General features: G+C 39.7%; 1 protein-coding gene across 1 annotated transcript; it reads right to left on the bottom strand.

Moving 5' to 3' along the window:
- Positions 1-5,362: 5,362 nt before the first annotated feature.
- On the bottom strand, positions 5,363-45,693 carry LOC103777330 (AMME syndrome candidate gene 1 protein-like; the record flags this gene model as incomplete). Its single annotated transcript, XM_008944883.1, has 6 exons — positions 5,363-5,477; positions 10,344-10,440; positions 11,881-11,971; positions 19,414-19,528; positions 44,082-44,192; positions 45,560-45,693. Coding segments are annotated over 6 exons (663 nt in total), but the record flags the coding sequence as incomplete, so codon positions are not given.
- Positions 45,694-55,432: the final 9,739 nt, after the last annotated feature.

Genomic DNA, 55,432 nt, shown 5'->3' with positions numbered 1-55,432 from the left:
TCAGCTGGATCGTGGCTTTGTTGCTTCACAGGAACATGCTCCTTCCCTTCCCATGTAAAACTTCTCTTTGGTGTCAACACAGCCACCCACCCCAACCCAGCAGTTTGCCCAGGCTTCCTCACCCACTGAGCAACACCCCAGGAAGCTGTACCACAGAAATACTGCAAACTGGTGCTGGCAGTTAAAGCTGTGAAGGAACTAAAGGCTCTGGTGTCTCGGTCTCACTGGCTCTGCTTAAGTAAAACAATTAAAAAATGTCCCCACTGTGTTAAAACTAAAAGCTTTTGGGGAGGGGGAGAAGACTCTTTTCCCTGCCTGGCCCTCCATACCTTGCAGGAACCCCCTAAGACAGTACAGAATCTACACTGTAATTTTTTCCATTAAATTTGGTCAACCTATTCTGCACATTAGCTAGAGATGACATGCAAGATCAAGAAATCCCTCGTGGCAAAGCATACTACTACTTAAAACTCACACCTACTACTGTAATAAGAGTAATAAGAAGGAAGTGTATGGAAATTATTTTAGGTGATACTTCTTCAGGATATTCTTTGATCCATATTTTGCCACTACAAGTAGTGTAGGCAGTGTAGTGCCTACACCAGTATAACTGGTTCTGCAACAAAGTTTTGCTTCTAAAAGGTTGAAACCATTTCCCTGTCTCAGAGTAAGGAGCCCAAGCCTGGACAAAATTCACTGTTTAAAGTTAGACATAAGAAGTATAAAACTGCCCTCATAACTGATAACTACTAATAAATATCCTGAAATAACTGCTGATTTAACTTGGGAGTGTTCAGTGACTCAGTTTGGAATTACCCTGACAGCTGTATGCACCCGTCCACAATCTGTTCCTACGGCAGGCAAAAGGGACAGACAGAGTTAATAGCAGGAAAACATTTCTAATATCATTAGCTTTTAACATGAACACTGAGGGAAAATGCTTAAACAAACAAAAAAAAAAATGACCAAGCCACAGAATTAAGCAGAGAAACACTAAGAAGTAGTGATTCTTTTTCCTTATTTTATTGGGTAAATGATTTAAAAGGTAATAACAATAGTGTTAAAACTACTACAATATCTTTCCACAGCCATATCTCACAGACCCACAGATAACCTTCTATTTTTTTTTATCTTTTTCCTCATTTTTCTCTTTTTAAGCCGTACTTATATTAAAATGCCCATTTCAACAGTTTCTTCACACTAATAGCAATTAAATGTGGAAGGAAGGAGGATCTAGTTATAAAGGAAGGGGGAGGGGGTCAGGTAATCTGTGATATTACTGTAATCAATTGAGTTACTAAGGAAGGAAGGAAAAGACAGAGGCCTTACAAGCTACACCAGGTAGCTCTAAGCCCATTCTGTGTCACCATTGCATTAAAGATAACTCAAGATGCTGGTGCACAATTTAAAGTTTTTTTTTTTTTTTGTAACATATAAAACACTAAAATAACTTAGAAACTAGATCCAAATATCTTGAAAAGAATCAACTTTGATATACAAAAACAGTCATAAGTTGTTACAAAAGTTTCAAACAAAAGTTTGTTTTCTCAGTGCGTTTATGTACCAGCACAATTACTGGGTCCAGAGCAAAGAAAGAGGTTTTTATTTTTTCTTTAACAGTAATAAAAAAACAAGGAAAACATATCTTTGTATATAAAGAATCATTGCTGGTCTTAAGAATAAATGTAACCAGAAACCCTTAAATCTGAGAGGCACACTTTGGGTTTCTCTTTTTTTTTTTCCCCACTTTTTTTTTTTTTTTTTTTAAACATAAAAGGAAAGTCACCAGTTTATTTAAATGGGGGAGACATTCAGACTCCCCCAATAAACTTAATTCAATTAACATCACTAGCAAAAATCAGTTAGAAACTGTACAAAAATAAAAAAGTTAACACATTTAATCCTGCAGGGATTTTGTAGGACTGGAAGGCAGGCTTTAGGAGCAGCATTTGGGCATGGCTGGAGGCTTCTTTGGTTCGATCTAACACACATAAGAGATGTAACCTACTCCAGACAACAGTTTTAAAACCCGCACATTTGGAGACAAGCAAAGAGGTCTGTATACAAACGCCAGGGTGTGCAAATGGCTTCGGCTGCCTTGGTGGAATAGTGTATCTGAGGTCAGAGCTCCAGTGTGCCCTCCCCCTGCTGTGATCAGCATTGGGGTTGAGATGGTGAGATGTCAGTGCTACAGCAGTCTGGCAGAAGGAAGGCCACTTGAAGCATGACTGAGTAATCGGTTCATGTCAAGTCTACAGCTTTGTCTAACTCAGCTTACAGAACAGGGTTTTTAGGAACATTAAGCAAAATAATTAAAAACCCCCCAACAATCTCTTTCATGAATAAGGCAAACTGAGTAGTGCTCATTAAAAAAATTAGCATTCCAACTTAAGAAAGTGACATAAGCTACCAGGTTGTACCTTATCTTCTTATAAAGTACCCCAAATTAAAAAAAAAAAATAACATAAAATTGAACGTCTGTATCTAAAACCAGCAATATATCTAAAAGGGTACTAAACATCACTACGAGGGAACATTTGTGAAAGCATTGTTGATCAGCTTTAAGCAAACAGACCTATTCTGTCCCAGTGCATGTCACAGTGAACTGCACGTTTTGTACAAATTAAATCCACAATTACACAGAAACAATCCATTACATTTTCAGCACTTGCATGCTGAGGAGGTAGGTGCCCTATAAACACTGTAGATAGACTGATTATTCCAATCTTTTAAAATAAATAGCATACAATCTGATTGACCACAGACTCTGTAACAGTTTTTTAATTAGTGATACAAAACTCTGGTCCAGAAGGGTCTGGCATTAACTCATTTCAAAAGCACACCTTTACAGTTTGTATAACACCCTTTTAACTATATTTTTAAGCAACAGCTACTAAGAGATAGACAAAAATGCATTGTGCATTATGCTGTATACAAAAAGGAGACAAAACTATCCTTTTCTCCCCCAAGCCATGGTGGGAAGTATTGCTGACCTTGTCCTTAAAAACCTGCAGGATTGTTTATTCATCAGTATATCATCATTATTACACTGGTAAGAAATTCTGTATAACATCTGCATATATCGAAGATTTTTAAAAAATCTGATATGATTTTAGATCCGCATGACCAGTCACGTGACCTGCTTGAGGTTGATTAGCACCTTTCAATACATATATATTTTTATATATAATAGATCTTTTTAAAAAACTTCTACTGATGAGCTCATACAGAAGCATGAGCATGCTGTAACGAGATGACAGATAAAGATGGGGCTGGATGACTTTTTTTTTGCAGCAGAATGATTCAGTTTGTGCTCAGTTTCCCTATAAGGGCAAGAAAAAAACCCAACACAACTCTTATCAGGTAGCCATTTGTTCACAATTTCCACTTGAAGACTAATCCATTTCAAAGTGTTCCCCAAGTAGAAACAAGACAACAGTATCATCCAAAATAGCCTCTGTATAAACATCTATTAATTTTTGCAGCTTCTGGCTGGCATCTCTTGGCTCCTGAAATTTCAGGCCTTTCTGCTTATAAATTAAGGCATCACAACTGAAAATGTTAATATTTGGACATCAAATGCTGTGGATGAAGGAAAACCAAAGACCTTCTACAAGAACCTCCAAAGAAATTAAGTGGCAAAGCTAACCTCACCTAAGGGATGAGCGTAGTTCTTCAATATCTGGTTTTGAAACCCTACTGAAACATTTTTACAATTAGCCTGATTTTGGTTTTAATAACTGAATTTTAATTGTGTCTCTTTGAATTGTATATATCTATATATTACAAACATTCATTATTCAAAATAGCTGGAATTTCTGCTTGCTGTGGTTGACTCGTTCACATTAGGAAGTTCTTTCCTGTAACAGACAGTGTGTACTGTCCCCTAGACCACGCCCTGAACTGCAGCAGGTATCAGTGGGAGTTCTGCAGGCACACGAGCAAGGAGCTGGCTCCTGCCATACACTGGGCTTGCAAATACACCACGCATACCTTTTACTAAATCCTGGTTTTACAGCAGGAAAAAGTTCCAATCGGTTTTCTTTCCTCTGCTGTGTGGAGGGGTATCAGAATTATTACGCAGTACTTACAGCTCTCAAGTACTATCCCTGTAGTAAGTTAAAACATGTAAAATTATGGCATACATGTCCTGTGCTCTTTCACAAGTCTTTTTTTTTAAAAAAAAACAAAACAAAACCAATAGTTAACTTTCTCTAACTATTCACAACTTGATTAATCTCAGCAAGTTCAAAAGCAGAAGAAAGAACAAAACAGGGATTTTTCTTTTCCAAAATAGTTTTGCTATTACAAAAAAAAAAAAAAAGAAAAACAAACAAAAACTCACTTTAAAAAAAATCTTCCCAAAACCTGATGCCAGAGCAGTCTCAATACAGTTTGCTAGAGTGTCTGGCATATTTGCTCTATTCTTTTCTATGAATTTTATATATAAGTATATAGTTACGTCAAAGTCAAAGGCACTAAAATCTAAATCCACTTTCTTCCTAATATGACTTCTGCTACTCACCAACGTATTCTTGAAAACAAATTTAACTCCTAATTTGAGATGACCAGAAAGGCATTGTCTCGTTACAAATGCATTGTTCCAACAGGGCTGGACTGCCCTCGATCCCCAGCACAGCACGGGAGACAAAGGTCTCTGGGGGCCTACTGGGCTGTGTCGTGCCCTGTCAGTCAGACCACTGGATCCTGAAAATGCTGCCAGGTTAACTTCCCCTCTCCTTGTACATGTAACTGCTGCTTTTCATCTAAAAAAGCACTTTATATGCCAGCCTTGATGTTTTGGGTGCATGTGCTGGATCTGAAGATCATGTATATAGCTACATGAAATCTTTACTATGGGGGTGAGATACTGTACACACAACATCATGAAGAACGTGATGGGAATGCAATTCAATGTCTAGTAGAATACCTGAATCCGATATGTTTCGTTCCCTGTCACATCTATTGATGCAAAAGCCAAGAATGCCTTTTTGCTAAGCAAAGCATCCCGAACTGTAATCCTTAAACTCTTCCTTCCATCCACAGTCACAGAAAGCCTTGATTGATATCATTCAATGTTAATGAAGTAGAAATTTAAAATTTCATAAAAAACCCCAAGGGCTATATATGCTGCAAAAAAATCTGCAGTGACTCCACAATAAAAAACGTATGGGATCTTTGTAGTAATGCAGTTTCCCTCCCGTTGCCACGATGAGCTTAACCAACCAAGAAGCCTCATCATGGCAACGGAAACTATCATCATAAAATGGTACAGTAATAGAGATAGCTAGACCAAGAAGGGGCAGGGTCTCCTGGGAAGAGGTCTGCAGAGAGGTCCAGTGACTGGTCATGCGGCTCAGTGTCAGGAATAATGGTTGTATGGTGGAAGGGGGTGCCCAATACCATTTTGGAAGTGATGATGCTGACGATGGGCAAGGTACTCTGTGTAGCTCATCGTCATCTTCTCACTACGGTACCTAGAAAAGGGAAAGAAGCAAATGCAACAACTGTTACTAGGAAGCTGTAAGTAGCACTAAAAATCCTGCACCAGTGGTTTGGTAAATGCTAACAGCTCTACTTCTGGTGTTAGGAGTAAGACTGACTTCAGTTGCACAAGGGCAGGGAGGGAACCGCCACAGCTGTCAGTGTCATTCGTGAATCACATGACAAATCACAACATAACTGCTTATGAAACAAATGTTTAACATTGTTGCTTACTATTTTGCTCGAAGTAAAGGGAATAGAAACTCATGATTTATTGAGAACATGCTGTATCTTCAGCCAACTCTACATAAAACCTAGGAGAACTGTAAACAAGCACTGCACATTTTAGGGCTGTTTTTAAAGAATCATTATCAATTGTCTGCCAAGCTCTGCTTTTAAAATAATCCCAGATACATTACATTCTTTTTAGACTAGAATCACAGACTATCTCAAGTTGGAAGGGACTCATAATGATCACTGAGTCCAACTTGCTGCTCCTCACAGACTGTCTAAAACTAAACCATATGACTAAGAATGTTGTCCAGATGCTCCTTGAACTCTGACATGCTTGGTGCCATGACCACTTCCCCCAGGAGCCTGTTCCAGTGACCAACCACCTTCTCAGTGAAGAACCTTTTCCTCATGTCCAGTCTGAACTTCCCTGGATTCTTCATTCCACCAGAGATCAGTACCAGCCCCTCTGCTGCCCCCCTTGAGGACGGTGTAGCCTGCGATGAGATCACTCCTCAGTGATGAGGTCACCCCTCAGCCTTCTCTTCTCCCAGCTGAACCAAGTGACTTCAGCTGAAGTCTTGCCCCCAAGGCCTCTCACCACATTGTCTGCCCTCCTCTGGAGACACCTATATTGAGGAGCCCTGAACTGCATACAGCACTCGAGGTGGGGCTGCCCGAGTGTGGTGTAGAGTGGGACAGTCACCTTCCTTGACCAGCTAGCTACACTGTGCTTGACTGCACCCCAGGACGTGTTGGCCCTTTTGTCTGCCAGGGCACACTGCTGACTCAGGCAACTTGCTATCAAAGCCAACCTCAAGATCTCTTTCTGCAGGGATGCTCTCCCTCCTCTCATTCCTCAATTTGTACATATAACCAGGATTACACTATCCTAGGTAGAATCCTGCACTTGTTCTTTTTAAAAGGAAACTCAAGGTACATTTGACTCCAGTGTCCAGGTAATTTATCAAAACACTGAAGAGCACTGGCCTTAAAATTGAGTCCTAGGAGATCCCACTGGTGACTTGCTGCCAGCCTGATGTCGCCCCACTTCCTAAAACTCTATGAGCCTGACCTGTCAGTCAATTGTTCACCCAACGTGATGGACTTGTCTAGATGTGAGCTGGACATTTTGTCCAGAAGGATACTGTCAGTATCAAAGGTTTTGCTAAAATCTCAAACCACCACACCTACTGCCTTCCCTTAGTCAAATTAAGTTGGTTAAGGAGGACTTTCCCCTCATGAACTCACACTGGCTACCATCAATGACTGTGCTTTTTTCAATAGGTTCTAGAATAACTTTCTCCATAGTTTTGGCAGGCACTGAAGTGAGACTGACAGGCCTGTGAACTACCAGGGTCTTCCTTCTGACTCTTCTTGAAAAATAGGACATTTGCCAGCTTCTACTCAACTGAAACCTCTCCAGACTCCCAAAACTGGAAAAATAATGGAGAGGTCCCACAGTAACATCAGCCAGTTAGTTATATGTAACTAGAAGCAGAACCCAGGCCTTAACAAGTATTTTGGATATCCTTCCATCAGTGTTGTTTAACAACAGAACCTATCGCCACATTTACACTGATCTATAAAAGTGTAAAGTCTACTCAAAACCAACAATATTCCATGTTTCCACAAATTTCACTGAGAAAGACCCTGAGTAGGAGATCTTGACAGATGAGGTTGGGTGAATCCAGCTGCAGTAATTTAAAATATTGCCACCTCTCCTTTGTATCACATTTTTCATCTGGAATTGCTCTGGTTGTCTTGTCTTTTGGGTCTGAAAAAAACACAACAAATGGCTCAACCACTTCCACTCACAACCCAACACAAAAGTTTAAACTACTGTGGAGCTCCCAACTGCAATGACTGAGGTGGCAAACACGTTTGTCTCTGTTGCCTCTCTGCCAGAGGAACAGAGCAGGACATCTCACTCTCACAGCTTGTTCCTTCAGTGGATGTGCTTCAGAGCACCAAAGGTGCCCACGCTTACTTCATACAGTGTTTGTTAGTGACTAGTTCAACAAGTGGCTGCTGGTCCTTACTGAGAGATGAGCTGCAGCTCTTCCTGAACTGCCGTGAATGAAATCCTCTGCCACTACGAAACTCAGCCACAAGGCTTGGCAGTCAGTGAAGCTGGTCGGCAGTGGGCTAGAGCAGGCTACAAGCTGGTCTGCAGTGGGCTAGAGCAGGCTACAAGCTGGTCTGCAGTGGGCTAGAGCAGGCTACAAGCTGGTCTGCAGTGGGTTACAGCAGGCTACAAGCTGGTCTGCAGTGGGTTAGAGCAGGCTACAAGCTGCCATGCTGGAATCACCTCTGCTCCTTAAAGCAGATGGAAGAGAACATGCAGTTCCCACCCCTAGAACTGGTAACACTTCTTTCAGCTCCACCGTTTTTTAGTTGCCTTCAAAACATGGCCAGAACTACTCGGTATTAACTTGAAGTGAAGATAGCAATGGACAGGTTTTGATTAGCTTAAAGCTTTATTCACACACAGGACATTTACTTTAATTCAGAGACTTGAAAAAGAAGTTGAAAGCATTTATTCCACTCCTCCAAGAGGTGTTTTACTTGTCTGACAAGGTCATTAAAAAAAGCTGTCTGATGCTGGGAAATGGTTACTATTTTAACACTGCTGCTTATAATGTGTCAGCAGAAGCTGAGTTTTTAAGCAAGTAAAACAGACAGCTTAAAAAAAAATAATTTTCTTCTGAATACTAATAACAATGCTTTGTTTATTCCACTTATCAGGCCAATGGTTTTGCTAGCAGCTTGAGTGTTGTGAATTTAAATACATTAAACACAAGGGTTTGGTGTGGGTTTTTTTTTTTGAGGGGGGGCTTTTGTGGGCTTTGTGGTGGGCTTGTTTTGTGCTCAGATGCTATTGCTCCAAACAAAATCGGGTAGCTGGATATATGTGTGTCATTTAGAATTTTTGTTTCTTAGGAATATCTATTCTTATTTAAACTGAGGTGTACAGAACTTGTCATTTAACAACTAGAGTGGGGGGCAAGATTAACAGTGCTATCTCCTTATCTTCTTTTTGAACAGAAGACAAGGTGTACAGCCAAAATTAAAAGATTTGGGTTCTGCATTTAGAAATTTAGCTGGATTCTGTGAATCCTTCCACCCCTAATTTAACTTTCTGCATAGCATGCTTTCCTTAGTCACAGCAACTCACCAGTAGTGAGGTTCCTCTAAGAATCCAGAATTCTGAACAGTCACTGAGACACAAACTATTCTTCATCCACAAGATCACTGAACAAGTAATTCCTCCAATATTAATTTTTTTTTCCCTAAGAAATGCTTTGCCTTCTTTCTGGTCTAAACATAAACTACTGCTAAGTAATAGCAAGATTTGTAGATAAAGATGACAAACATGGAAACTGGTAAGAACCAAAATCCCAGGTCCTTGTCCTATACAAGTGCATAAACAATCAAAGAATTCAAGTGTTTCCAGTGGCTGAGAGGACTGGGTGTTCGTTATGGACAAGCAAGTCAAGTCTGGCTTATACCTACCTGTACTCAGGAGGAAAGAATTTCCAAAGAAATCAGGACACAGAAACAAGAGTAATATATATAACATTTTTAGAACTAATCTTGTGACCCTGTGGGTCCCTGAAAGTTGATAAAAGATAGGAAGTATAACAGTTTAGGACTAAGGATTCTAACTTTGTTATTTTATTAATAGCATATCGAGCGTGGCCTCCCTGAAGAGGATGAGCAGACAATACTTCCTTATGATGTAAGATAAAAAATTCCTTATTTCTCCAAGCATGGAATAGATTACTGGAGTTTAGCAGTACTTTGATATTGCAAGCTTACAAAAATACATAGTTTTACAGGCGTTCTTGTAGATATTTACTCCTCCACCCTTCATCATAAAATGACAGTATTATGGGCAGGATACCTGCTGCTAATTCGCAAGTATCTTGGTTCCCACCTACTAAGAAGCCCTCAAGAGCACATTAAATTAGCAAAAGCAAAATAACACTAGTGTGCAAGAGTGACAGTATACGAAATAAAAATATTGCACTTGTGTGTTCACTCCCAAAACACCCTGACACAGTTTAAGTAGTAACTGATTGCCAGGTTAGCTACCTAGTTTGCCTCCCTGACACTTGTTAAGGTGAGGGAACTTAGAGTGCACAGGAGAGAAAAAAGCCCCAACACTTTCTTTGAGAACTGAACAGATCACTAGCTCTGAGGGCCTCCAGGACTTCACAGCAGCAGACCCACAGTGCACCATCTGCTCAAATACAAGTTGACAAAGGGAAGAAATCCTTGGTAACAACAGCCCTGAAGATCCATTACAGCTAAAGAACAAACTGTAAAAAGCAAAAGCTAATATGCTGCTAATATTTTTCAGAGTTATGAAACAAAATATTCAGGTCCCCTGATATATATGTAGCCTGATATTTAACAACAGCCTTTCCTTGCTTGCTTAGTGCCACTAACCCCTATGCAAGGCACAGATACTCTCCACAGTCCACACTGCTGTTGTGAAAAGAAATCATTAACAACACACAGAGGAAAGCTTACTGTTAACACCCAAAATAAGCACTTACCAGAGTGAACACATGACAGTATGACAAAACTAGAGCTTATCTGTAGTGACCCATGATGCATACCTGGTTAGCTTTATTGTTTTCCTGAATTCATTAGTAATTGGAGCTTTGTAGCCTCCTTTCCTCAGTAAGGAATCTATGGTTTGAATGTGGTCCCATCCTGTTAAATTTTACAGTAGTAGAAGTTAGTGAGAAGTATAACAGCAAGAATAGAGATTGCAAAAATACAGTATACTAGACAGTGTAATTGATAATGTTCTGGTGACATTCTCTATAGGTCATTCTCCCCTACTTAAGAGCAGCTGAAGGAAATACAATGTATAGGATTTCTTTACACACAACATTTGCTCTACAAGCAACAAATATTTTTATGTCATAGCTGAAATCTTTTAAAAGTGGACCACACCACTCTATCCAGGTGTGCTAAATTTGGGCTACATACAAAAGTAAACTTTTCTGAAACATTCAGGTATGATCATGTATCACAACCACTTCATACATCATGAATGGCTAAGAAAGTATGAAAAATTAAATTTCTGTATAAAATAAAATTTAAAAAACGTAGAAGTTGAATATTTTCAAGACACGTTATTTCCAAAAGATGCAATTAGATTAGTCATATTGTTACAGTAAAGAAAAAAAACTAGTTTTGAGTACATAAAAAAATACAAATGGGTATTTTTGGGTACTTGTAGAAGATCCAACTGCAATGCATAGTCTACTATGTCTATTTAGAAATTAAAACACCCCCCCTTCCCTCCCCAATTCCTTAATTTAACAAAAGCTTGTGTAAGTGATCACCAAAAGTCTTGACCAAAAAATACTTAACTAGCAAACCTTAGATTACAAAGCAAAAAAATTGTGTTAGGCCCTAGACTTTCAAGTGACTATTTGGAAACAGAATTATCTATTAAAGATGATCCTCAATAAAGGCTTTATCCTATTCCTCAGCAAACCAACTCAAATATACAAAAAAAAACCCAAAAAACAGCTGCAGTGCAAAAAATGTGAAAGAATGAGACAGCCTGTCAAGCTTGGAAAAAAATAACCAACATAGTGAATAGTCAATCAGCTGCTCAGCCCACAAGATTTCTATTCAGCAAAATCTACTATAGGTTTTTTTTAATTCACAAACTTAAGTCTGTGCCTCTATTAAAAGGGACTTAAACAACACTATGTTGGAAGTACCTAATTGAAAAAGCTTGATCATGGCCAATTTAGGAATAAATCAGCTGTTAAGACCAGACATCCCATCAGTTAACAGAGTTTTTGCATGTCACTAATACCACAGTGTAACAAGGATATGGAAATTAACAGCTCTGAACAGCACAACAGGTTGACAGCACTGTACCACCCCTCCACATACTTCCTTCTACACCTACGCTGCATTTATGGCTTGTTTAAACAACAGCTACAGTTCCCTGACTCCCCTGCAAGGGGCCTGACACAGGCACGTAATTGGCATTTTATAGAAGAGTCTTCTTACAATTAAATATTGCTCCATCATCTGACATCAGTGCAAGGTCAAATATTGCATTTTAGATTTCTATGTATGTTTAAATTCTTCACCAGATCATATGAAATAAAGTGCAAGAATGACCTTGCTCCTTTGCAACCTCCGGGAGGTAGGTGGCCGTGCGTTTTGATCCTTTTTCATTGATGAACTCTATTCTAATGCCATGGACACCCACCTGCAAGAAATGGGCAGCTTTATTAGTACATTAAAGGTAAAAAAGATACACGAGATTTCTAACACGATGAAACCCCAAACATGAACCTTTCAGTGGTTAATACCCTTCTGCAAAGAGTTCCAAGAGGTGGTGCTGATGTGGATGTAATCTTTTTGCAAGGTGTTCACCTTACAGCCTTGTAAGGTCAGCAGCAGCACAAATGTGCTCCTCAGCTCCCACCACGGGGCTTCGTCCCTGCTCTGAAGGAAATCCAGCTGAGGTGCATAAGTCATTCTGTCTCTGGGTTTACTTCTCCCTCTGACACTGTCAGCAGTGTTGTTGGTACAAAATCACCTGGTTACCAGATATAATCTGCAAGCAACCAAAAAGCTGGCAAATCTAATGTTGTGTCAATTAAAAGCATTAATTTTGTTCCAAGTAACAACTGAACAATTAAAAATTTGTTGTGCTATGAACTGAATCAAAATTTCTGTTAATGTCTGACGAGGAAAAGGAGCTACTCCAAAGCATTCAGCTTCCAACTCCTATTTCCATGCTAAGAACTCTAATATGACAAAATGACAGTTTGGAAACCAAAACTATTAACACCAAGGCCTTGGAGATATATAAAGTTGAACTGCCAAAACAGAAATAAGAGGCTGGGCACCTTTCCAGGGCATTGTTTAAACACCCCTGTTTTCAAGGTACAGTAATTCTGTTGAGAGTACCTGCACTTGGATCAGGCATGCCATAAAAGATATTCCATTGCCAGTAAGTTTTCAGTTGCTTTTGAGTTCTGTGCATAAACACAAAGCATTAGTAGATGGACAGTTTTATTTTCATGCCCACATAACTACGATCTTATTTCAATTTAAATCTAAAATTCCCAACATTGTATGTGGAAATGAACAGTTTGTTTCAAAAGGTATCATGTTATTTGGTATGGCACTTCTTTTTGGACACACAATTAATTGAAAAATGCTGTAACAGCTCCTCCAGTGACAAACTATTTTACTGCAACTACATGACAACCAAAATTCAAAAAAGGAATATTTATAAAGGTCTACCACTTGTTCAATTAACATATTTGCTTATATTAAGACTTGATTTTTTTAATCCTTATAATCTTTACTTATCACTTAACCATGGGGAAATGGGAAGAAGAGTCTCTCTTGTGGCTGGCTACAGCCTCAACAGATTTTCACCATGAGCCTGATGTTTCTTCAACAGGAAAAATTACTTCGAGAGTGATGAATTCAATTCACCACAAATTTTAACATAATATTCCATTACTGAACACTCCTAAACCTAACTTTCATAACATGGATATACAATCACTAGAGAGATGAAATCTCTGTACTTAAATGATGCAATTATGAACCAGAGGACCTGAAAGTAAAACGAAAGTGTTAGAAGCAGAACTGAGCCTACCAAGTTTACTGCAAAAGCAGAGTAAGTTTTTGCAGCTGGTGATTTTGTAACTGTCAATATTCCATCGTCGAAGACTGAGATCAAATATTTTCAGGTTTTGCACACCTTCAAATCCTGCAGAATATTAGATTCTAAATTCTACACAACTGCTTTGCATGACAGTGATCATACAGTATTCATGAGAGCCCAGCCAGAAGCACTAGTGATGTGTTAGGTATGTTGCAACACTCAGGCAGTAGGTAACTGCATGGCACTGGATTGTTCCCATTAACCATTTTGATGGACTTTTAGATGTAGAGCAAAATGAATCAGGTGACACAACTGCACCCACGATTCCTCTGGTTGGGAAGATTAAGGCATTCTGTAAGCACAAATTCCAACTGTGTAGCTAAGCAGAACTCCAGTTCTGCTGGAGGTCCAGTACAGCTTGTCATTGTTTAGCTCCAGTTAATCAAAACCAGGCCTGAGTTTAATAAATGGAAGCCACATACAAGCAAAATAAGAACGATCCACGCTAAGATGGCCATGGGCAAGGTTAGGACTTTATTTGGAGTTCTTCAAGAGACCAATGTAGCTGTATTGATGAAAATTTCTGTGAAATTTCCCCAAACATCCCTCTATAAGCTGGGAGGTAAGGGTACATGTGGGAAGGCATTAACTGGACTGTAACTGGCTTGCCTACAAGCCTCAGCACAATTTTATCCAAAGCCTAAGGCATCCTCCTCAAATGAGAAATACTGATGCACTAAAGACAAGGTTTTGTATCATAACAACATCTGTGCAGTCCAGAAAAACAAAGCAATCTTCTTCTGCCTGTGGACTTTAAGTTCTGTCTTGACTCCTACCATTTATTAGGAACTAGCTACATACAGGTGTCCTTCCGAGCTGCAAAAAGACCACACGATTGCCAGATCAGCCTCCCAAATGAAAAGGAATCTATTTAGATTGTAGCTATTGGGAGAGGGAAGCAAGATCAGGAGAGACACTTAAGGAAGGCAACAAACCAATCTCCTCCAATAGAAATATTTCTGTAGGGTTTTAGAGCATGAAATACTGTATACTATGTATCCACTACTTGTGGATATGAGCTTTTTGGCCCAGAGCCTACCTAAAACTAGGTCCAGTGACAGTATTAAAAAACACAGACCCTTCACTAAATCTAAGGATTTTAATTCTGAAGTGATTTCAGCAGAGCTTCAGATGTTGTGTAGTTATACACATTCATATCCATTTATACGCATTCTTTTTCTGAAGAATCATTTATTCCATACACCTCAAGATGGGGAAAAGCAGACACACAACACTTGTTTTGCTCAGCACTTCTGGCACTTGCTAGATTATTGCCCATAATACCTCTCATGCTCTCTCCTTCTCAGTTGGGCTAAGAAAAAACTGTCCCCAAACCCACCATGAAACCAAAGTTAAAGCAACTCTGATGTTCAACTGTTCTGACTCAAGTTCCAAGCACAGTTTACAAATCTGTTGTTCTCGTGCTGCCTCTCCAACCATACTGAGAGGAACAAGTAACAGTATTCTTGTTAGACTGCCAGTGTGGAATTTGGATAAGCATCCAACAAAACATCAAGCCAGGCTGAAATGTAAGCTTCAGTCCACTGTGGAGTAAATGATCATCAAATAATCATCCTGATCAGTTTTATCTACTGCACTGAAAGCTGGAAGGAATTTGCATACAATTATCGGCAAACTATTAGTTTAAAATGAAGTGTAAACATTTGCTCAGAAATTCGTGAGAGCAGATAAAGAATCTGTTACAAAGGCAGCACACGGAGTGCCCCAGCAGCTCCCTGGGGTTAGGAACGAGTGTTTCAGGAGACACTGGCCTCTCCTCCCTGCACCACACAGCACAGTGACCTTCCCCTGTGAACAGACCTGTCTGGAGCAGGACACTCCAGGTGAGGCACCTAGTGCTGCTCATTACAAGCTGACCCCACCTACAACCTGAATTAGCCTTGCATTTGAGCAAACATGCTGGCTTCTTTCTGATCATCTTTAGCAGGGCTTAAATACTACATTCTGATTTAACAGTGGAGGCAAAAGAGTATTCAGGAGATACACTCTCTGCTTCATAATGAGCATTCTTTTTTAATGAATCATTTATTTACACACATAGAATTGCTGAGTATCATCCAAAGAAAATAAAACATGGAGACCACGACTCTTTCTTCTCTAAGGAACATAAACTGCAAGAATTGCTGGTGCCACTGCACTTGCAGGGAGGAAAGACTTTCCACAGCTCTTGAATGCACTAACTTTGTCAACAATGAAAAGTCAGCTTTCAGTCAACATTACTGGCTACAAATATTTAAGGTAATATTTAAACCAGTGCACACAAGCTAAAGGCCTTTGTCTCAACACAGCAAGCATGTACAATTCTGCAGCTTTTACTTCACTGAAGAACAGCAACTTCAAGGCAGAGTTCTCTTTCAGGGTATTTTAAGGAAGAGTCGCTGGCCAATTCTAGTCATTTATCCCCCTGTTGGAATTACAATACTGTTTTCCAAATAGTTTCTTAGATTCACAATGTTAATTACAATTACATACAATCATAATATTTTATGAAGTTTTAGTAAAAAAATGGGGAGACGGTCTGAATTAGCAAGACAAGCTTTAGCTTTTAGCAATCTCCTCCCCCAGTTCTTAATTAATGAGAAAATAAATTTACAAGGTGTTCATTTGCTATAACATGCAATAGAGATGGAATGAGTATAGGCACATTTCTGTATTTCTTGGGGAAAAAAGGCACCCAGGGGATACATTAAATCATTTGCTGTTGTAAGATACCTTGCAGCTGTACCCTCTCAAGGGGGCAGAGCCTGTAGCACCAAAGCTGGAACTGCAAGACCTCCAACATGATCACACCTTGTATGTGCCATTTCTGGGATCTGAACCCACTCACAGGACATTCTGAATGTAGGCTTACAATCTTCACAAACCAAACACAGGTTCTTATTAAAGGACTCAAAGCCATGACACTTCACAGCAATCTATTCAACCTCTTCTGCATTCCTCTTTTTGGGGTGCTCACTACACACACAGCTCCCAGTGCTACAGCAGATGCAAGTGTATCTGCATTAAGAATCAACAGCAAAATTGGAGGCACCCTGAGGCAGGAATTCAAATTTGTGCAGAAGGAAAAGACTTGGTAGAAGGATAGATCAAAAAGATGAGCTCAAGGGAATGGAAATACAGATAAAGCTGAGTTTATGTGGGGAAGGAATGACTGCTATCAATATCAGATGTGTTTAAAAATAATTGGTCTTTTATGGCTTATCTCTCAAGCAGACCTTTGATATCTGATGTTTAATAAAAAACCAGTACTATCAAAAAAGGAAACATCTCTTAGAGTCTCTCATGTTGCCCATTTCTTTGAGATGGGAAGGCTGTGAAGCTCCACCCCAGCAGCAGCTGGCCCACAGCAATATTTCATGGGTTCTGCCCAGCAGCACACAGTTCATAGGCTCCCGGTGTTCCCTTCCAAGCCCTACACCCGTCCAGCTACTGAAGTGCACTGCAGTTCAGATCCAGGCACATGGAAGTAAGAATGCTAAATTATATTTTAGGAAGTACCCTCAGGAACCATGACACTGAAGTGCTCCTTCGAAGGTTTGTACTTTCTCCTTGTTACTTCTATGAACGGTGAAAATGGCAGCAATTTGAAACATCCTAGGAGAGCTAACAGCAGTCAATCCACTCGTATCTCCTGTTCACTTGGTCCAAGTTTCTCCTGCAAAAGGTTCCGACGTTGTTTTTTACAACTGAAATACTAATTTCTTTAGTTTGGGAAGATAATTCATTAATGAGAGAAAAGAAATATGTATCACTGTGCTTCAGGATACAGTAGACACTCCGGAGCCTTGTCTTCAAATGAGCATGTCTGTGAGTCACCAGAGCACTGTGAGTTGTCTAAAGGAAACCCAAACAAAAGGGGAATCATGGGACCTACTCTGTAACTGAACTTACTTTGTGACCATTTCTTAAAATTACCAGGAATTTGCTGGAGGTTTTAAAAATCTATCACTAAAAAAACCTTAAATGAAATAGGAAAGAGCAACTAAGGAAATGGATAACACAAGGTATTATCTTTAACCCCTCTTAAGTATCAGCCTTCCAATAAGAAGAATTGTGAGAGTCCATAAAATCAGTCAGAACTTAGCTCAAGGATTCTGCAACAAGATACAGAAAGGACATAGGAAGTACAAGCCTCCTTTGTTTCATACAGCTATTAAAGCTATGAATCAGAAGTCTCCCGTGGAACAAAGTTAAAACCAGTCTTTCCCAGGAAGAGTGGAGCTTTGAACTTGGCCTTTGGTTTCTCTTGAAGGATGAATATTTTGGTCATCTTAGAAGTTCATAACTGAGAGAATAAAAAAGGCATCTAATAACATTTACAGACTGTCACAAAGAAAGACCTAAATGTTATTTCATCATGCACTGCACACTTCTAAAGAGACATTTCTCAGTGTATTCATAGTCTGATTTTTAACTGTAAAAATTTTAATTATAATAAATGAAATTAAATAAAAAACATCACAATGGTTACTACCAGAAGTCAACATAGTGAAGCAGAAAAATTTACAATTCTACTGCCAACTTGGCTTAGTATTAGAAGTAACTACAAGTTTTGATTACTTGAAAATATTGTTTAAAGTACCCTAAAGACTCAGTGAGAAGGCAAACTACTTCTCTGAGAAAAGCTGCTTGTTGTGAATGCACACACAGTTTCAGCTAAGATTTATTTTTGGTCTGACACTGCATAAAAAAATGAGTAATTCTGATTATGGTCAAGATGCTGAGAAACCCCAAAGGAAACTCACATTCATCTCATTCAGAATTGCATATTGGGAGGTAAGAAGCCCTTGTCATTATGAGTTGAACAGGAAACATTTTGATTAGATTTTCAGCTAATGTAAAATTCATAATGCTGAGGTTACTGTTAATGAGGTTACAGTGGGGCCTCTTCCCATCTTAACAACAAACAAAATTTCCACTCAATATACATTTGTTATGTGTGAATACAATACAAAGCTTCAATTTTTCTTTAAAAAATCCTAAATATTTCATAGGGTTAAGTCATTATTAAAGAGAAATACTGTAACTTGTCCTATGCCTCTGGCATTATAACCTGTCTGCTATCATATGTAACGACTTCAAAATTTGTTTGTGCACTCCAATATAGACTCAAAGAGCAACACAAGTCATACCAGCTGGCATGAGAAGTTCATCCTAAGTCCATCAACTTTGTTTTTGCTAGCATCTAAAACCACATAATTTGAGAAAAAGCAGAATACAGAATAACACTTCCTTTAATTTACGTTCCCAGAAATAAATGCAAAAGCAGCATTTGCTTCTTCATCTCTTTTATGCTGCTGTTCCATGCGAATGCATGAGGGTTTCCTAGAACTGAACAACTGAAGTACATTCAGCTCCATGCATAAGAGCAACAATTTCCCTGCCCTCGTTCTGTAAGGGCTCAGTGGGGCTCGTGCAGGCCACTCGCTCTGAAAGCAAAGGAAGCATTGGCAAAAACAAATGGCTCGCTCCTACAAGCTAAATAAGGCAGCTTGGTTCAATTTTTTTGCAGTGCTTGTTTCCAGAAGCATAGATCAGACTATTAACTTTTGTAGTGGAACTTCATCTTTCCAGGATGAACAGACTGCTCTACCATGTATCTGCAGTTAGCTGGGCTGCAGAAGAGGTCTCAGGACAGCACCACTGAGGTGGAGATGGGTTGATGGAGTCCTGGGCATAAACACAGCTGTGCAGAGCACTCCAGCTCTGAGTGCCTGCGTGGGCAGAACACAACTTCATTCCACTCTGGTGGCTCAGCCTCTTAAGGTGATGACAATTCTATCAAAAAGCATCTTTTAAATCTATGCACAAAACAATACATACAGGGTGCAAAACAGTGCCGGCGACACTAAACACAGGCAGAAAATTTAAATGGTGTGACTTGTGGTATATATGATCATGGCATCAAAGTAATCTTCTCACAAGGTATCTGACATCCTTACCTCCCAGTCCATGTAGTCACATACATCTTCAAAGTTAGTGAGTAGAGACACTGAGCAGAAAAGCCGGGGCAGCTCATCCCTCGTCATTGGGGGGAAACGACTATCTTTAAGGGCACTGTTGAAGACAAAACAGAATTTCAAAGGATTTTTGTTGTTTGTTTGTTTTGTTTTTTTTTTAAGTTCAGGGATCTAATGAATCAACTGAAAAGCATAAAGGACAAAAAAAATCCTGATGAAATGATGACCAGTTTGATAATCCAGTTGCCAGTGTAACACACTGACCAACGTTCCCAACTTTTTCCTTAGACATTTGTTTCAGTTCTTGGCTGGCCAGTCAGGTGGTTTTCTGAGGGTCATTCCTTCCTGAGCCCATTTTGCTACTGTGACAATCGTATTAAGGAACCAGCAGAAAGTTTTTGGAAAAAGTTACAAAAGATCCCTAGCTCTTCCACTTGCAATTAAGTAAATCCCCTTCAGAAGGGATTAAACTATACAACATAGGCAATTTTTATAGCCTGCAATAATGGAATACGTAATACAGTAATCAAACTGTAGAACTTAGATACTCAGTGAAAAAGAATAAAAAAAGAGGAATATTCTCCAAAAAAGAATAATATTCATGATTACTGGCAAAGGTGAACATATATAACTAAAAACATCCAAGGGCTCTACAGATCTGTAGACCTACAGGACTTGAAGATGTTCTGCCAAGCAGAGGTGATGATTAGTAACAGGGAAGCTTGCAAACAGCTACTCTAATCCTCAGGCTAACGTACCGTTCTAGAGACAAACACAGACCTAAAGGGGTGAAATTCAGTAGAGAGAGGAGCTACCTGTGCACATTCCAGCACGCTTTGGAAACCAGAGCAGTTAACAGACAGTGAGCAGTACCACGAGTAGGAACATCTGGAAAACCTACTTGTGTACGTCTGATTAAGAACCAGTTAAATTGGAAGAGGGAAGGTTGAAGTGAATATGGTAACTCCTGATTTTTTATTTTCTTAAGGTTTGAAACACAATGTGTATGAATACAAACATGCTCATCTCCAACAAAAACAGTCATCTGCTTACTGAGCTTTTTGATGAGTAAAGAGAATTTAAGAGACTTAACTAAAGTACTACCAAGTTCTCCACATGGAACATTGTTTCATCTAACAATTAGATCATTCTTCCTCATCCTCCTTGGCATACAGCCAGCAGTTGCCATTAGCTGGTATAATCACAACCATGACCCTGGTGTTTAGAATATGGCTGAAGTCTCTGCATCAGATATTACCATTTTATATAAAGAGTAGTATAACTTTATTAAAGCAGACCAAATAAGGACACATAAGCAAAAAAAATCTCCAGTTTAGCTAAAGGAAATTGTATGTATAACTAGAAATAGCTTCCCAACATGAATTAATACTATACGCTGAAAAGTTAAAATAAAACCTTTGTTTTTCTGGGGCAGAGGGAGGGCAGGTGTTTTTCCCAGATACTCTACAATTAAAAAAAAAAAAACAAACAAACCAGTATTGGAATTTAGACTAGAAGCCTTCTCCAAGCTTTGGTATTTTTGCATTGCGACAGGTCAGAAATTTAGTTTTTCATTGTGAAGATAAATGTAGCATGTAATGAACAGTTAGTGGGCCTACACTGCCCATTATTTATGAGCAATTCCAGCCAACCCCAGGTAGGGTTGCTGTAGGTAGGAGATGATGTTGGGACCACAAGTAACTAGGAAAGAGAACTCTTTGACATTTAGGTAGGATAGACAGGCCTACAGAGACCTGTGAAGAACAGGGAACACGAAGGAGGTTTAAAGTGCAATGCCTGTGATGGTTAACTAATGACTTTGAATGAAGATACCTCAAAAGATGGTATTCTCCAAGACTCTGGGGACAAAATTTGCAAAGCTAGCTTTGTAACTGCTGGGAACCAGGCAAAGGTACCATTGTCCATTGTGGGGTGCTTTGGAGCAACATCAGAAATCAATGCATAGAGCCACAGCATAAGAGCAACGTAGGAAAGACAAACAGTTAATTCAGCCTTTCCATCCCTCTGTGTGTGTGTGTGAATATATACAGATATTTTTTTAATATATATGTAAAGGGAGGATACTCTTACTATAGGGACAGTTAAACTAGAAGTCCATCTAGCCTAGTATTAAGTAATAACCACCAGCAGTTAGCAAAATGAATGAGTAGAACACAGTAAATATCCAGGGGTACTTTCCTGGAATACTCTCCAGGAATCCAGCTATTTATAGCTGAGGTATTTCGAGCCAGAGATGGTATCTCTGCACCTAAAAGCTCTTCACGGGTTTATTTAATAAGTGTACACATACACTCTTGAAATGCTTTACACCATCTTTTACTAGAAACTATAAAACTATGTTCAGAAACTCTAAACCCCTGAAAATCCATTGCTACTCCAGGTTTGCATATATGCAAATGTCTCATTTCCCTGAGGTATGCTGTACCTATATCACATCACCAACTTGAATACACTGCTGAAAGGCACCCAGTGAGACAAGCGTTAGTTCTTAACGAATGGCAAATTCCATTCTCCTAAGAAGCAACTGCATGCATGGATATTGCCAATACTCATTTAAACCTGGTTCTAGCAAGCCATACAACAGTCTTACCATGGAAAACATTTCCCATATTGTAAGAACTTGTGACCTTCAAAAAACTGGGTTTTTTGCACAACTTCATACTAGGAGTTTATCTGACTTTCAGTTCTTCTTTGTAGAACTGCCAAAATGCACTTGTGCCTTTCAGTGTTTTGAGGCCAAGGTTGTCTGCAACGGGTGTACGCATGACCCCAGTAATGGCAGCAGTAAAAGACCTGGGCAAATTCCCTCTCTGAAGATCTGCTGCACTGACACTGCTAGATGAGAAACCATCCTTCATTTAACCTACTTTTAGGCTGTACAAAACCAGCCGTCCCACAGCACACACGTACGCCACGTCTCAGCCACTCTGCTCAGATGCAATAACCTGAAACAAGATGAGTGAATCACGACAAATCTGAATATTGATAAGAAGCTGAGACACAAAACCTCCACGTGAGCAGTGGAAGCAGAAAGGCACGCAAAGGTGCGAAAGCCTCGGGGGTGCCCAGCAAAGTGGGTCAGGTTTGGTGAGAGCAGAGCAATGGAGCACTGCACACTCGTATGGCAGGCTGAGCTGGCCAGTCCCAGTGCTCACTAATGTGACACTGGCACAAACATTCTGCTTACTTTATCATAACTAAAATATCGTTTATCAAATGATAGTACCATTTCAGCCATACCTAGTTCCTTCAGAACTGCTAGGTGCTATTTTATCTTTACAGCCTGCTGAAAAATTGCTCCTCAGCACCATACTGTAACACATCTGCACATGTATCCTGCATCAGCACTCATGGTGCTGAAGATAAGCAAGATACCTGCCAGGACACGATCAGAGATCTGAATGTCTGACACCATTACAAATGGTTGATTCAGAACGCTGCCGTTACTCTATTCCTCCATTCCTTACCTCCAACACCCCACAGCACAATTTGTTTTTATTTTTCAAAACAGCTTTGTCTCTGCTGTTAAGTAAAGCCAAAATTTACCTGGAGAAATCTGTGTTGACAATCAGCAACTGGCAAAAAACATACTGAAGAGAGATACCAAAAAGAAAGCCTTTATTTGTACTCATTAGCCACACAAAATATTCTGTCTGCTAATGCAAAAGTTATAATTGCTGGACTACTTCAGTTTCATATCAGGTGCCATTTTTACAAGAATTAGCTTAAAACTTAACCCTGCTCTGTTGAGTTTGATCTAGGTGCATCACACACTGCTTTAAAACTGGGACATGTTTACGCCTTGGAAGTGCTGTCTATTACAGTTGGAGTATCAGTCATCTCGATCATTCTTTCATTACTATCATAGCTGAAATTCCAAAGTAAGTTCCAGATGCCTTTTGAGAACCCAAGAGCAGAGCAGGTCTGTATCACCTCTTCACAGATCAACTGTTTTCATTTCTGTGTTTTTTAATACTTGGTTAGCAGGAGAGATATGCCACTAGAGATGCCTCCCTTCAGAATCCAGCCATTATCCTTAAGCCTCAACTTTATCTCTGTGGGTAGTGAATAAATCATCTACTGACTGTTCTGATGATGTGGGTAAAGCAAGTGGATGGTACCCAGTTGAGTTCCTCACGGGCAGCTGTCCACAGTATACAAACCTTAAGCTCTCTGTGGTTAACAGACTGGCATCACCTCAGAGATGCCAGCAGATCTCAGCACTTATCAAGGATAAAAAACCTTGCATGAGCTTTTCCTTTTGTTCCTGTTTTGGGACGAAGGAGTATCAGTTTCTGGAGGCAGCAGTTTGGTATCCACCGTCCACTTCCTACACCCTATATAGCTGCATGCATGTAACTACAGAAGTTTGCCTCACCTGCCGTGCCAGTGTTGCCTCTTGGTGACCAATTCAAAGCAAGCATAAAATACAGACAAGATAACATCTGCTTGTTTTCCTCAAAAGCTTGTTGGTTCAGGATGAAAAGTCACTGTGTAATTGTGCATTTCTGATAAGTAGAGACTTTGTTCTGTTTATTTGATGGAAGCATTTTTGTAATATTAGAATGTAATTTTACAATCTCATTCAATGCCATATTCTTCTGTTAATTCTTCCATTAGAAAGGCAAAAGGATTCTTATGAAACAAAATCTGGAATAAACCAGGTTTAGGGACATGGTTTAGTGGTGACCTGGCAGTGCTGGGTTAATGGCTGGAGTTAAAAGTCTCTTCCAAACAAAACAATTCTATGATCCTATTAAAAAAAAAAAATCCACTACACAATTTTTCTGTTAAAATTAATGAAGGGTAAATAGAAATAATTGGTAAATTAAGCTGGAAAAATTAGGCAGAATTCAAAACTACTTTTAATGAAAAAAAATACTGATTTAAAAAGCATTTTCTAAACCATCTGTTCTTTATTCCTCAATGCCCAGAACTAATTTACATGAATTGCTGCTGACTAAACGGAAGTACCTGGCAGCGGAGAGCTGAAAAGAAGCACTGCAAGGGGAATTCTAGCTGGCCAATAAAAGGACATTAGTTTTTCCACATGGAGTTCTGCTCCATGCAAGCAGAGCCAAAATTGAATCCCGTTCAAAGGAAACTATTTTTAGACACAAAATGCATACACACGCACACACAGCCTTTTTGGTTAAATATTTATGCAGTCTTGGGTGTCCTACTAAGATCAAGTAATTGCCAGTCAAGAAAAACAAAACAAAACAAAGTGTTACTCAGCTATCATTTTTTCTTCAGTTGAGCTATGATATACAAATCTCAGCTTCTCCTCAAATGAAGTTTACTTGGCCATAAGCTCTCCAGAAATGTTTTTCAATAATTTCGTTTTCCATGTACCGCTCCTCCTTTATTTGGCATATCAAAAAGTTTGGAAACACTTTAAAGACACTGAAAATATTTAAAGGAAAGGAAATAGTTCAAAGTATTTTGATTTACAATGAGAAACACCACAAAGTTTAGCAAAAAAAAATTAAATTAAGGTTTATATTCCTGAAGACTACATCCTGGTTTTGTAAAATATCACTGGAGAAACTCTCAGATTGATCTGAAATAATAGTAGATAATATAGTATGAGAAGGTGAGCCAAAATTCAATACATCATATTGTCCATCTGATTTCTGGAGGCTATAAAAATGCTTTAAAAAAAAAAAAAAAAAAGGCCAGCTTCAGTCTTTCAGAACCTATGGCTCTTAAATGTGATGCAGCAGATGGGTGACAAACAGTAGGAGACAAATTGGGGAAATAAGGAATAGTAACAGAGCTACATTGCTCAATTTAGAAATGCCTGAAAATCTTTGTCATGGAATTTAAAGGATCCTTTAAAAAAGTTTTATAGCACATAAGCATCAAAGATAGTAAAGAAGGATTTAGGTGTAGATGAATGAAAGTATTAAATGAATTACATTATTAATTTTATTGTTTGTTACTTAATGACATTATTAACAATAAAATCTCTCACTAAACCTCTTTTCTGGGGCCAGTCACATCTACAGACTGAAACTGGAGAGAGTTTAGGCAAAATTGGATACAATTTTGTATGTTACTGGAAATTACCTGCGGGGCTTAAACATGACACAGGGGAAGGAGATGCAAAGGAAACTGTCAAACATTGGGCATGATATAGCTAATACTCACTTTTATAGGGCGTGTAAATGAGGCAGAGACATAAGTGACTCATGCAATTTAGGAGGCTTGCACAGTGAGTCAGTGACAGAACCAAGAATAGAATCCAAGATCCCCGACTCCTAAAAATCTACTTTTTGTGACAGCCTCTCTCACAATCTGCTCAGCCTACAATGTAGAAACATATCTCCCAGAGGATTAATCAAAATAGAACTGATAAATTTAATTAAATTAATCCAATTTAAAAAATAAATTTCCCATTGCTTTTACAGTTCACTCTGCTACAATCAGTTTTCTCATAAGCAGTTTCTGATATTGAACAGAGCTACACCAAATGATATTTTTTTTGCATCTAAACAATTCTTCAAATATCATCAGAAGAGTTATGAAAAATAGGCTAAAGATTTCATTTTACAAACTATTACCCTCTTCTGGTAAACAATACATTGGCACTATTTTTAGATGGTAGGCAAAAGACTTAAATTCTGTCTGCTCTGAAAACCCCTTCTCATTTAGCTCAGCAAATATAACCCAGAGATTCTTAATTCTTTCACCCAGTGAAGTGTGCTTAGCACAATTAACTTAGAAAACACATTTAACAAAGAAACAATCCTGTGTCAATAAACTGAGCCCAAAGGGCCTTGATATGATTCTTCAGTTAATTCAAAACATCCTGCACTTTATCGGTGGCAAACTCACTGGATTTTAGATAACAGCAAGGAGATGAGAGCAACAAGAGACACTTGGTGCCAGGCTTTCAGAAAAAAAAAAAGTATTTACTGTTGTTTCCATTGCTGGGCTACTGATCAGTCAAGTTAGTTAACATTTTTACTTTTTCATTCAGTAACTTCAATGTGAAGAAATTAAGGAACACTTTAGCAGAACCCCACTATTTTCTTAATGAAAATCATCCCTCATAACTCAGTTTGGCAGAGACCAGAAAAAAAGAGCAGCTTCCAAGTCATGATCTGCAATTGATTTTTAAGCCAGAAAAACAGGGCAGAGTGTGCTCTTCTTCCAAAAGTGAAATTATTATGAATAAAGTTCTCCTAGCTGTAAGAGATCAGACAGCCTAACACAACCAACATGACAGCCTTCTAACAACTTTATTTATGACCAGCAGAGTTTTTGCCAACTTAAATGGAGATTTCAAGGAGTGATTTACATGCATCATCAAATCACTTGAATGCAAGGAAAAAGAATTTATTTATATTGTTTGTGGGGTTCTGCTGTTTTTTTTCTCTTTGGTCAGACTGGAAAAATTTCCAGGAAACAAAACAACTGTGAATGACGTGTTTTTCCTGAACCCTCCCTTACATTTGGGAGACAGAAAGGGAAAGAACAACATCTATACTTCCTGCACATTATGTTGCTAAGTGGCAGTCACAGGGTAAAAAAAGAAATACACACTTGTTGACAATTGGCACAGAAATAACTCTCTGAAGTTCTTAGCCTATTTTACTAGCACAGTGCAGGTAATGGCAACAGTATTTCAGGTGGGACAAATAAAATAGTCATCTGGCATTTTGGCTTTCTATCAATTTTTTTTTTTAACTCCACAAACCTGAAGTATGCCAGAAAGTCTCTCTCCCAGTTCCTGTCTGGATTCAGACATGGAGTTTAATAGGAAGGAGGAGTATTCTGGTACTCTGGTTCAGACAGTTATTCTAGCTCTGCAAGGAACACTGTTCCTCTTAAGAGACAACTGAGCATGGACATAAATTGTTTAGAAAGGCTCATCAGCAAAGGCAGCCTCCATTCCCTGACTGCATAAGATGATTAAGTCTATTTTAGGCAGCCAGAGGTGTCTAAAATAAGCTGTCTATAATGTCCTCCAGAATACCTTCACTCTGCTAAGTGTGGAAAGTGTTAACTGGTAACTGCCAGCAAGGCTGCAGCCACAGCACTCGATGCACTAAGCCAGCAAACACACCTGGTTGGTTCAAGTTTGCCACAAGTCAGTCAATTTTTTTTTTCTAACCCACTATGCAGGATTGGGTATTGTCAGATTTCTTGCAGATGCCATAACAATGCTATAGAAAACTTGAATATAATACACTGACATAAAAAATACAAATTATCTATTAAGAGTAGATCCAGAAACCGAAACATACAAAAAGGTTACAGTGTTCTGTTTCAAACATTATCCTAAGGAAGACTTTGGTTTGCTCACAACATGCTGAAGAACATGCCCATGTACCAGGTTTTTAGTACCAGTTTCAACCTGCTGAGTGACAAGGAAGAAAAGAACCTCTGGGCAAAAGAACCATCCACCAAAGAGAGAGCAACCTTTATTCACTCACTTCAGCAGCTGCCCGAGCTCCTCTCCCAGTTGGGCAACAGTGACAACAGGGATAAGAACAGGGACATTTCAAAGCTTTTTTTTGAATTCAGATGTCAAAAGATCTGAAAGTTTAATCTTTAGGGATTTTGCTAAACTTCTTGGTTGGTAAAATTATTCATCTAAGACATGCTGAAAAAGAAAATAGAATAGCAAGGTTCAGAATCTATGCTAACAAGGCCTGGGTACTGTGGCTGCTGCTGGTGATGACAGAACCCAACAAAACCTTAACAATCCCCACTTCATGGGACTGATTTCAAGAAGAATGCTGAAAAAATAGAAATTGTAACATAGGTAAAGTTAACAAAAGCTGTATTAAAAAAGAATTATATTTGGCTGTAAATTAGAGATTTTTGTCAACACTTCATCAATGAACTGGAAATTCTTGGAAGATATTTATTAAAATATTAGTCCACTACATCAGAGGGGAAAAAAATAGTAACTCACATATTTTGTTTGGAGTACTCCTGAAACCTGAACAATTAGCTTATACTGCATTCAAATGTTTCCCCATCATTGCTTATTCTTAATAGATCCCAAGCTTGATACCAACTACAGCTAAAGTGGAAAATGATTTAATGGCTTCAATTACATTCTTATCAGCATTTCTGTGTGCACATACACATGTATTGTGCCACCCATACATACAATTAAAAAGCACAATGATGTTACTCTGTGGAGAGAACACCTGAAATTCATTTATCTTTCTTACTGCTATAATATATCAAGGAAACAAGGAACACTCATATGGAGAGGTCCTTAAAGTATAGAAGAATTCTGTATATGTGCTGGTATGACCTTTGAGTGGAAAAGGAAGATCACAAAAGCCACACCTCCTGCAATCTGCTCCCATCAGAAAATACAATGCAGTTAGAACTGAAAAAAAATCCAAAAAGTAATATTGTAGTGTTCTGATGACATGATGAAGAGTCAAGTTTTATGGCTTCAACTTTCTTAGTTTCCTGAAGCCAGAAATCTTACACTATATCCTTTCCTAGTAATTATTTTTCTTCTTGAACATGACAAAAAATCAAACAAGTTAAAGACTGCATTTTTCTCATACTGTTTTAATCCTGCAGGGCATAGGGGTGATCATTTTGCATCCCTATACAATATGCCCTATTACACCAAAAAAACCCAACCCCAAATGTTAAATTAACCTCACTGTAGGAAGTAGCAGAGATTCAGTAATAGTTCAGATGTACTCTGCACACAAGTATGCTAAATCCAGTCTCCAATCTCCTGTGTAGTGGGAGATGCACCTTATGACAAATGACACCCCAAAGAGTGCAGTACTGCGCGTGGCGCGGGTAGCAAAGGAAGCTGTAAGTGCCACGCTCCACACGTCCCTGCTGGCAGCACTGCACCAAGCAGTTCAGAATAGCCACACAGAACAGCTGGCTCTACTCCAAGCTGCTCAGCATGGGCCTCAAGCAGCACTTTCGGGCTGCAGGGAACACAAGGTAAAGCAGCTGTATGCAGGACATTCTTCGTAGGTGGCAGCTTCTTTTCTGTCTTTCCTGTATTGTCCTTCACCCCCCCCATCTATCATCATACTGGGATAAATGAGGCCAATGGAATTCAAAAAGGCATAACAATTTGTGTGTGGTACTCATGCAAACATTCAGGAAGCTGAAAGGTGTTAAATGCCATGGAAATATCCTGGTTTGATAGATAAAGAGCAAATCCACAGCACTTAAACCAAGCTCACAACATCACACAGTAAGCTCCTCACAGTCATTCCAAACACTTATTTAAAAATTGGATAACAAAACTGACCAGGGTTTGGTGTGTAGGTTTTTGTTTGGTGAACACATGATAACAGAGTAGTCAGAAAACTCTAACTGAGCTCCAACCGGACTAAATTATAATGTCACTAAAAGGCTCTCCAGCAGATGGCAAAGTTTAGATAATTAACAAAAACTAACTGCTCAATTACATTTGGAACTGTACAGCTTGAGCACTGCTAACCACTGAACTCTCTAAGAGCATAAAAAGAAGTCTCTAGAATTCTTTACATCTCCAGCAAGTCTCCCAATATTGACCTAAGATCACTATTCTACCCCTAATAATAATAATGATAATGAAGTCAAGACAAAAATCTTGGAAGGCCACTTTATTGCTGAGTTCAACCATCATTTAATTAATTCACAAAATTCTATTCTCCTCTAAAGATGCATTCAAGTCATAATTTCAAAAAAATAAGTTCACATTAAATATTTTTAATTCATTATTAACTTTAAAATGCCTCATCTTAAGCACACATAGAAAAATACGTTCCTAAACATCTCAGCAATGCAATGATATATAAATATATAATTTGAATATTTACATGTTTGATTTCCTGCAGCTTGTAAAAAGCATTTATTTTTATTATACTGCTGGAACTTCATTTTTTCAATATTTATCACCAGAAATACTATAAACTATACTTTTTATATGAAAATATGACATAGTTGAATTTTTATTAGTTGTTAATATGATTTACTTTAAAAACAACCAAGACAGTAAATGCTGAGGATGGAATTTAACAGTTGAGCTCAGTTTTGATACTGTTGGTTAAAAATACAGAAAACCGTTTTATAACCAAGACTTTGAAACCCCAATGATGGACAAATTAAATACATATAATTAGGTTAAGAATAAGGAAAGCAAAAGGCATGGTAGAGTATTTAGTAACTGAATTGGAAAAATACCATATTCACTTCAGATTTTCTATGAAACATTTAATCCAACAAGACAATAAGATTCCCTTAAACGATGAAGGTATTGTTTAACATAGTCTGATAAATGCAAGGAAAGGAGAGGACCCAGTCTTGCAGTGCTGAACAACTGAATTAAGTTGGGAATAACGCATGGTCTGCACTCTCTTACAGACTGGAAGATCACCACTCCTGATCCAGGGAACTGAAAAACACCCTGGCTTGTTTCCCAAGGTACGTGTTTCCTCAGTATCACAACTCCAGTTGGATTATGTTTAAAGCAGCTGCTTTTCATCTCAGTGCACCCTCTTACGCACACTGGAGTCTGTGTGCAGAGATGGAAATCATCAGAGTACTCTCAGTGTAAAGGCTGGTCTGTGAGCTCAGGGCATCTTGCTAATTCGCCACGTTTTTATAAATAAAGTAAGAGAGACAGGCACAAGATGACTCCCTCATGGCAGATTGTTTGTAACAAGACCTCAGGATAAGAAATGGCCACTCCTTATTTCATGAGAATTTTGGTTTTCAGACACTTAATCCTGCTATCATGAAGCCATCCTGGACTGCAGGCATGGGAACTGCTGCATCAGGACAAAACTTAGGCCCATATTTAAGATAACAACCAAGGCTTCTCAACATTTTTCTTCTGTTAATTTTGTGCATGTGTAGGTTTTGGCATAATCTGTCAATGAGGTTCATGTATGAAGTTATGGATTCTTCAAAGCCTCTAGAAATGACCAATTAAAAAACTAGAGTATGTTTTAGATCTATAAACACACCCTTTACAGCTGGAAGCTCTGTTTCCTGCATTTCCTCTCCTTCATCTTCTACCCCACACAAGCAAGCTGTAAGCCACATGATTTCCCTTTTAGCAACTCCCCTGCTTCTCTCTCATGAGAGCAGGTCACCAATTCATCCCTCTATTTCTTCTAGTTTCCTGTGACAGTTGTACCTGAGGTGACATATTCAGTGCCACCTGCAGCGCACTGGGCGTACGGAGGTGACTGGATGGGGCATTCACAAATCACTGTGTCTAAGGTCAAGATGCCTGAACAACAGAACCTTGGTGAGCTCAGCTCTTACTCTCTACATTTCCCACTCTAAACCAGGCTCTGAGGAGCAAAAAAACAGCTGAAGTAGAATGAAAAGGAAGGTCTGAAATGAAGAAAAGGCAAAGAGTTCAGGTTAGGCTCCATCTGTCTACAGACTCCAAAACAACTTATGTATTCAAAGACTGCATTTAACCCAAGAGCACTGTGAAATTCTGCTCAGCTACAGCATAAAAATTATTACAGAACATGGAAGTATCGACATGAATGTCTGGCTGGGAGGATAACTGAAATGGCAAATTTGTGCTTACTATTTAAATATTTCCCAGCATATCTTTTTAGAGAATCTACAGGCCAAATTCTTCTTTTGAAGGCAGTAGTTCTGCCATCCACTGCAGTCCAGCCTGAACCAGCCCAGACCTCTGCTGTTCTTATGTTGACTCTGCTCACCATTAACATCATCCACTGCTTCATACGGTAACCGAGGGAGCTGCACCGACAGCAACTGACGCCTGATTATTCAGTGTTAAATGATATGTGGACACACACACACAAAATTGGTTTATTCATTATATCCATTAGAGCTACAATTCCATACACCTATCTGAAGTGTTAAATATTTAAATGGAAATAAGTTTCATCATCCTTCTAAAAAGCGACTCCGAAGCGTTTCGCTGCCTGCGTGTCAGAACGCTTTAGTCCAACACACAGCCCTGGGAAATTGTTTGTAACAGCTCTACATGCAACCTACATTAAAAAAAAAAAGGGGGGGGGGGGGGGAAATCAATGCATTGTAGACTTCCATAAACCTGAAGAGGCTTCTCTGAGCAAGAGAACAGAAAGTCACCCTTTCAGCAATTGAAAAAGCAGAGCACAGAGAGCAGGCTCTCTATGGAATGAGGCTGCATGTGGAGCAGAGCCCTCCACAGACAAAGCCCAGCTGCTGCTCTCTGCAGTGAGGGATTAGCAGTCTAGGTCAAAGGAAAAAAGCCTCTCTGTAGCTAAGTGAGCAAACTGCAGAATGCATCCTCAGCACAGATGAGAAAGGGCCATCTAACCAGCTTGCAAATACCATGGAAGCTTCTGGGAACAGAAACAATCCCAGCATCAATTTCTTGACAGAACACGTAAAAAATATTTCTGGTGAAAAGCAGTGATGCCCTGCTAGAGGATGGAGGTTGCAATGACCTTCCAGTTATTTTAAAATGACATTTCTCCTTTCACTTCTTTGTCTTCATATATATAACAGGCAGGGTTTTTTTTTTCATGGCAAAACCAGCATGCTGTGCGTGGGGCTTCAACAAGAGCATCTCAAAGTAACTGGCCTAGAGATAACAGAAGCAGCTCCTTCAGTTGTCTTTCGTAAGAACTGAAGCTGTTAAAAATATACATATGCACATGGAGCTTTGGGTTTTTAAATGCAGACATTCAAATTTTGTTTAACCTTCATACAGTTGAGCCAGATTTGATTTTGGCTTTTAACATTGTCTTTATATTGATAGTTCAGTTGAAAGGGATAAAAGCCAATATTTGAAGAAAAAGAATTAAACTTCATTACCTGCTAAATACATTTATGTTCTAAACAATTTGCTTTAGCAACTTTTGTTATACAAAAAAAAAAAAAAAAAAGAAGTCTTCTAAATGGAGAAATATTGTTTAAATGTACCAGTGTGAAGGTATTTGTAATCTGTCTTTCGTTTATGACTAACCACTGAGAGTGTTATTGGCAATTAGGCTGGTATCTAAAGTGGCAAATTAATTGCATCTCACAGGTAGCTTGGGATCAATTTCAGTTTGTGGTAGTATAGAAGTCAGTAAAATTACTTGAGCTAGAAGTATCAGAAGTTGTACTGTTCAAAGAAACAAGAGCTTTTCTTCTTTTCCCCTGTCAAATCAAACCAAATTAAAACTAAATACAATTTCCTCAACTGAAAAATGCAGTAAAAAGAAAAAAGTGTAACATTATACATTTCAAAGTCACATTTGCTTGCTGGTAAAAGTTTGATACACCTGTGTCCATCCACTGACTTGCACAACTATGAGGTATTGCCAGTGCTGCAAAGGCCCTTTTTGGTGAGGCTGCAGTGGCAGCTCGTGGCAGATGGGGAAGTTCCCAGGAGCTGTGCTCAAGCTCCTCAAAGCACTTGGTAACATCTGTACAAGTTCCCCAAGTTCTGGGAGAGTTACTGATACACTGCACTCCTCCAGCCCCAGAGACTGCTTGCTGGCTGTTGACCCTGCACCACAAGCCATCTGCACTGAGAAAAATGATTCTAGCATTGCACTGGAACAGCAAAGCTACATTCAAACACATCAGCTTACGTACAGAAAATATACACCGAAAACACAGATGTGTGTCATCATTCCCCCTTGCCCCATATCCTTGCTTTAAAAATTGACTGTTACCAGTCCTACTGAAATTGGTACTGATGGCCAAAAAAAATTATCCTCCATTATGCTCAAAAATTTTTTCTCTGTGCATTAATTAGAGCTATATTTAGAAAAAAGTTTTAATTAAAGTTTTGAAAAGTCACAGAAAACTAGGAACCTGTGAGGGCAGAAATATTTTCTGGATCTAGATCAAATATTTCTAAGGAACTGTTTATTTACATCCTTACCAGATGCTTTGTAAACTGTATCAATATGCTGTCATTCCATAGCTAAGAAATCAAAGTACCTTCAATTTCTGTTGCTAAACTAAAGGCTGTCCCCACTATGAACTTGGATGGAGTATATCTATCACTCCAAAACCTTCTATGGAGTGCAGCTGAAAAGGTCAGAATTTGAAAAGTGCACCAGCAATTCAAAGGGAAGACACAAACCTGGGCTGCTTTTGTCCCTAATATATTTTTAAATCATGTTAGTAAAAAAAACCCAAATGTTATTTTCAGGTAAATATCTGTTTCCTCCTATAATGCACCAAGTGATTAGTAAAACTCCAGTCATTTGAAAATGATGAAATTCAAGACAGGCCAACTTCCCTCAGTCCCCTGCCCCAAGATCACCTGCTCACAAATACACAACACAAGCTGAAATAGTTCAGAGCACTGGAGCCTGCAAGACTTTGGGACCACCTCAAATCAGAGGCATGCTGAGACTTAGATGCCTTCAGAGATTCTTCAGCATGTTACACAGCTGTTTATGTCCCACCAGAGGTGGATACATGACTTCTTCTTGCAAGAGCTTTTCTACCATCTCAGCTGTGCAGCTCTGTAAAGAACAGAGCATCTCTCTTCCTGGACTCAACAGGACTGATTTTTTAGAAACATGTATCTGTTGGCACTATTTAAAAATACCAGAAAAATTCTGCTTCACAAGAGCATTTTAATTCTCATTATTCTGGTCTATTGAAAATGGCAAGTTAAACTTCAAAAGCTGCAACATGTTTGGGTTAAAGTGAAGAGAGATAACAAGGGCTTTGGAGCCTGGTTGGCCACACCCAGTTCGTGCTGCTGCTTCTTATAGAGTCTTAAAAGGATGTATCAGAAAACACCTAAATGGAGGAGGTGCTGACAGGCTGAAAACTTTGAGAGTCCTTTCCCACAGTGCCTCCCACACAAAGCTGCAGCCTTTAAAGATGTTAACAGCTTATAAGCATGAGACAATTCTTTTTCCTTTGACCTCACTTAATCCCTTGTAGTTTGTATTAAAACAGTAGATTTCACCAAAAATTAGCTCCCTGACCCAAACCAAGCCTTTAAGTTTACTTCTACTGGGCGAGGTATCTAATACACCACTGCTGCACCTCAAATTCCAGCATCTTAGGAAGTGAGGGGCAAACTATATTAACATCCTTCTCAAATTTAGCTCATATAAGCACTGGCCAGGATGTGCAGTGAGAATTTTTCTCCACACCTCCACTCGTATCTTAGCAATAAAGTTGTGGGAAACACCCCTTACTCTATATTATAAATAAACATCTACTGCTATGCTGAGAACAGCTAGAGAGAGAAGCTTGACCAGAAGCAGGTAACTTCTATGCCAACTTCTTCCATGCTGTCCTAGGTAAGAGTTTCCAAGTACACAAAACCTTTCCTTAAAACACAAGTGCTCTGAGACCTCATCGGGCGCCGCTCTGCTGGGCGAGCACCCAGCCCTGCCCTGGGTTCCTCAGCACGGGCCCATAACCCAGCACGTCTCTGTAGCACCTGGGAAAGCAACAAGTCACCAAGTAAAAAGTCAAGTAAAAGCAAACTCCATTCTAACAGATTTCTAGGAAATGTTTTGAAGAAGTTCACTTTTAAGAGTATCATACAAAAAGATCATAAAGTTGTCCAAAGCCCATGGAGTTCCATCAACTATCCATACTAGTAATGGAAAATTAAGAGTTACAGAAACAAAGCACTCTGCTGGGAAAACCTGGGTGGCCAGTTCCCCCTGTCACCACCCTCCCTCCCAAATGCTTATGTCAAGGAATATACTTCCAACCAAACTAGTGTTTCAACTCAACTAGAACTCTGTCTTTGAACTCACGGGGCGTGCACCATTTTCTTAGCGTAATAGAAGGAGACTGTGTGGGAAGAACATGAAATGCAGGAGCATCGTGGGAAAGACGAGTCACAAATGACATGGCTCCTCCCCACAACCCATCTGGAAAGTCTGAGCAAACTGCTGGACACCCCCAGTTGCTCATCCACATCCAATCAAATTTCAGGAATATCCTATTCGTTCAAAATGCCACAAATGATATCAAGTAATGTAAGTTGTTTTGTTTGATCATGGCTTTTCCAGAGCATGCATTTTATGAGAAGCACACTTTTTAAATTCCCAATTTTGAATGTATGTTTTAAAAAATAAGATGATGAGAGAAGTATTTTCATTCTGCATAGTATGTTCAGTTGTACCAAATTCTACTGCTGAGACCTTAGACTTATGACAGCCTCAGCAAAACCTCCTCCAAACTTCATTGAGCCACTTTATACAGCTATAGCAATTTTGCAATCGTTCTGAATTCTAAAACCCCATTTTTTCTAGATTTACAGTTACCTTTCATAAACGGTCAATTCACAGAGTAAGTTTATTCCACCAAACACAGAGATGCATTCCCCTGTGCCAAAGAATTCAAACTCTATAATTCCGTTTTCCCAGCAAAAGGGTAAAATGGTTATCAATATTTGATAACCCTGGATATATTTAAAAAGCTTTAGTAGGGCATCACCATGCACCTCTTCTTTCATAAAGATAATAATCCAAGGACTGGCCTTCCCTTTGCAGTGTTTTCCTTTGCTTTCTTTCAGGAAGTGTTGCTAAGGAAACAGACTATCATCTACCACTAGGTCCAAGGGTCTACCAAGGGTTTTCTAAAGGAAAAACAGACCAACAGTTACAAAATCAGTATCCCTTTTTTCCTACACACAGAGTAAGAAATGAAGGCAGAATTACTGTATCCCCGACAGACATAATGTGCAAGAAGCATACCTTCATCAGGGTGTGCTTCTCCTCCCTCCTAAACAACAATATTTTATTTTCATTTCATAATGAAATAAGGAGGAGCATTTAACCCAGCCTTAAGCAGAAGTTTGCGGGTTTTCCACTTCTGGGGCCAGTGTGGTATTTAGCTTTGCCCTTTAAGAAAAGGCAGTAGACTGTTCTGTTCAGCAACAGTTCCCTGAAATAATGACCTGGCACTGTGTGAAAAATCATCACAGACCTACTTACTGAACTGACTTGCAGAGCAGCTCAGCCTGGCTCAATAAATTCACACTTGTATGCTTCCTGTAGAGGTTCTGGTACTGTGAGCTTACATCACAACCCCTTTCACTACTAAACAACTCCACTGTAACAAAGCTGAGGATTTACCCAAATTAAAACAGTGCTATTTGTAAAACTAACATCTACAAGAGGTCAGCAACAAGCTTTTTTCAGCTTCGATGAAATTTAGAAACTTGAACAGCTCCAAGTTTCAGTGAAGTCTCATCTCTATACAGATGTCATGGCAGGCAAAACCCATGAGCCTGTATAAAACAGCCCCAGTTTCACAGAAGGTAATAGGGCACCAGTAAAAAAATTAAGGTGCTCATACCTTAATTTTGTATTTTACCAGAAGCATTTTGGAAAACAAAAGAGGGTTCCGAGATTATTAATAATACTACTGGAAGTCAGTGTCACCATAAATATATACATAGCTATAGATCTATGTGTCTTCTAATTTGTAAAGCAGAAGTTTACTGCTCAACTGCCTTAATATACCTTGGGCCCATTCTGACTTAGCTTTTAAGACAATTCTATTTAGTCAGCTGCAATTCCTATAAAAATCACAATAAAATATTTACACAATGTGCCTTATGTTTACTAACACTATAACTAAATATCCAGAACACCAGTGGAACCCTGTACATCTCACATGTAGTTATAACTTCAAAAGATAATTAGGAGAAGGGAATAGAAGTGTCAATTAAAGGACAAATCAAAACAAAATGATAATTTTAAAAAAATCAAAACTTGACCAGGCTTCTGTAGCACTTGACTCAATTGTTGTCTTAAAAAAAGATTTTCCTAAGAAGTTATAGAAAGGCTTGCATGCTAAAAGCTTATCTATTTTTATGTGACTGCATCAACCCAACAGAAGAGATTACACCTCTCTATACATCCCACCTCACTTACCAACTAGCCCAACCTGATTAAATTCCTTTTACTCACCAGAGAAACTTAAAGAATGCATTTTATAACCAACAGGATGTCTATAACTGTGCTTGACAGAAATAACTTTAAATACTCCTGCTCCTTATCACTGACTGTAATTGAAATGCTCTCATTTGTGAAAGAACTGCCCACTTTCCTGCACTGCTTCGCTGGGTCAGAGGAACAGCACCTGGCCAAGATGTGACAGATGGTGGGGACTGAAATCCAGAACTCATTTCACCCTGTCACCAAAGAGCAAACTGCAGCTACCTCTGCAAATGATTTACACACAAAGGTAAATCCGGTGCAGCACAGGCCAGCAGACTGGGACAGCAAACCTTGAATTTACAGAAGAGTGAAAACCAGGAACATCTCTCTCAGCTGTTTTGCATTTTAGCAGCTGGGGCAGCTCACAAATCCTGTGGCCACACAACAAAAAAGCCTTAAAGATCCCGTATCTTTAGCCCCTGCACTTTATCTCTCAGTCATGATAGGATATGTTTTCAAAATAAGTCCAGTAAAAATGGGTTTAAATTCATCTCTTGTCCTGATGTGGCCCATTGTTCCTTGGGTCTGCTCCCACCTTCTCTGAAACAGCTACTCCCTCCTCCCTACGGGTAAGGATGCTGCAAGATTATAGCATGTATGTATTCCCAAACCTCTGTCAAACACAACTTTAGCTGTGATTTCGTGACTGGAGGTTGCTACAAAGTGTTGACAATCACTTAAACGACTCTGCTGCTGACTAGGTGACAATATCTGCCTTATATTGATCACTGGAAGATGTCCATGTCATGGCAATGTCCTCAACTACCAATCTTTCAATGGCTCACCAGACAAGAACTGTGTTACTACAGATTTCCCAAAGCATCTCTTCTCCCCTTGAGATCCTCCCTCTGTTGCTGGTCATCCTTTAGTAGGGACAAAATCTGTGCCCTCTGCCTCCATAAAAAACTAAGAGGCAACCAGCAGATGCCGTTTTTCATTGAAACATCCAAGTGAAAAGGCAGCAACACGATGCCTCCTGGCTTTGAGAAGCATGTTCAACATACAAGAATAGTGTAACACTGGTGAATTCAGGCTGTCAAGAATCTACATTGCTCTCTGCAGAGTTTAATTTTGAAAGTGATAGTGCAAGCTTCATCCCACAATTATCAGGCACTTCTCATTGGTGGCCACCAGCCACAGAGCAGTAAATGAACAAGTTAAGCTGACTTGCAGCAGTGGTCTACTAGAAACCAAAGCCACAAAATAAGGCGGCCTGCAAAGTATTATCAGTGGGCAACACAGAAGCAACAACGTGGCCTGAGACACTACATGAAATGCTATTTACAGGAGTTAATTCACACTAGGACTTCTGTGAACAGTGAAGGTCACTACAGATGTCAAACCCATCCATAATGCCCCCAGCTCTGCAGTTCAAAAACTGCAGTCAGACAGAGGAGCAGGCTTTGCCCTGATCAACAGCAGTGACTCCACACCCACAGCAACACTGCCTGATGATAGCAAAGGCTTTGGGAAATTAGTGCTGAGTTGTAGGGCCTGATTACAGGGAAGGCTGAACAAGGCTGTTCAGTAAAAAGAAACAGGAATTAAACATTGGAGTAGTAATCTCAGCTAGATACAGGACAGAAGTTGCCCTGTCAGCACAAGTACTTGCCTCCAGCCTTTAGTAAATAAGGCCAACATCAGTACTGATGGGATCAGTCATTGAGCATTTTTCAGTTTTACCCCTTAAGTAAGTTTGCCATACCGTGGTCCTGCAGCTGGACAGTTAACTTCCCTGTGTGGAACAGGAGGAAAGGGTCAATGCCCACAGAGAGCAGGCAGGAGACATGGCAGCAACAAGGACTGAGACTTGAAACTGCTGACATTAAATACAGAGCAGTAGCTGATGCCACTGGTAGCCAAATCCTCACATGGCATCTACACCCAAATTCAGTTAGGAGAAATCTGGGTTGCAGGTTTCATTTCCTTCAATCTTGTGCCTCTCACCCCAAGTTTCCCTGTTTGTTTTTTCTTGGTCAACCACATTTAGGCTGAATGGCTGACAACAATCAGGCTTCTCTCAGGTGGAGCAGTAAGTAGAACACAAAACAAAAAGACTGATTACATCATATAGTCAGTTGAGACAGGCCTATACTAGTTAAGGAGAGTGGGTTAGATATTATTTTAATATTTAAAGCCAGTTTTCAGCCATTATGCTAATGCACTTAAGGCCTGGAGTCCTCCAGTTTCTCTTCATTGCTTTCTCCTGTGACTGAAGGTTCTCTCATATAACATCTCCCTTTATCTGCCTCTTCTCTGCTATTTCCCCTCCCCAGATATATATTCTAGATACATATTCCAGCCTTGATAGGATAAACCAACACAGACTTAAAACTGAATTTAAACACCTTATATGAAATGGGTAGGAAAAAATAAACTAAAATGGATAAATGAAAACATTTCACTCAGTATCTTAAGTGTAAGACAGCAGGAGATTAAAACTTCAATGTCAAAACCTAAGACTTACTGCTGAACAGAATAAAGGAAAACGTAATTTATCAACCTGTTAGGAAATTCTGTGGTAACCTGCTTCCAAGTTCAGTGTATTTTCTTGAAGGAGCTGTAAAACACAAGGTATTTTTCACAATCTGGACTAGTTTATTTTTATGCATTCAGGGGGGATATTCAATGAATACATTCCATCTAAAGTACTACTTTGCCCATGATAAACTTCTTCCATGCTAGTATACAATATTCAGTGCTGTAAAACATTCTGGACAACAAATTCCTACCCAACTAGCCTCCTAGTGAAAATATATATAAATCTGAATTTATCTTTTCATAAAGTTCTGCAGAAGTTTTTAATAATGCACTTCCTCTCCCTTGTGTTTCATTGCTATAACTGCAGAGAAAATTGAATTCTAACATGTAGATGTTATTAGGAATACAGTGCTAGTGTTTGTAACTGGGTATTCTCATCCCTCCTCTCGACTTAGGCAGATGCATCCAATTAATGATGAATCATTCCACATACATTTCCTGTTTAGAATGTACTGGCAATACCAGCATAATAACCTGCAGAGCTCAAAACGAGGAAGAGAAACTCACTTGGTCGCACATCATCACCACTGCTGTTTATAGACCCCCAAAAGGTGTTTAAGTAGGGGGGTGTGGGTGTCCCAAGAAAGAAACAGTTCACTGCCAGTTCCTAGATGAGCTATCATTATGTTGTTTTGAAGGAACTACCCTGTTGTATGCAGATAGAGATGTATATGCTACACACTGTACACAACATACAATTAGAGATCACTACTAGAATTAATGAAAATTTGATTTATTGTGATCCTAAGCACTACTCAGCATATTTGTAATAAAATTCTGTGTGTGGGAAACTGAGGATATTTTGATTGCTGAGCACAAGAGCAATTAAGACCAGCTGTTCTTCAGTATTGTTTTACTCACTGAAAGCCAGGTGACAACTCCACAGGTGCTGAAAAAGATAAGAATGAACTAAACAAACAACCCAGTTCTGTTTCTCCACGCTGTACCTTCAGAATAACTAGAAGTGCCTCCCAGTGTCAGAGTAAATTAAAGTCAGAAGAATATCTGCCACTATGCTCAACTGAAAATTATAGTCAAATTCCACTCTGGAGAAGCCATTCTCATTCTACCTACTTGGTCAATTAATTTTTGCCTTCCCTGAAGAAGTTTTGTCTTTCAGGAATTGTCATATCTTCTGCAGGAGCCTGTTGCCCACATACTGCTGGATCAAGCCACAGCGCTCTAGTTTCTGATCCCTCCTAGGGAGGCCTGTGGAGCTCCAAACTGTGAAAGTTCATAGACGTTGCAGAGGTGCTTCTGTCACTCCTCACATGCTCTCCTCCGGAACCTCTGCAGCTGAAAAGACTAACACCATGAAGGGAGCTGATGACAGGTAACCCTCTTTCTTTTTTTAAATCGTGACTGATACACAGGAACAACTTTCTCACACATTCAGACATGAACTTCACATTTCAGTGGTCATATCTGCAGTTGGTTGGCTTTTTTTTAAAAACATTTTTGGTGCCATAGAAATGAAAAAGGTTCCCCATAAAAGGCAACGAAATCCAATATGCCACTAAATATAATATTTTATTTTAAAATAACCGATGATCTCACAAAGATTCTTGAAAAATAAGCTGGTATATAGTTTCATTTCTCTCATTTGAAAATTACTGATCTATCCTCTGAATAGCCCAGTATAAACATTCACAGCATGTGGCCATCGTTTAAATACCACACTGAAAATATTTCAGTTCCCTTTAATTTGCATCACTCTGCATACATTTGGACTTCAGCTTTCAGAATCAGAATGAAGAGATAGGAATCTTACAAACATTCTTAAAGGTACGTAAGAGTACAGCCCTGTTTGATTTGTGAGCCTGGAAAAAGCTATGAGCAACACACACTACCTTCCTGGTCTTAGGGGGTAATTTCTGTACAAGCTCGTTGTTCTTGGTCAGGCACTGTGTAAAGTGTACACTTAAATGAAATATTCTCCAGTGCAGAGGGCAAGTTGTTCTTCCTCCAGTCTGGCTCACTAATGGTTAAGATTTTAAGGCTTTTAACCTTCAACAGAGAAATTGGTTTGAATTTTATGATAAGCTTCTTCTCATTGATCATTTTGATTGCTGATGCTTTAAAGGACACAAACAGAAACATTCCAGACTGTGTAATAAATAAAACCAACACAATAAAGGTAACTAGGTCTTTCAGAAGTCTGTAAGGACTCCAGGAGATGAGCAGTTGATTTCTTCAAGCTGAGCAGAGAAGCATGAAATGAACTTCAGCTTGCAACAAAGTAGGGAGACATGTAAGAAAGAACACGTCTCATTTTCATATTACTTAATACTGGGATTGACAGGGCATTTTAACAGCAGAGAGGAAGACCCTGTAATAGAGGAAGGCCTCAAAATCTGAAGTGATCTGGAGGCACCAATTATTTTAAATGATGACAATTTTAGACATCGACACGTGCCAGAATGTAGTTTCTATTTTAAAGCACTATAAACAATCTATTGTAACCAAGTGGAACAAAATTCCATTGATTCTTTAGAAAATAAGGAAACTCTTAGAAAAAAAACAAGTAGAAAGCTTGCTACTAGCTCTAGTGATAAACTTATTAGTTTTCACTCTATGCAAAGGAAATGGAACAATATTAAGGTGAATGATTTTAGGTGTAGATCAAAAATGAAGGATTATGCTGCCAGGGAGCGAAGGATTATTATCACTTACCTCCCTCATCCAGAAGCTTCCCACTCAGGGGCTGGGATGTATCTGAAGAGTAACATGTAATGGAAATTTGTAGCATTAAATTAACTGCAGCTGATTGGAAGGACCTGATGGAGAAGAGGTGAGAATACCTGCTGTTTTAGGAGTGTGAATAGGATAATCCCCAAATCTGACTTTCTGGTCTTCTGCCCTGACACTAACTACTTAGGTTAAAATTTGTCTGAACACTGGAAAAAATACTATAATAGTCAGTTACAATAAGCTTCTGGAGAGCAGTTTTCCAGACCAATAAAAAGAAAAAAGGCTCAAGTTATAGTTTTTAACTGAAACCGTAGCCTCACAACACCAGCAGTCAACTTACCAGGCAATACATTTAGCATCACAAGGAGATAGGAGTTTTTGTTGAACAGTACAGTGACACAGCCAAAAAACCCAACAGAAACCAAAGCACTCCTATCATCTCCTCAGTAGACTATTTAAATACCTAAGTCAAGGCTACAGAAAACACAGTCTTACCTAGTAAGTGTGTACTCCCTGAGTCCTGAATGCAGGTTCATGGCGGAAAAAGTACCTATGCATCCACGCAATCGTTTATCTCGGCCGATCTTCCACGTTACAAACAGTGGGCTGTGTCAGGGAAGAAAAACAAAGAGACATGAACACAGAAGCAATATTGACAGTCAGTGTGAAATTTCACCAGTGCCCTTCCCTTTTGGGCAATGGGGGCAAATCTCTGGAATATCTGAGCAGGCCACCGTATTTAGAGCTGCCCTTTGCAATTCTTTTGACTGTTCTAGAAACATTGCTCAGGTGATAGAACAGAGAAACAAGCCTACTGGAATAGTTACCAGGTAGAATGAAACTGCTTGGGAACAGATAATACATATGCTCAGTGTGCCTCCCCATTAGTCCTCTCTTGGGAACAGGAAAAGCCTCCCCTTAGGCATCACAAAGAGTGCTTTAAAGAGAGGGAAAATGCCCCTGCTGTAGTAGGCACCTCTCCACCTCAACATAAATACTTTACTCCTTAGCAAAAGAAACTACCAGAAATCCTTGGAAGACAAAATTTAGGAAGAGTCTCCAGACCTAAAGAACTGCCTGAGGAAAGGATATTTTCCTCCATGAATCCCAAGTTACTATTTAAGAATCTCAAAAATGACCAGGAATGGAGCAAAATCTCTAGTAAGTGAGCACGTCTCAACTATATGAGTGTGACAGTTACAAAGAAATATTTCTGCTGTCAAACAACTTTGTACCAATCTATACACTAAGGTTAGAAGAGAAGAAGCCATACAAGCTCTTGGGACCAAGGCTTTCCTTGAAGCTCTAGAGCACTACATGAATACACAAGAAAGAAAACTACACAGGCTTGACGTTCTCCAGGGAGTGCACATGGCTTGTAGAAATCCAGTCCTCTCAACTCTAACAGAGATTTCTAACTCTGAGATGAACAGGGAGGTACAGAGAAGAGAAGCATATAAAACCTACTCTTTTTCCACAAAGGAGACAATTCAAAGTGGATTACACAAACAACAGTGCACTTTCCCTTACTGCTAGCCTTAAAATAATAATTTTCAAAAGGCATTTCAGTCAAATGACTTGACCTAGAGTATCTCAATCAAATAGGTTCACATTTCTGCAGAAGCAGCAGCCTCACTCCTCCCTCCCCAAAGCCTGAAGTAAATCTGGTGTTAATTTTTGTGGAAATTCCCAGGCCATTCAGGCATAAGTATGTCTCATTCTTTGCAGGCACGCTGCACTAAAGCTGGCAGAAGCAAGGTGCAGCTCTGACGTTCAGAGCACCTGCGACCACCACACACACACTTAGGGATGCACAACTGATCACTCTCCAGAGCTCTGGGATCAGATGCTCTTCTGCGTTACCAGCAGGCTGAACTCATCCTGGTTTTCTTTGGAGCCATTTCCTACAGTGTCCTTCTGCAGTCCACGGCCATTGCCATGAAGATCAAGAAGCCTAACATGAGGTAACCTACCTCACACCAGCATCTGGGAAGCAGCAGGTTCCAAAGGTTGCCTTTAAGGAAGGGAGCAGCTCCAGAAGCACAGATAGAGTTAAAAAGTCAAGCTGGCTGCATGGAAAATAAGAATCTTCCTCCACTACTATCAGCTGCAAATAAGGGGGAGATTTACAACAGTGCACTGTAAGATTCACAATGCTGCACTGCAAGACAGCCTTTGAGAACCATGTCCTGTCTGACTCCTCATCTGAACAATCAGTAAAAGTACAATCCTCAGGCTTCTCTGTATTTTGTGAAACAGAACCTCCCTTTCTATCTTGCTGAGACTCTTAAAACACACCAAAGGCTCAGAGCTTTGTTACATGAGCAGATCAGTCACTGCACAACTGCAAGAACCACTGCACAGCATGGCAGAGATGGAGGTACCTGTGCTGGAGGCACACCCACAGGTGCCTGTGTGGGCTTGGGCTCCCAAGGAAAGGCCCACATCCCACTCACTTGGTCTGGTGTGGCACAAGATATCCAACAAGTGGTGGCAGAAGAGGCCATGCCTCTCAGTCTCTGCAGCACCAATGCAGCAGTCCAGGCCTCTCTGAACTTCCCAAACCTGTTGCTGTTGCCTGCTGGTAAAACAACTTCCTCCTTATTTGATTAAACTGGACAAGTTCCATTCTTTCAGTGAGGATGAATAGAAGAGGAAGATGAAGTCATATCTTGTTTTTGGATTTCCTTTTATTTCTTTACTCCCTTTTTTTTTTTTGGTCTGGTTTTGGTTCTTTTAAGCTGTTTTATAAAAACTAAAGAGCACAAAGCTAGAAGGGACTACAGCCTATCATTCTGTAGAATGCAGGTTCCTGCACTAGACTCCACTCAGACCAACAAGTGGCACATTACTCATTTTCAAGAAAGGTATCCCAGTTCCTCTAAACAGTGTCCATCAAATTATTGGATTGCAATGGCATCGAAGACACACTCTCCTCTTGCATAGAAACAAGCCTGAATAAGATTCAAATTGGACTTTAGGATTATTCTCTTGACCTTTATCTTTGGATTATGAGATTTATTAACTGTAATACACTTAGTGGAGGGCTATAATTCAGGAAAACACACGCATTTATTTTCTTGTCAGAACAGAATTCCTTCTACAATGTGCTGTTACTGCTGCTTTAAAAGGACAACAGGAGAAAATGTCCACAGACCATCACTGAATGTCACAGATTACAGAAACATTTGCATATGCTTTGAAGGTCCTTGTCATTGACTAACAACAGAAGTAGCACAGGTTATATGCATATATTTTTATACTAATGATGGTAATATAAGCATACCAATCAGACTAAATATAAACCTCTGTCCCTTGGGTAAATGAATCACAACTGGTAGCCACTCATGCTATACATCACAAAATTTGACTGACTAAAGGTGTTTTCCATCCTTTCAACTTCTGTATTGCCCAGCACTCGCCTCCCTGTTCCCCAGGAGCCACTAAAGGTATCAGCATGTCTACACAGAAGATGCAATTTTTTTTTCATTTCTTAACTGTCATCACAGATGTCTTCAAAGTGTAATATAGACCAAAGGTTCAGAGCAGTCAGTGACCCAAGAGGATTCTAACTCTAAAGATTCAAGAAGTAAAGCTGAAAGGGCCCTGCCGGGCTCCTGCTATCAAAAGGAATAATTATATAATTCTGTTCATAATGATCCACATTCTCTCTCTTAAAAAACTACTAGAAGGGGGACAAAACCCCCAAAATGAAAAATTAGAAGGTTGCCTCAAAACCTCACTGAAGTTCAGATTTCCTGCCAAAACGTTTTCCCAGTCAGCTTGGACCTAGCTATTCTTGTGCCAACATTGTCTTTCCCTTCCTGGTTATTATTCCCCAAAGTATTTATAGTAAGAATTTGTTTGCCTCTCCAGACTTCACTTTGCTGAGCTAAATGGGTTGTGTTCACTCAGCTTCCTCTCAAAGGCAGTCTTTCTGTGTGGACCATCACAGCTCTTCTCTGGGCCTTTTTCCAGTTTAAATTCCCTTTCTTTGAACATCCATATCCAGAACTGTACACACAGTTACGGAGGAGGGTCTCACACCTGCACTAATGCTTCCACTTCTCAACCAGAAACAGACTGCTACATTTTAGGGTTCATTCTCACAGCCTAATACAAAGTCCAAGCCCGCCACTCAGAACTTTGCAGAGCATTTCTAGTCTTACACTAAACAAAGAAAGTAAAAAAAGCTGCTCACAGAACTTGGACAAGCTGTGCAGAGAAAAGAATTTGTTTCACACTAGTGATGTTGGTTTGCTTTTTATTGACACCCTTGGTTTCAACTGCTCACTTATTTTCCCCAAGCCTGCAATGCTATTCTTGGGTTTTAAAGCCAATAACCCACAAATAAACTCGCTGTCTAACATGACTGCAAAGCTGAGATCTGAAGCTAAGTGTCAAACTCTACAGACACTGATGTCAAGAACAGCGAAGTAAATATGTGCATTTTCAACTTGAAAAAAAAATCCTTATTTTCATCTGTTATGTTTTTCTTAGAATAAAAAGAGGATTATTTGAGCAACACACAGTTAAACCTAAAATGAAAATTTACACCTCTCCAGGCACTTGAAAGAAAACAGAAGAGAACAATAGAAGAGAAAAATCTTCAGTAAAAAGCAGAAGAGGCAGCAGATGTGATGCTAAAAGACCCTTTTATCCAGTGACATACAGCACGGATGTGCATCGGATGCTGGAGCGCCGAGCGCTCTTCTGGCCTGAAGGAGTTTGAACACACATATCCCACAAGAGTGGGTGAGCATACTGGGGTGGAGTGTGCCTACCTTGCTGACTCTGCCTCCCTCTTGATCTAATATGGAAGCTGGGGTATTTCTTTGGTTGGTTGTTTTTTAAAAAAAATTGCACCAAACCAGATGCTGCACTTCCCTGGGAGGACTCTAACAATCAGCCTCAGGTAGTTCTCTTACTCCATTTAGGCTGAAGCCTCTCATTGAAAAGCAAAACAGCTCCAAGCTTGGGAGTGAGCTCTCTTGAATCAAAAGACTTGGAAATGTCCTTGTCTGATGGGTTATTCAGCTTCTCATCGCGTGCCAGGAACCTCTGACACAACCTGCTGACAGCATTAACAACAGGGGTGATGCAGAGTACCCCAAATACTCAGTAGCTGAAAGTTGGTGGAAGATGTTTCAAACTGTACAGAAGCAAAAGGGACCCAATACAGACCCTTGGAAGCATTTGTAAATATCTTAATCATTCTTCTTTCCTAGGGCTCTGTATTTTCAGATTGATTGTTTGTGAGCCAGACACTAAGAAAATATTTCCATCTAAAACTATTTACAGGTGTCACAGCAAATTCACATGCAACCTAAAGACTGTAAACCTTCCATTCAGCCATTGCCTAATTTAATATTTATTGAAAAAGTCTTCTAAATAGCAGGCAGCTGTTCCAGTTATTTGCTGTAGAGGTTGTCAGGCACTACTCCATGAAAACCAGCTGACCATCCATACCATTTCCCCCTACTTTCAGTTGCAAAACTGAATTGAGATCGTTGCACCACAGGAAGAGGTTAAACTAATATTGTTTCCTTATGTACAACTGGTGTCACCAAAAGGGGCCTACAGACATACTGTGCCTCCTTGGCAGACTACTGAAATACAGGCGTGTATCCAACGCCCTCACCACTGACCTTAAAGGCTAGCCAGAAAATGTGTGGCTGAAGCACAGGTCACCCGATCAGAGTCCTGCCCCATGTGTCACTTCAGCTACTATTACACCATTTTCATTAATGAAGAAAGTAGGACAGCCCTGTGCTTGAGCATTAACCTCTTACAGCATCTGGAGAACCACAGCACCTCACAGGAAGGTCCCAGGGTACAAACCTAGGAACACTCCAAGTGTCAGAATACACCTCCTACACACCATGCTCACCAGCATCTCTCTTATTCACGTTTTACAAAGATCACCTACACCAATTATTGACCTTCTTGCTATATGCTATCAAAAATATTTAGAGAGAAAGCAAAAACGTGCAAGCTGCTTTAGGAGTCAGGCAGCTCCTGGTGCAGCAGTCAGCCTGCCAGTAACTCACACTGGCATCACACAGAAAGTGCTGTTACTAATAGCCACTTTTAATACAAACCAGCACTGAATACAAGCTGCCTTTTATTTACCAATATGTTTAATATAAAAAGTGAAGGGATTCTTTAAGTTGGGGTGTGTAGGAGAACACAAAAAGGGTGAATACATTGTTTTCTCCTGGTACCATCAGAAGCAGCATGAAGTTTCTCCTCCTTATTACAGATAGGGAGGAAAAGAAGGAGGGAAGAACAGGGGGAAAGGCAACAGATAATATTTCTATACTTTTATAAAAGGTAAATGAGAACTTTTTTGATTTCACTTGAAGACTTCCCATTAATGAAAAATTTGTAGGGCTTTTAAGTGAAAAGGGTTAAACCTGATGAACTGAGAGGTAAAATGATATTCAGACAGACATTTTAATTATAGTTCTTTAACCTACTATCTTTTATAACCAGAGAAGGGAACAAAGTCTCTACAGCCCTAATGTTACTTGACACCCAGGGCTGTAGGATCAGACACTTTGAAAAGTCAGCACATTCATCCCTTTGTAAGACCAGAGTGCTTCCACTTCAGCTCCGAGGATTTCCCAGCTCCAGCACGCCCAGAAAGTGCTCTGAACAAGCAAAGCTGCAATGGCAGCGTTTTCCCTTTTGTTTTAGCAAGTGAACAAGCTATTGTTCCTAAACTCTGGAAATTTTAGCATTTATATTTAAAACATAAAGCTTGCTCTAGGACCATAAAGCTTACTTATTGGGGATCATGCTGCACCTTCAAATAATGCTAACCCCTAACTTAACACTGTTCCAAACCAGAAGCATCTGGAGAAAGAGAAATTGAAGCTGATGATGAGAACAGTGTGCTGTGATCCCTCGCACAGGCATCGCCAGCCATACCCAGGCTCAGAGAGCAGCCCCCCTGCTGACTGCACTCCAGGCTTCCTTACACTGGGCTGCAGCAGCTCCAGATGCCACAATTCAGTGAGCTAATTCACACTGCTCAGCCTGAGAGAAGCAGCTGAGTGAGGAAGGAGGTGGGAGCAGGTACACTGACGGCTTCACCAGCGGCAGATACCTTCAGAGTATCTAGGTTGTGATGAAAGGGGAAATTTGATGTTTGACACTATGGAGCTGGTCAACAACAATAACAAAAACTGGTGAGTGCCTTTCTGCAACAGTCCTGCAGGCACACCATGTGGCACTAGAACATTTTAGCTTATCAGATATATTCCAGAAAAAAATCTGTTAAGACACAAGAATGCCAAAATAAGAGCTAATGAGCCTCTAAAGGGGAATAAGGAAGAACAGCAATACTCCTTCCCAATTCATAAATACAGGATTTGGTAAATGCAGGCAATTAATATGTAGGATTTTCTGGAATACAAGAGAAGAAAAGGAAGAAAAAGTCAGTAGCTCTTCATGAGAAAGGAAATCTCCTCAAAGGAAATGGGCACAAGTGCAAAAAAGATCAATGGGCTCAGTAATGGATCCACTTGGAGAAACTGGAAATAAATTAGGTTCCTGAAAAGAAAGACAGAAAAACAACAAAGCACAAGAAAAAGGGGCACAACGAATACAATCAATTTGCAACATGGCACATGAATATTAATGAGTCCAAAGGAAAAACAATTATAATTTATGAGAAGAAAGAGAAAAACAGAAATTATTGGCCAGCTACTTAACTCAGAGGCTTAGGGGAACATCTGGCAGCAGAAGATGCTAAGAAACCCAAACTGTCAAATGCACTATTTAAAAAACCCCAATGGTAAGAAAGATGAATGCTGGGACTGCCTGCCTGGGAGGACGTACAGCTGCCACCAGCAGTGTGTCCTCAGCAGCCTCCAAAAACAGCCCGCTGTCAGGAGGGCTGTAAATATATTTGATTCAGCCCTTTAACAAGAGAAGAGACCAAATGGCCTCCTGATGTTTACTGCAGACTCCCTTTCTGATTTTGTATGATGCAATGTAAGAGAACAAAGGGACAATTCACACACAAACCTATCTGTTAAATTGTGGGAGAGACAATTGTTATCACAAACCCATCTGAGAAAAAAAACCACATTCCTCTTACACTTCTGTATGTCTCCTTCTATGTAGCAGTATCACAGAAGTGAGTAGAGGGGAGATGTAACATTAACTGTATTTCAAAGATAGAACACACTGTAATTTATTGTTTTGAAGAATGTAACCAAGTAGCTTCAGCAAGGTTCCAGGTGCTTATTCAACATTACCTGAGTGCTTATGCACTTTCTGAATCAAGAATAGAAGCCACTTTCGTCAGTAACTTACCTACCAGTTCAAGGGGGGCTCTGAAGTAAAAATATAGTGAAGCCCATGAATGATTTTTATCATGGATGATATTTCCTGTTCTGAAAGCCAATATAAAGAGCCTTTTGGGGCTAGATGCAAACAAAAGGCATGTTTTTCCACTACAGTGCCATTTAACATGTATTTTGGAACGAGTTAAAGCAGTGCTTGCTTGACTGCTTTTACACAGAGTAAGAGTGAGCTACCAAGTAAAGTATCTGAAATCCATTACCCTGCCTGTGTCCAATTACACACATACACACAAAGCCCTTCAACTTACTGGGGTAATGACTTCATCTAGCAGAATCCATAAAGACTAGAGTACATCTAAAACAAAATCACAGACTTCCCTGAACAGGAGAAAATTTATTCTGTGATAACATTCTTCTTCCTTGTGGGAAATATGCTGAGATTCTAAGAACAGTCTATATTGCATTACTCCTTCAACACATTCAGTGACTACAGAAGGTTCATTATTGCCAATACGTGATGATCTGAAGACAATCATCACAATCTACTGGCTTCAGAGGCCGGAAGCAAGAGCTGCAATTTTGTCATTTAATGTACTATAGAATTGCTGAAAAAGTTACTAAATACTTCTGAGGGCACAGCATAATCTTGCAGCCATTCTCAGAACTAAATGATCAAGTGAGAACTCTTCTAAAACTACTGTATTTCAGAAAGAAATATTTTGAGATTTCTTACTTTATCCATCTAGCAGATTTTGTATATTTGGTGGTTTTCCTGAAATCATTACATGCCCTAGAGAGTTCAGCCTCACAGTCAAACCTGGAGCTGCTAGGTGTGAATTTGTTAGCAAGTTCTGCTTACCTAAGCAGCTAATCTTTAGAAAGGTCAGAAAGCAGCTACTATTTAAAGAATATCTAGTTTAAACAACAGTATAATCAGGGTTAAAAATAAGAGGACTGCTTACTGGTAGGTCATTTTCTAAAGGGAACCTACAACACCTTAATTAAGATTGCATTCAACCCATTAAAGTTACTTTTTTCAATGGACATAAATTCACAAATGCAGCTGGATGGTGTGGCTGTTCAGTCACAGGACCAGTGCTGCTGTCCTTAGTGTACTATGTCAGAACAAGCTGAGGCAATATGGGCAGCATTCCAGAGAGAAGGTGGAAGGAACCATGATTTATAACAGGATGACAATGACTTTCAGGTATGCCCAGACTGTGCACCATCAGACATCATACTGTATTTACAAAGGTGTTCCTTTGCTCCTTCTTCCCCCAGCTCTCACAATACAATTCATCAACCTCAGGAAACAAGTGGAGTTTCTATGACATATGTTCCAAAGTTCGCTCTTAGTTTTGCTAAAATAAATATTTACATGTAACAAAATCCAGAAGTGCTCAGAAATCACACAGGTTGGTTACTTAGGCTTATTCAGCATTGCTAAAAAAAGATCTGACTATTTACAGTTCCTCAGAGAAACAAAATTGACAGTAAAAGTTACATTCTACACCAGCAGAGAATCATGGCTTAGGACAAAACTGGTTTTACCACCTCTACACTAAAAACAGTTTTAAATGTTGCCTGCACTTTTAGGAAACAACCTTCAACATCGTAACCTCCCCCACAGAAATACTCCTCAGGGAGGTGCAGGTGGCAGTGTCAGAGTACTTGTTCTGCAGCACAAGCCACAGGGCACCTGGAAATTCCTTGGGACGGCCCCTTCCACACAGGTCACCTAACTACTCACTTCATTGCTCAGGGTTACTGATGCTTCTTTAAGTCTATGTATGTTGGTTTAGGTGCAGGCACTTAAATTACCTTCTAAAATGGAACGTTTCTTCCCCAAACTCCCACAATGTCAACCCCAAAAGGGTATAAACTGAGTCTGTGTGAGGGACTGGTTTGACCTGCTGTCTGTGCAGACACACAGCTCAGTATTTACACACTAACTGAGAGGACACACCGGTCAGTCAGCTCACACTGCTTCAAATCACAGTGCTCCAACAATGTTCCAGCAGCAGTTCCTGTCCACCACAAACTCCAGGATCATCACGCTGGTTTATGTCTCCATCAGCAGGGATCAGGTTTATACCTCTGGATAGCTATTAAACCACTAAGTTAAATTAAGTAATCTGGAATTGAGTATCTTCAGAACATCAATCCCTAGAGCCGTACTTCAGCCACTAAAGCCATTTCTATTTCCAAGACATGAAGATCAAGTTTAAGTGAGGATCCAACACAGATCCTGTGGTGAGAAAGGGTATAAGCACAACTATAATTTTAATTCAATTTTCTCTTTAATTAAAATGAAATAAATTTATGAAAAAAAAAAAATCAAGCCTTAAAATATTTCCACCCCACCCAGCTGTGGAGACAGCTTTCCAAGTATGACCCAAGTGTTAGCCAGTGCAGTATCACAAGGTTATTCCAGCAACTTGGCTGCTGATCTTAGCCAGAGCAGTGTTAACACAGCCGAAATGGTCACTATTTCTTGTCAGAATGATGCGTGCAACAGGGAAACGTTAGTCACTTCAGATTTGAAACACCCTTTGCAATGATGGAGAACGGTGGCACAAAGCTGTCACCCACACCAAAAGGGAGAGGAGGACACAACTGGAGAATAGACATGAGGAAGAAAAAAAGCAAGAAGTGAAATGGAAATTTCATATCTCCTCCTGAAGACTGTGCAGGTGAAGGAACAGTGGGGAAAGAGGAGCATTTTTTCATCTTCCTCTCAATGTCAAGTAGAATGAGTGTCTGCTAGTCTTAAAAGATAAAAGCTGACGACAGAAGAAGGAACTACCAGAATGGGACAAGGGGTCACATCCTCTTTAAAAGACAGCAATTGTGATGCCAAGGCTCCTCAACAGGGTATTATCACAGCACTTTCTGTGATCATGCACATCATGATCCCCTGCTTTCCATATTTACCTCTGACTAGTCGGTTTAGCCTTCTAGCTTGTAAACTTCTGCTAATCCTATCCAAGTCCTGACCAGCAAGGTAAACGAATAAACACGCTCCTCAAAACCAAATCTCTCTACTTCAACACCAAAAAAAATCACTGAAGACAATAAATAATTAGCTTTGCCAGCTTTTTTAAAAGGCTTGTTGTTTTAGACATACTCTTTCAGTAACAGGTGCCTACAGGGGTCTCAGCACAGGTCGAGGGAGCACTGCAGCCTGAGGACAGCCATCCCCCAGCCACTTCAGGAGATCTTGCTTATCTGAGCAGAGCAGCAGCCTGCGTGTGAGAGCAGATACAGGGGCTCTGCACTTGGCCAAGTTGATGCTGGCACTTAAGCACTAGATCAGGAACTGCTGAACTGTACAGTGTTTTGTAACAAAGCCATAAACACAGAACATCCCTCTGATCAGCATTACCAGCCTCACACGGTCTGAGATGTGACAAGGTGTTACAGAATGGCAACAGATGACCCCAACCCCCAACAACCCAGCAGTAACAGGCCTTGTCCATGCTGCTGAAGGTAGAGGTGATGTAAAGCAGGGTGTGCGTATGGACTCGCCAG

This window comes from Merops nubicus, unplaced genomic scaffold, assembly GCF_000691845.1.
Source record: "Merops nubicus isolate BGI_N331 unplaced genomic scaffold, ASM69184v1 scaffold25947, whole genome shotgun sequence".
Taxonomy (NCBI): Eukaryota; Metazoa; Chordata; class Aves; order Coraciiformes; family Meropidae; genus Merops; species Merops nubicus.
Note: the sequence above shows the minus strand (reverse complement) of the source record. Positions and strands in the feature narration are given on the sequence as shown.